This window comes from Equus przewalskii, chromosome 16 (genome assembly GCF_037783145.1).
Source record: "Equus przewalskii isolate Varuska chromosome 16, EquPr2, whole genome shotgun sequence".
In the NCBI taxonomy this organism is placed as follows: domain Eukaryota; kingdom Metazoa; phylum Chordata; class Mammalia; order Perissodactyla; family Equidae; genus Equus; species Equus przewalskii.
Genome location: NC_091846.1, coordinates 61,021,741 through 61,093,829, shown reverse-complemented (window position 1 = coordinate 61,093,829; position 72,089 = coordinate 61,021,741). Strand labels below are relative to the sequence as shown.

At 35.4% G+C, this 72,089-nt stretch overlaps 1 long non-coding RNA gene across 1 annotated transcript; it reads left to right on the top strand.

Moving 5' to 3' along the window:
- Positions 1 to 28,366: 28,366 nt before the first annotated feature.
- LOC139076400 (uncharacterized) lies at positions 28,367 to 61,554 on the top strand. The gene is made up of 4 exons (XR_011527973.1): positions 28,367 to 28,513; positions 56,250 to 56,387; positions 56,485 to 56,809; positions 58,331 to 61,554. It is a non-coding gene; the product is annotated as an uncharacterized lncRNA (long non-coding RNA).
- Positions 61,555 to 72,089: the final 10,535 nt, after the last annotated feature.

Genomic DNA, 72,089 nt, shown 5'->3' with positions numbered 1-72,089 from the left:
TGAGAACCAGGCTATTGAATTAGGCTGTTGATTTATACTCCTCTGTCTTCTAATTTACTGTGATGTGCCACTCCCAGTACATTCTTTTTTTTTGTACAGTTATCTCCATTCTCCTCATATACAAATCTGGAGATTGAAATGGCATTCTTCAATTATTTTCATTTGGATTCTTGCTCGACAATTTAAATCCAGAGCAAATGGCACAAAAATAAAATTGGATTATTTGGAATTTATGAGAGTGGCAATGGAGGTGCCAGAGTGCCAAAGCAGCGGTAGTCACCTCTTTACAACATCATTCCTCTGGGATCTGACTTTAGGTCTTATGTATTTTCCAATCTTGGCTTAATGTTTTTACCATTGATTTTATAAACTAACTAATAAATTCCAATAGATACCATTTTTGAAATAATAAGAAGAGTTAGACCTGGTTTTTAAGAACATGATTTGTTCCTTCACCTTTAAGTGTGCATACACACTTATACAAATAAAATCACATAACCTTTTAAGCATTTGATTATTATAGAGAATACTTAGTATGATACTATTCTCTTCATCTATTTTATTTCACTGATTTTATCAGATGAAAAATACCTCATTTTGTTAATAATACTAACTTAACTTTAATTGTAGATTACATAAATTTCTAATGTTGGTGGACGGCATAATTTTGGCAATTCAATATTTGTGTTGAATATTGACACTCTTAATATATACATTTAGTTTCCATCTCACACTATTAAATATACAAATGCTCCAAATTTTCAGCCTAAGCCAGCATACATTTTGAAATAGTTTTGAAGAGTAATACTTCTGAAGTACATTCCCATAACCTTTAAAATTGAAGCTCATTGTTTGTTTTTAAAACACAGGCTTTATTTTTTGAGCAGTTTTAGGTTTACAGCAAAATTGAGTGGAAAGCACAGAGATTTCCCATAAATCTCCTGTCCCCACACCCCCACCAGGGTGGTACATTTGTTACAATTGATACAGGAGCATTGACACATCATTATCCCCCAAAGTCCATAGTTTACCTTAAGATTCACTCTTGGTGTTGCATGGTCTATGGTGTTTGACAAATGCGTTATGACCTGTATCCACTATAACAGGATCATGCAGGATAGTTTCACTAACCTAAAAATACCCTATGCTCTACCTATTCATTCCTCCCTCCCCACAAACCCCTGGTAACCACTAATATTTTTACTGCCTCTATAGTTTTGCCTTTTCCGGAATGTCATATTGTTGAAATTATACAGTATGTAGGCTTTTCTGATTGCCTTCTTTCTCTTAGAGGCTTTTAAATTTTCCCCATATCTTTTTATGGCTTGATAGCTAATTTCTTTTTACAACTGAATAATATTCCATTGTATGAATGTATCACAATTGGTTTATCCACTCACCTACTGAAGGACATCTTAGCTGCTTCCAAGTTTTGGCAATTATGAATAAAACTGCTATGTCCACACGTGTGAAGGTTTTTGTGTGGACATAAGTTTCAACTCATTTGGCTAATACCAAGGAGGGCAATTGCTGGATCCTATGGTGGGAAATGTTTAGTATTGGAAGAAACTGTGAAGCTGTCCTTCAAGTGACTGTATTATTTTGCATTTTTGTACCAAACAATGAATGAGAGATGCTGCTGTTGCATCTTCCCTAGGATTCGGTACTGCCAGCATTCTGGATTTTAGACATTCTAATATTGTTGTCTATTTTGAATGACATTGTTTTTCAGATGTCTTGCTATTATTTTCCTGTTATTTTGGTTTGCTTGTTATAAAAAGATGTCCTATAAATAATATGTAATCATAAGAATTTATGACAAAAAGCCCATTTTTCATGATCATATCAGAATGTTAGGGTGATTTGTCCAAGAAATTTCATGGTGATTATTTCCTATAGTTGGTCTTAATCTTCTTATTGCTTCTTTCCCCAAAGAGTGCAATAATTGTATTTTTCCTCCTTTACGTTATGTTCTATTAGATAATCATCCTTATTGAAAACACTCTCCTACTACTTCTTTGGGGAATAAGGTTCTATTTTTTTTCTGAACAAGTTAATTTATTTTTTAATATATATCTATTTCCTTACTGTGGGGACACTGTTGCTTGCTTTCTTGTCGTTCTCTCTTCTTCACCAGCAGATTCTTGATTTTGCTTAGATGTCAAAGCAACCAATCCCACGGAAGGATCTAAGCAAGTCACAGGAATCTGTTTCCATTTGCCTCCGACTGGAACACTAGTTCTTATGCCACTAAGTTCTACTCAACTAGAGAGGTAAGATACAGTCCATGATGCCTTATGGAAAAATATTTTGTTTCTTGACAAAGATAGAGAGAGGTGGAGAGAAATCCCTTTAGTTGTTTTCTTTCTTAAAGATTCTGTGAAGATATGATCACTGGAGCTATGGCAGCTATCTTGTGACCATGAAGAAGGAAGTAACATGTCGAGAATACAGATGGAAAGATGAAAAGAGGTTGGTCCCTTTATGGTATTTTTGACCTATGGAACCACCCACAGTACTGCCTATCTCCAGACATTTTGCTTTGTGAGATAATTATCTTAATATCAAAGATAACATGTTCTGATATTCTGTCACTTAAAGCCAAATGGATCCTAACTGATACTGTCCCATAAATGGAAGACAATGTGAATGGCCATGCCCACATCCTTGAAACATTACCAATGTTATTTATCACAAAAAATATATTGGTGGCTTTATTTCAGTCCAATTTAGGACTAAAATGCTCAGGTACAGGGTATTAGTTAATCACACATTTTGCCTCCTTTGAAAACTCATATTTGTAATATAAGAAATTTTTATTCGTATGTGTCTTTACTATATTTCAAACCACTTTGGAAAAAAAACACAAGGGGAAAAAAAAGTTTTCTCCTCCTGAATACACCTCTTAATCTATTTTTCTTTTTCTTTCTTTTTTTCTTTTTGGTGAGGAAGATTGTCCGTGAGCTAACATCTGTCCCAATCTTCCTCCATTTTATATGTGGGACACTGCCACACCATGGGTTCATGAGTGGTGCATAGGTCTGCACCTGGGATCCTAACCTGTGAACCCTGGGCCGCTGAAGCAGAGTGCGCAAACTTAACCACTATGCCACTGGGCCGGTCTCAATTAAGCTATTTTTCTGCTTTTCAAACCTTTTCTCCCACCACCAACACGAGGTATGACCCATGAGCATGTCTTTTAAATTTCACCCTCATTCATTGCAATGCCTGGCAAACAATTATTTTGAAAATATATTTTTGAATAAAGACACAAATGAATAAGATTCATAATAACGATGATTAAATGAAAATGATTTTTAGACTCCTTTTCCTTCCTTCACTCACTTTCAGTAACTTAGGCTTCAACCTACTCACCGAGTTGATTCGCCTTGTCAATTCTCTCTCAATAGCACCCCTTCTCTAAATTCCTTTGCATTTCTTCTTTCTATGCTGCTAAGACATTTAGTTACAACTTGAGTATTTTTCCATCTATGGCCTTCACATTGAAGCTTCTATCCTCCCAAAGGCCTATTTCATTATTTTCATAAGTAAACGCAATCTCTTTCTTATGCTCTGGTATCAGTTGTTAAATAATATTTGTCTGCCACACCAGATTAGATAACCAATATCCTTCTGGTGACATTTACCCAGAGATGAAGAGCTTTTATTTTCACTCGTCCTATTGAATTACGATTCAGTTATTTTTATAACATTCTAAAAATTTTAAAAGTTTAGATATTCTATATTCTAGTTAATTATCAATTTCTTATATTCTTAATTAATATTTTATAATAACGGGCTTTTTTCTTGAAAAATCTGTTAATTCCTCTTTAATAGTCATTAAATTAACAAACAAAATCAATTTATCAGTTTCTGTTTTTCAGAAAGTTTGAAAGTATTATTGAGCACAACTGAATTCAGGAAATATGCATATAGAAAAATAATGTTATAAAAACTTAGAGCCATTATTACCAGAAAAAAGCACAGTGACCATTTTTTCATATTCACATACTTTCTTGCCTATGTAAATATATTATGTACATGAATATACACAATCACAATATTATACATGCTTTTGACATAATTCTTTAGTACTCCTTTTCCCTAATATTATGTTCCAAATATTCAAGCTGATTTGGAAACTTATCTAAAATGACTGTGTGATTAACTGACTTGTATTGGTATTAGAACACTTTATATTCAAATATCATTTCTGTGAAGTATTAAATGTGATTTTAGAAAAGTTATACATTTCTTTGAGCCACAAGTTCACCATTTGTAAAACAGATGAAATGTCTAAATTTAGGGACGTTATAAGATGAAGTGGGATAAAATATATATTTTATATATATGTGTGTGTTATATATAATATGTATATATGTACTATATATATTATATCACTACATTGTACCTATCATTTTCAAAAGTTCTTCACATTGCCTGTGACACAGTAGCTACTCAAGATATATTTCTGACTGAATTTTATTCCTTACTAGTATGAACTCTAACTTATTAAAATATTTACAAATTTTGGGGTAGCTATCTTTTTCTGCTTATAATCTATAACAAATGTTTTAGAAACTATTCCTATTAATACATAGACATAATATTAAAATAGATTTTTTTTTTTCTTAAAGATTGGCACCTGAGCTAACAACTGTGGCCAATCTTTTTTTTTTTTCTGTTTTATCTCCCCAAATTCCCCCTGGTACATAGTTGTATATCTTAGTTGCAGGTCCTTCTAATTGTGGCATATGGGACACCGCCTCAACATGGCCTGACGTGCGGTGCCATGTCCACGCCCAGGATCCGAACCCTGGGCCGCCGCAGCTGAGCGCATGAACTTAACCATTCAGTCATGTGGCCGGCCCCAAAATAGATTTACATATAAATTTAGATTGAGACAGAAACTCTTTTCTTAGCTCTTCTTCAGTATCAGCCCTACTTATATTAACGCACATTTATGTAACGTTCTCATTTCATAGACAGAGAATAGCTTTAGAATGGATGCACTTGAAAGAATTTCTCGGAGCCACTTAAAATTTCTTGAAAATATAAGATAGATATTGAATATTAATAAAAGATTAGTATTGTAAAGAGATCCTCTTCTTCCAGATAAGTGCTTATCAATAAATGCTTATCATCTTTCTGCCTGTCTCCTCTTCCCCATCCCACTCTGCACAGGTGGTTTGGAATATACAGGGCTTTCTTGAAAGTCCCAGTGATTGAGGCTGGCATGTGAGCAGGCAGAATTGGTAAACATCCTAAGGTGCACGTGACATCCTAGACAAAAGGTCTTATCTTTTTTCTAAGCCGTCAAAACAACCTCATTTGAAACACTGGGAGGCTGATAAATAATATCTACAGAGGATTAAAATTAAGATTTCTAAATTTGGAATGTTAAATGTTACCAAATCTTGAAAAAACAATAAGATCAGAATCCTCTCCCTTTAGGTAAAAGAACACTTCTCTAAAAATATATTACATGTGTTACCTTGGGTTTTCTTTCTATGTGATCTTGCCTAATGTAAACACATATTCTCAAGACATGATAATTTATTTAACCACTTCCAATATTTTTTACCTCTTTTTATTTTTTGCATGTTTTTACTTTAGCCAGAAATTCCAAATAAAAATGCTAAATAAAAAAGTTTAGAGGCAGCTCTGATGGCCTAATGGTTAAAGTTCAGTGTGCTCCACTTCAGTTAGTCAGTCAGTAGCCATGCTGTGACAGTGGCTCACATAGAAGAACTAGAAGGACTTAGAACTAGAATATACAACTATGTACTGGGGCTTTGGGCAGAAAAAAGAGAGGAAGATTGAAAACAGATGTTAGTGAAAACAGATGTTAGCTCAGGGGGAATTTTTCCTAGCCAAAAAAAAAAAATTATAGTCATCATTTTTTTTTGGTTACTTCTGGTCACAATTGAAAAAAATTGGAAATTCTTTATAATACCTCCTGTTATTTTAATAAGATTTTTAATTTGTCACTATTTTTATTGTTTAGAATTTTATTTTGCAGTTTTTAAAAAATTATCAGCAATCATTCTGACAGCTTCCTTCATAGTTTTTAAGTTATTTTGTCTATAATAATTAAAGAGCATACCTCCAATGTTAAATTTCCCAGTTTTGTACAAATTCAAATGATACATAAGACTACAGAGATATGTTCCAGGCTTTTACAAAGAAATCATGCTTTTCTTTAATATTTGACAGAATATAAGCTCCTTCCTTCAAATTACTACCAACTATCATGATATATATTACTAGTTTATATTCTTTTATTTATCATTTTTATAGATCTTTAATTCAATCAAATTTTGTCTAGCAGTTTCTTTAGTCATCTAATCCTCTGATAAGAGAAATCTGCTGTTCTTCATAGAGCTTTCCCCCCTTTATTTTGCTACAGCTGCTTTTATGTTCCCAGGTGATTTGTTGGTCTATATACTCAAGTCCATATTGCCTTCTTTCTCAAACTATTTCAAGTTTATCATCTAGTTCCATCCAGTCAAGTCTAATCAAGTTGACCGTTTACCATCTGCTTGACCTGCCCATGCTCTGCTTAATACAGCCGAAGGGAGACAAAGACTCCCACTAGAGACCCCTAACCTCTGATCTCAACTGCCCTTCAGGCTGTACTAGACAGTCCAAATAGCATATTCTAGAAGCACTTTCATTCACTGGCCTCGTTTGCTTTCAACTTCAAGATAATGATCTTTCTCCATAAACCTCAATTCTCTCCTTTTTTTTTAAACATTGTTCTCTTCATGGCAAGGAGGTACCACTTTAATAAACATTATTATTACAAGTGTTCATAAACACTTCTCTAAATGCATTACAGAAGAGTTATGACATCTATTCCTTGAAATAACACCCAAAGTATCCTGCATGTAAAACTTTTAAAAATATATTTTTAATAATTTTTAAAATATATTTGACTTACAATATTGTATAAATTTATGGTGTACAATATATTGATTTGCTACATTTATGTATTGCAATATGATTGACATTGTAGCAATATATAGCACCTCTGCCATGTTACATAATTATCATTTCTTTTTTGTGATGGGAATAATTCAGATCTGGTCTCTTAGCAAGTTTGATGATTATAATGCACTAGTGTTGTCTATATTCACTATACTGTGCATAAATCTTGATGCTTCACCCTCATATTTATCAGTGTTGCCCAAATTTGGAGGATCCATTTCCAGCCCTCAGAGCTATATTACCTAACCCCTCTAAACAGCAGATAAGATGAGGAAAAACTACAGATGTTTACTGATATGATTGGAGAGAATAGTAAATAAAGTAATTAAATAAAGTCCTTGGCACAGGCTAGTAAATCAGGAGCGCTCAGTAAATGTTAGCAATTATTATTATTTAATTGTCATAATCACCAAACCTTCGTGAAATGATTATATTCTGATAGCAATGACTACTGGCAGTAGTCATTACTACTAAAGGAAAATCCTTTATTATCAAAATATTATTAAAACATTAATATTAGAAATTGCAAAGAAATTAATTTTGAAGTACATTCTAGTCACTTAAAATTAAACTTGTAAGTGAAATATTCTATGTATTAGACATTAAAATCAGAACCATAGAAGTTAAGAGATGGAAAGGACTTAAATTTTTTTCTATTTTACATCTGCAGAAAGAGTGTGACCACCCATCAAATCGTCATTGAAACAATTAATGTTAGCGGAATATAGATTTGGTACAGGTTAAAAATCAATTTCCTGGGGCCACCCAGTGGCGTAGCAGTGAAGTGCACACATTCCACTTCGGTGGCCCGGGATCGCTGGTTCGAATCCCGTGTGCAGACATGGCACCGCTTGGCATGCCATGCTGTGGCAGTCATCCCACATATAAAGTAGAGGAAGATGGGCACAGATGTTAGCTCAGGGGCAGTCTTCCTTAGGAAAAAGAGGAGGATTGGTGCAGATGTTAGCTCAGGGCTAATCTACCTCAATAAAAAAAATCAATTTCCAGGGGCTGGTGCCACGGCTAAGTGGTTAAGTTCGCACACTGTGCTTCATGGCCCAGGGTTCACTGGTTTGGATCCTGGGCCCAGACCTACACCACTCATTAAGCCATGCTGTGGTGGCATCCCACGTAGAAGAACTAGAGGGACACACAACTACGATATACAATTATGTACTGGGACTTTAGGGAGATAAAAAAAGAGGATGATTGGCAACAGATGATAGCTCAGGACCAATCTTACTCACCCAAAAGTATATCTTAAAAAAATCAATTTCCACGTTTGATCATTTACTATGAGACTATCAAAAACTACACCATATGAAACAACGCCTCATTTCAGGTATCATTTCTAATATTATTTTACTGTACAATTTGAAACTGTAATTTCAACTCGGGATTCAACATCATTGGTTTGTTAATTTTATTTATATCTGGAGTGCTTAATATATACTATCATTATGCTAAGTATTTATAAATAACACGTAATTTAAGCCTCCTATAACCCTATCAGATAGGTACTCTTGTTATTCCCATGTTGTAGAGAGGGGATTGATAAGATGAATTGGGTCTTTCAGACAGATGCTGGTCCCACCTTCTTGTACAGCAAATTTGCTCGTATCTCACAGTTTCTCAATGAGACTGTATTTATCTGGCTGATCAAGCCCTCTACTTACAAGAGTAATTTGGTATGAGATAAAATCAGGTGCATGAATTTATAGCCATTTTCCTATCATTTACTTCTTCCAAAAAGACAATATAAATATACGTATGCAAGGTGCTTGTCAAATGATTCTTTGCCAAGTTCCACATTTCTTTTATTTTCAGGTGACATATTAAAGGAAACTATATGTACATATAATATTTGCACAAATAAATTCAAAAATTAGTGGGCTACAGTGGATTAAAGAGTGATTTTGTGAATACTATGACCTTGACATAAAACCATGTATTATAGTACCTGTAAACATATTATAATTCCTTCATCCAAAAGCTGCTTATTGGCACAGTTGAGGTACAACTCACATACATTCCTTAATCAGACTTTGATTTCTCTTTCTTAAATTTTTTAGTATCCTTTTCTATTGATTTCCTTTACCAAAAGTGTTTGCTCAGCATTTGAAATATGCAAGAGATTAAGGTTGCTGATTCACTGATTACCATTTTATTGCAGGATTTATGAAACATATATCTCCTGGTTATCTATATTCCAAATCATAGCTTCTGTGCAATACCTAAGCTTTAGATTTGCATTTCAAAAAGAAAATTGTAAGCTTTCTATAAGAGTAAAGTTACCTATGTGATGCTTTCATGGAAAATAGTGTTTAAATTCCATTTAATCTGCAAGGTCAACTCTAAGTCTAGCATTTTTATTTCGCAAATTTAGGATTCATGGTGTTAATATTTGGAGGCTTTTATTTAGCTATTGATTTTATACTTATCTCCTTCTATCTTACATAGGCTGATAATGCAGAATAATGAGAGTAGGTACAAAAAGAATATTGAGTAAATTTTTGGAAATGGTATAATGGAAAAGCACTGTTAACATCTAGACACACGAGTCACATTAGAGTAAATGCAGAACTAAGACACAGGCAGGCGTGAAAGCAGCCACAGGCCATTTCCTTCCTGGAAGAGCTTGTCATTTTCATTATTAAATTTAGATAATTTAGATCTCTTTGTGTCCTCAGCTCTATAATAAAATCTGATTTTCTAAGTTATCTAACTTGTTCTCATTTTTAGGATGGAACATTGGTCTTTCCAAATTCATTTTTTACTAACACAAACACCTACGAACTTCAAGGCCCTATGCTCCACGTTGGGAATACAAATAACAAAGATGTGTTTCTTGTTTCTGCTCAGAGGGTTAGTAGCCTGCATGCAGATTTGTGTTCAATATAAGGATCACATAACGGATACATAGCAGGTGAGAGGGAATCCAGTTGTACCAAGAAGAAGAAGAGAGAGCTTTCAGGGAAAGTAATGAGCAAGCTGAGGGATGAACGGAGGTTTTAGAGTTCCTCACTCAGCTCATGGAGAGGGCTTTCTATTTTATGAGTATACCACAGTGTGTTTATCTCGTTGATGGATATTTGAGTTCTTTCTAGTTTCTGGTAGTAACAAACAAAGCTATTAGGAACATTCATGTACATGTCATTGTATAAACACATGGTTTCATTTCTCTTGGGCAAATACATAAGAGTGCACCTACTGAATCATATAGTTCATGCATGTTTAACTTTTTAAGAAACTGTCAAACAATGGTCCAAAATAGTTGTACCATTTTACATTCAAATCATTAGTGTATGAGAGTTTCACTTGCTCCATATGCTTGTCAACACTTGGTATGGTCAGTCATTTTGCTTTTAGCCATTCTAATAGGTATGCAGTAGTATAGTCATGTGTCACATAATGACATTTGAGTCACCAACGGACCAAATATACAATGGTGGTCCCATAAGATTGGTACCATATAGCCTAGGTGTTTAGTAGGCTATACCATCAAGGCTTGTGTAAGTACACTATATGTTTGGTCAATGAGAAAATTACCTAATGATGCATTTCTTAGAACATGTCCTCATCAGTAAGAGACACATGACTGTATCATGTTGTGGTTTTAATTGACATTTCTCTAATGACTGATAGTGTTGAGCATCTTTTCATATGCTTATTTCATGTGCTTATTTGCTATCCGTATGTATTCTTTGGTGAAGCATCTATTCAAATAGTTTATCCATTTTTTAAATTGGATTGTTGGTTTTCTTATTGAATCTCAAATTTTTTTAATGTTCTGGATAGAAATATTTTATCAAATATATAATTTGGAAATATTTTTTGTACAGTCCATAGTTTATCTTTTTCCTCTTAGCAGTATATTTCAAAGAGCAGAAGTTTTTAATTTTGATGAAGCAAATTTATCTTTTTTTATTTGATAGATTGTCGTTTGGGTGCTGTGTCTAAGAAATAGTTGCCTACCTGAGGTCACAAAGGTTTTCTTCTACCTTTTCTTCTAGAAGTTTAATAGTTTCAGATATTGCCTTTATGTCTATGATCCATTTTGTTAACATTTTAATATGGTGTGAAGTATGGGAGCAACACTCTTTAGAAAAATGTATATGGATATCCAATTTTTCCAACACAATTTATGGAAAGTCTCTACCTTCTCCCTTGAATTGTCTTTGCCTCTGTATCAAAAATCAGTATTCCACATTGGTCAGGGTGTTTTTCCCAAGTCTCTATTCTGTTCTATTGACCTATTTGTCTATCTTTAAACTGAAATTTGAAAACAGGTGATATCTTCCAACTTTGTTCTTATATTTTAAGATTGTTTGGGGTCTTCTATGCCCTTTGCATTTCCATATGAATTTTACAATAAGCTTATTTATTCCCAAAAAGTGATAGCTGGAATATCAATAAGGATTATGTTCCATCTGTAAATAAACTTGGGGAATATTGCCATTTTAACAATATTAATTCTTCTGAGCCATGGACATTGTATATTTTCTATTTATTTAGAGCTCCTTGATTTCCTTTCAGCAATATTTTGTGCTTTTCACAACTTTTGTCAAATTTATCCTTAAGTATTAAGTATTTTGGTGCTAGGGTAAATATTATTTTTGTCTCAATTTTCAATTGTTCATTGCTAGTATATAAAATGCAATTGATTTTTGTATATTACTCTTTTGTTCTGCAACCTTGTTGAACTCATTTATTAGTTCTGGTAGCTCTCCTTATAGATCTCATTGGATTTTCCATATACAACCATGCGTATCTTAAAGAAGGGGATACATTCTGAGAAATGCATCATTAGGCGATTTCCTTGTTGTGAGAACAACAGAGTGTACTTACACAAAGATAGATACCTACACTATATGGTACTAATCTTATGGGACCACCGTGGTATATGAGGTCCATCCTGAACTGAAATGTTGTTATGCAGTGCATGACTGTAGATGACCATGCTATCTGCAAATAAAGACAATTATATTTCTTCCTTTTCATTCTGGATGCCTTTTATTTCTCTATCTTTTAGATTATTAATTTGGTGTATTGCATTGACGGCTTTTCAAATGTTTAACTAAACTTGCTTTCATGTGATAGACCACAATAGGTCGTGGAATATTTAGATCAATAGATCGATAGATAGATAGATAGGTAAATAGATTCAATTTGTTAAAATTTTCTTTAGCATTTTTGAATCTGGGTTCATGAAGGATGTTTGTCTGTATCGTTCTTTTTTATACTGTCTTTGTCTTGTTTCGGTATTAGGGCAATGCTAGCCTAATAGAATGAGTTAAGAACTATTCACTCTGTTTCCAGTTTTTTGAAGAGTTTTTTAGAATTAGTAGTATTTCTTTCTTAAATATTTTGTTCACTCTACCAGTAAAGCCATCTGGATCAGGAACATTCTTTGGGGTAAGTGCTTTAAAGAGTAATGCAATTTCTTTAGTATCTTCTCTCATTCCTGACCTATATATCTTTTGTCCTCTCTTTGTTTTCCCTGATCTATGCCACTACAGGTTTATCAGCTTCATTTGTCTTCGCAAAGAGCCAGCTTTTGGTTCCATGGATTTCTCTATTTTCTTATTTTCTAGTGTACTGATTACTACTCAGGTATTTATTCTTTCTCTTCTTCTCATCTAAATTTCATTTTTCCTTCTTTTCTAGTTTCTTATGGTAGTTGCTGTGGTGAGTGGCTTAACAAGATGCTTTTGCTTTACTAATATAGGCATTTAGCACTATAAATTAATTATCACCTAAGTATCCCCACTTCTTCAGCAGCATCCTACACGTTGTAAAATATTATGTTTCCATTTTCATTCCATTAAAATACTTTATAATTTCTCTTTTTATTTATTCTTTAAATCATGAGTTATTTAGAAATGTGTTATTTGGCTGCCTAATATTTTTTGATTTTATACAGATCTGTTATGAATTTCTAATTTAATTCTATTATGATCAGAAAAGATACTGTTAAACTAACTAATGTTTACTTTACGGCCTAGATTAAAATCTATTTTAAGAAATATCCCAGGTACACCTGAAAAATATGTGAATTTCATTTTTGTTAGGTATAAGGTTATATACATATCACTGTAGTAAAGTTAGTCAATATATTCTTACCTATTTTATGTGTACTTTTCCATCAATTATTATTAGAGTTGTATTGAAATCTTAAATTGTACTTGTGGTGTTGTCTATTTCTCATTGCAGTTCTATAAGTTCCAGCTTTATGTATTTTGGGATTTGGTTAATAGATGTATAAACACTTAGGATTGTAGTGTCCTCTTGATAACTTGGTCACTTTGCCATTATAATAATATACGTTTTTGCTCTGAAATACATTTTTTATGATACTAATATTGTCAACATAGTTTATTTTGGTTAGCACTAGTATGATACAATTTTTTATTCATTGACTTTTAACTAATTTATATTTTTGTTCAAAGCACGTTTCTTTTAGGTAGCAAATAGTTGGGTCTTGATTTTTTAAATTCAGTCTGATAATGTTTGCCTTTTAATTGGGGTTTTCTATACTGGAAAACAACTTGGCAGTATAAGATAGCTTAAGCATCCTTATAATTCATGGCTCAGAAATTCCAGAGGAATTGCCATGAATTTCCCAGATAAGCCAGGAGTAAGATTTTTATTGGAACATTATCTGGTGATAAGGAATAGGGGGCAATCTAGGGGCTCATTATTGAGGAATGGATGAGCATAAGGAGATACAAACTATGAAATACTCTGAGGCATTCAAAAGCCAAAAAAGCTACTTGTGTGCTAAGCAGTGTGGCTGTATCTTTAAACAACATTGAGTAAAAAGTATAACAGAAAAATATATCAAAATGCCATTTATATAAATGTGTGTTCAAAATAAACACCAAGCTATGTATTTTAAAAGAAATCATAAAACTCAAGGATACATTTTAAGTACTTACAATAGAAGGGAATACAAGTGGGGAATTTGTATAAGAGAAAAATGAATAGATGCATAAAAAATCTGCTACAAAAAAAAGTGAAATTAAATGATTATTTACTCTCAGGATTCAAAAATTTTTAAAAATTATTTAAAATGAAAACTAATATTACACGGAGTAAAGTGTATGTAATATTTTAACACAATTTACTGCATACCATTCAGGAAACAAACCTTCTTTGAACCAGGTATTTCTAAGACAGGAGGAATACTTGTGAAGTTATAGATTGTGTATTGCCCTCTAGAGTATGCTCATGTTAATTAGCATTGAAATCAGCTCAGTAACAATTAATAAAGAAATGTGTTTGAGTGCCATATGTTTCTGTTAATTCATGCATGCCATTGCAATTATCAGGAAATGCTAAGCAGAGATCAGACAATTACTGACCCTAATCAATATTACAAAGTCAGACTTTACAATTAACTAGAGTTAGAGTATGAGCATGGATTTTAGTCATGTCTAGACAGTTTCTAAAATAGCCTTTCTTAATCATCCATACCCAATATCTCTGAAAAGAAATAAAAGGATGGTGCTAAAACTAAGACTCAAATGCAACATATTCCCTGAATTTGAATCAAAAGTTCCACTAACCATGTGTTTGATGGATCTGAACTTTAAAAAACCAACCGTTTATACAATGTTATATGCCATAGCTATTTAACTTAAAACGAACAACAAGCAAGGCCTCGTCTGAGGAGTAGAACTGCCGGGACTGCCACCTACATAAGCAGCTTGCACACTGCACTCTCTTGGAGGCACCATTTACATCACCATCTCATAGACTTGTGTATTTGACAATTTGGCAAATGGCAGTAAGTTATCTGGAGAATGGGATAACATATTCTAATACTTCCATAGGTGACATTCAGGCCAGCTGAGATCCTGAAAGCAGCATCAGCAGCTTAAATGAAGTATTGAGGTGATTTTCCCCAACACCTACTGTCTTCCTCAATTCACCTTACCTTTGTCTATTACTTTATTCTTGAAAAGCAAAAAGAGCTTTTTACCTTCTCTCTTGGGTAATCTAGTACTTAGGTCAACAGGTGTAACTGTTTCTAATCTTAGAAGACAGACTCTTCCCCCATCGTGCTTTACTTCATATAGCAGAATGTCAAGTGTAGGAGTCTCACATATAACCAAATATAAACAAACACGTAAATCTCACCCAGAACCAAAAATAAACAAATGGATAAATAAATAAATAACCTTAATTTTAGTACATTTAGTATGTAGTTTACATGAATGTTATGAATTTGATATCTCTCCTGCCCCAAGACCACCAGCACAGTGTCCTGGTGTGTGTGAATGTATGTGTGTATATGCGGGCATGTGAGTGTATGTGTGGTACATTGTCATAGCCTGAGTCCTCCCACTGGTTTTTGCCAAAAACACTCATTATCCATTTTTCCTTCACTCTAGGCCATCATCATTAGGCTTTATTTTAAAAGTATTTGTGTCAGGAATCCTGAAGACCACTGACAGGCTGCATGATTACTAGAAGGGCTCACAGAACTCAGAAGAACTGTTCTACTCATGGTTATGGTTTATATAGAGTGAAAGGATGCAGATTAAAACCAGGAAAAGAAGAAAATGCTTGTGGTGGAGTGCAGGAGAGACTAGACACAAGCTTCCAGTTGTCCTCTCTCAGTGGAGTGGTAAGGTTGTACTTAATTTTCCCAGGAACAACATGTGACAACATATGTAAAATGTTACCAACCAGGGAAGCTCACCTGAGCCTTGGTTTCTGTGGATTTTATTGGAGGTCAGTCACTTAGGCATGTAGCTCCCAGATGACTGACCTCAGCTATTCAGACCCAGGCCCCTCCTGCTCAGAGGTCAGACTGATACAGTGTGACCCAAAGCCCCAGGAACACAAAGACAAGGCGTTCATCATACATCACATTGTTAGTATAAACTATGTGACATGCGCCAAGATCTCAGATATACAGATGTTTTTATCAGGCAGGGTGTTCCAAGGGCTCAGAGATCAGCTCACAGGAGTTGCTCAGGGTCCAGTACTGAAGACCTTTGGAATGCAACTGGTTTTAGCAGCCTAGGCCTTTTGAGTTAACTCTTGCCCAATAATATTGGAAAATACAGGAATGTGGAATAGGTACTCTTTCTTACTTTTGCTCAATGGCATCTCTATAAAAGGATGAAGCAGTGGCAACTGGTAAAATGGGTTAACAAGGAAACGTTCCTTAAAACTGCTATTTTTACTTAAATTGAACACATACTCAGGAGGATAAGAAGAGCTGCAATTCATCTCACCCCATCCACACTGAATCTTCATACTTCCACTGCCCTAATGACTTCTGAAGAAATTTCCCAGTGGAAACTTCCAGAAGAATGCACACTTTAAAGTGTGCTTTTTGTTTTCTCATTGACACATCCTTTTCTCACTGAGTGCATACTCTGGGAACCATAACTATGTTTCTGGGTCTACTTTCATTCCCTGGCTTCCTCCATCAGCAATTTGGATGGAATGGTGTAGCGTGCTTGGCTCAATTTGATGGCAAGCTTTCAAGTGAGGCTGCTGCTGACTGCCCCATAGTTCAACAACTCCTGGAGATAGTGCACAAAAACATAACCTTTTCATTTTGCCCATGGCATTTGGCAGGGCACACAGGTGCAAATAGGCCATTAATGAGAAGAACTCATTATCATTCATAGTTGATTCTGAGCACCCGGAGTCCAGAATGTGGTGCAAAACACTGCCTTCCTCTGTGTTCCTGCTTCCTGTCAGTCTACACAAACCTCCTTTAAGTGGTGTCCTGGAATTTCCTCATTTCTTAGACTCTCCCTTCTTTTCTTTTATCTCTCTGGGTCTGCGTGGACCCAGCTTCATCCTGCTTTGGCTAGTTTAGTTGATGTCATTGAACTAGGTTTGCCCCTCGTGTCTGAAACCAGGGGTGTCAGGCGATCCCTCATGGCCTAGATTAAAGAGACACATTTGACTTTTTTTTCTTGTGAACACTATAAACAACCATTACGTTTAAGACATTACAAGGAAAGAAACTCTCTTCAGGTAATACTGAATATCATTTTGCTCTTATGGCATAACTTTGACATATTTTATGTTAAAAATCCGGGAGACTATAAGAAGAAAGAATAAGACAGAAGGAGAAAGAGAATACTGCTCTGTTCTATATATTTTTTATTATGTTTCTTCTATCTTATTTGTAAGCACACATCATGCCTGTGTGCCATACACATTTATGTATGGGATATATTGTACATATAAATGCATACATATGAAAAAAAGAATAGTGTATATTGCACATTTTATTTCCTCATTCTTCACAGTTCAGAATCTTGCTCCTGCAGTATATAAGCTACTGGCTTAAACATATTGCTCTTTTTGAGATTGGGGGATGTAATCATCTTCGTAAGATATCATCTCAATATTGGTAGGGTAGTCTAAACATTTTATTTGGTTTTACCTATCGAAACATTAGTATTAACTGGAAATGTGTTAGAAATGCAGATTCTCAGGCCTGCATACAGACCTATTGAATAAAAAACACTGGAGTTTCTTCTAAGCTATTTGGGTTTTAACAACTTCTTCAGGTGCTTCTGAAGCACAGTGAAGTTTGAGAAGCACCGCCTTAGAGAATGAGAAAGTGCAAAGCAAGTGTTAGTTTAGGAATTGGGAATTGTGGATATTTTATGCTTGAGAAAAAGAAACACAAGTTGTAGAGGTAATTTATGGCTCTGATGGTGAAAATATCTAGGAAGACAATGGATCATAGGTACAGATAAGATTGTCCTAATCATTCTGCTAACCAGAGAAATGTTTATTGCTTTTACCAAAATTTGTTCCTTTTTTTAGCTCTATTTTGGATATGTAAAGCATTTTTTTTTTAAAGATTGGTTCTGAGCTAACATCTGTTGCCAATCTTCCTTTTTTTCCCTTCTTCTCCCCAAAGCCCCCCAGTACCTGTTTGTATATCCCAGTTGTAGGTCCTTCTGGTTGTCCTATGTGGGACTCCGCCTCAGCATTGGCCTGAGGAGCAGTGCTAGGTCCGTGCCCAGCATCTGGGCCCCCGAAGCAAAGCACATGAACTTAACTACTCGGCCACGGGATATTCCTTGTTGATCCATGAATAGTAATTTTTGATTTGGGAAGGTTATATTTGCCTTCAGTGGATCTGACAATTGAGCAACTCTTTCCTTCCATTTTTCTGAATGCAAATTTTGTGTAAATTGTGTGTAAATACACATGGAAACGTGTCCCTGATTCAGATGTAACAGATTAGACTGACTATAAGGTGGGAACTAGTCAGGGTCAAGCTTGTTTCTGACCTACAGGAGTTGAATAGAGATGCAGAGGGAGGAAAAGTTTCATATATTATACAAGTTTATCCTGGAGGACCATCTAGTGGCTTATGATGTCTCCCATAAAATGAAATAAAGCCAATGGTGGTATGGACCAAGCAGCAGCTAATTCTCTTAGGAGGATCAGTGTCCACTCATTAGAGGTTTATCAATCCAGAAGACAGATACTCATATCATGAGATTGCTTAATGTTGGCCCAGGAGACTAACGCTATGCAGATGGAGATCAATATAGCTTCTATTTTTGTTTAATTCCCCAGTCTAAAAGAGGTCTATTTGTTTGAAACTTTCACGTGTGCTGAAAAAATTAGAACTTATTCAACTCAGTCTTACAGTTTTTCTGGTATAAGTACATTCTTAGTCTTAAAAAGTATCAGATGACAAGCTAACGTTGCTATTACACATATTATACAAGATCTACACAGGCCCAGCATATATCAACTTGGCTATCTCATTGTAACTTTGTGGGGTTGGCAGAAGAATAGCCCCCCAAAGATATCAGGTCTTAATTCCTGGAATTTGTGAATATGTTACTTTACGTTGAAAAGAGGACACTGCAAATGTGATTAAGGTTATAGACCTTGGGGTGCAGAGATTGTTCTAGATTATCTGTGCAAATCCAATCTAATCACATGAGTCCTTAAAAGTAGAGAAACTTTCCTAGCTATGGCCAGAGAAAGATGTGACTGTGGAAGCAGGTCAGACAGATGTGACATGAGAACCGCATGACTCCCTGTTGTGGGTTCCTAGATGTGGGGGCTATATCCAAGGACTGTAGAGAATTCCCTAAGAGCTAAGAGTGGTCTCTAGCTGATGACCAGCAAGGAAATGGGGACCTCAGCTCTCCAACTGCAAGAAACTGAATTTGCCAAAAGATGAATGAGCACAGAAGCAGATTCTCCCTAGAGCTGGCAGAAAGGAATGCAGCCCTGCTGACACCTTGATTTTAGTCCAGTGAGACCCGTACCAGTCTTCTCACCTACAATAACCAAGATAATAAAGTTGTGTTATTTTAAGTTAACTTTGTGGTAATTTGTTATGGCAGCAATAGAAAACTCATACACTTCATACTCAATATTTCAAATATTTACCTCTAACAGCCCTCTTAAACCAGATCCTCCTCCAAGTTTTCCTATCTCTATAAATGACTCTATATCTCTCTCTATATATCTCTATAAATCATCCATGTGCATGCCCTTCCATCTGTTGTGGGCATATCCATTCCGAGGACAAATGTCCCTGCCAGGGTTTTCTTTCTAAGAAGGACTAGGGGAAATGGGTGTTGGGCAGATCACTGGCAGTGAACCAGGCTGTTGCTGAGAGATGTGCACCCGTGAACACAGGTACAAATGGAGGCCCATGGATCACGTCTCCAGATGTAATTGTAAGAAATCAGTGTAACAATTCCTAATATGCTTTATCGTCTGACTTGTCAAATACATCTTAAAGTCCAGGGAGACCAGATATGAATTTAGAATTGTCACAATCCTGGTGATTCTGTGCCTATCCACAGCAGTGCAAGGAAAGCCAGCACCCTCCCAGTCCCTCCCTAAAGCACGGAGCTCAGGCAAGGGCCCCTCTAGCCTGGGTCAAACATAGGTACAGAAAATGAACAAAAAGTAAAAATGCTCCGTCTTCACGATTCTTACCTTCTAGCCAGCAGACAGAAAATAAACAAGAAGTGTAAGTAAAGTATATAGTGGGTTGTAGGGTATACCTGTATCCAATTTCACTAGACATTGTCGTTTTTATTAAAGTGGTTGTATTGGTTTTCTATTGCTGTGTAACAAATCATGACAAACTTAGTGATTTGTGATTTGAAACAATGCATGTTTGTTATCTCACAACTTCTGCAAGTCAGAAATTTGGCCATGGCTTAACTGGATCTTCTGATCAGTGTCTCCCAAGGCTGCCATCAAGGTTTTGGCTGGACTGATTTCTCATCTGAAGGATCAACTGAAAAAGAATCTGATTTCAAGCCTCCTGTTAGCAGAATTCCTTTTCTTGTACCTGTACAATAGGGGATCTGGGTTGGTATTTTTTGGTTGAGTTTTTTTTTTTATCTTTTGGATTTTTTTTGCTAGCTGTTCTCTGGAAGTTCTCCAATTGTTCGAGAGATCACCTGCATTTGCTAGAGGCTGCCAGCAGTTCCTTATCATGAAGGCCTCTCCAACATGGCCACTTACTTCAATAAGACTATATTGAGAGTCTCTCCTGCTAGGAATCTTTGACTTCAGAGAAAGCAAAGCCCTCTTTTGTTGTTGTTAGTGCCTTTGAGAGGATTCCAATTCCTAGCAACCCTGTGTGCAGCAGAGTGGAACCCTGCCCGGTCTTTGTGCACCATCCTTTCATCTTCCAGCCTTGTATCAGACAATGCTCCACAGCTATTTAATGGCCAATTATTTTTAAAGTGGGTGGCCAGATCCTTCTTCCTAGTCTGTCTTAGTCTGGAAGCTCTGCTGAAGCTTGTGCGCCAAGGGTGACCCTTGGTATTGAAATACCAGTGGCACAACTTTCAGCCTCACAGCAACATGCAGCTGCCAGATTATGACAACCGACAGACAAGTGATGAGGTTCCCTGACTGGGAAAGGAACCAGGTTACAGTCATGAGAGCGAGGAATCTTAAACACCAGACCACCAGGGTTGGCAAGCCCTCTTTCAGGCACAGTCAATTCATATGTCAGGCCAATTCAGGGTATTCTCATTTTTCATTAACTCAAAATCAACCAATGAGAAACCTTAATGACATCTGCAATATTTCTTTCCTGTCCATATTCTATAGGCTAGAAGGGAGTTACAGGTATTGCTCACACTCGAGGGATTAGACAGAGCATGAATACCACGGGCCAGGGAACATGGGGCAACCTCAGGGTCTGACTGCCACTAGGAGTACACGATGTGTTTTACATTGTTCAATATTCTTGACAACACCTGGTACTGTCGCTATTTAAGTTTTACTCATCCACGTGCTATGAATTGCTCTATTTTAGTAGTTTCAGTTGGCAGTTCCCTAAATTTTAGTCAGATTGACCTTTTGGTTTTTCCATTTTACATTATTCATTAGGATTACCTTTTCATTGCATTGCCTGTTTATCTTTTTTGCTTTTATGCTCTCAATTTTTTTTCTCATATTTTTAATAGCTATTTACCTTTTAGGATGAAGAGACGAGACAATTATATGACATTAAAATATCTCCTCTCCTCCAGTTTTTGTTTGACTTATAAATGTATAAAATTTATACAGTTAAATAACCAATCTTTGTGTTTGTTTTCTGATTTTTCCATCATTTTAAAGAAATTTCTCATATATAAATTCATAAAGGAATTTTTCTATTTTTTAAATTTCAAATTTTTTTGTTAACATTTAGTTGTTTAATCCATTTGGAATTTTTTGTGTGTGAATGGTAGGGATCTCTATTTTTTCCCGTATGTATGCCAATTATCAGATCTATTTACAGCAGAACCATTCTTTCCCAATTTTTATTTTTCGATTCTATCAGATATCAAGATTCTAGTCTTGCCTGGAGTTTTCTTTTTGTGATTGGACAAGGTTCACCAGTACTGCAATATATCATTTTATAATAATACTTAGTACTTTGTATGTGGAATTTCCATTTTTTCTTCTTCAAAGTCAATATTTTTATTCTTGGCCTTTTCTTTCAAATAGAAATTAATATTAACTTGTTTACTCACATCAAAGGGGTTAAAAACAAGATGGGGAATTTTATTTGGAAATGCATTGCCTTTATAAATGAATATCAGTATAATTGACTTTATCATATTGCATCTTCCTGTAGATAAACATGATGTATTTATTCATTTTTTTAGGTCTTCCTAATGTCTTTCACTCAGTTGCATAATTGGCTTCATGTATTTCTTGCACATTATTTTTGTTGGATAATTAGCTTATTATTGCTCAGTTGGCTTCATAAAAACAAGTAAACGAAGTATAAATCTCCTGAATACTGTTAAGCTGCATTATAATGACAAAATTTGATATGTGACATTTTCCATATCTTTATTTCTAAATTTTGTCTATTTATGTCATCTCTTGCACCTATGGATTCTTTAGAAGTATATACTGTTTATAATATATTTAGAAATATAGTGTTCTTTTTTCATTTCCAAATGAAGGTTTGTGTTTATTTAAGAATGATTTGATCTCTAATTTACTTTCAAAGTAATGTACATTTGAAGAAATTGAGGAAAGAAAAGTTACTTGCCCTAGTCAGAGAAATAGGTGGTAGAGCTAAAAATCATATATTGGCTATTTGACTTCAGGGTCTGCACTTTTGTAAATTTCCTGTGCTACTCTCTAGAGTTGAACATTACCAAAACATTTTTAAATTTTTTTAAATCCATGTTACATTATTTGCACTTCCTTTTTTCATGTGTTTGTGGATTTTGAGTGCAGCAAATCATTTAGTATATTTAGTAAGAAAGTATACTTACATCTTCAGTTATAAAATGACTTAAATAGCATAACTGGAAAAATATGTCAACATAACTTATAATTGACTTCTAAGAAACGTGAAACATCTGAATTTAATAAAAAGTGGCAAAGGTGTGTATAACTGCTTTTTATAAGAACAATTAATGAATCCATATAGGTAATAACAGTGGCCAGATACGTGTGTATCATTTGAGGCATATTAGAGGGTTTCAGAGAGCCAATGGGCAAACAATTTGCAAATCTAATATCAAATTTGTATTTCAAGTGCAAGGAAAACTCCTAAAATGCTCCTAGAATTATTCTACTATAGTAAATCAGATGATCTGAATTGATTGAAATGGAAAATTATTGACTGAAACTATTTCAGGAAAACCAGCTGCCAAAATCAGCTGTTCTGGTGTAAATAAAACAAGTTAAACCATAACGGCAGAATCTTAGAAATTTGGGAACTTAATCATGCCATCTGGAAATAAATAGACTAATCAGAGAATGTAGATTCAGAAAAAATAAAATTATAAATAACTTGAAATACAATCATAAAAATGTATTATCTTTACCCTGTCTCATTTACTTACCACTTACATGTCACTGTATCTCTGTATTGTACTGTAGCTACTGTATTTCTGAGTACTAATACTTAAATTTATTTTTACAAATAGACAAATGGTAATTTTTAATACATATTTTCTATGCATAAAGTAAGTTACATTTTATTGTTTGATCAATGTTTATTGGCTATAAATCAATTCACAGAAATAAAAGATGCTTAGAAATTTTCAGTATGGAGATCAGAATGCCGGTGTGTGGGTGCATGTGTGTGTCTTGTGTAGAGAGCAAGAGACACAGACAGAGAGACAGAGAGAGAAAGGGGGAGAGCACAACCTACCTTCCTCTGAAAGATTTTTGAAAATCCCCATGATCTTTAGACTCAACATCGCTAAATGGGAAAATGTCCAAGAAATGTTTAAGACAATTGTCCCTACTGCAACAAACATATCAAATAAAAAGGCTGAAACTGAGCCTTTAATCTATTTATATCTCTCTGCGTGTATGCAGTGTAGTCTGTTGAGAATTGACTGCCCTGATTGCCTTACCTATAGCAGCTGCTGCTGCACTGTCCACACCCCTCAACCCTTATTGCATGCTATACCTAGGGCAGAATTGCATGTTGTGAAATAAATCATCATAGGATCATATTAGAAGCTGTACAATTGTCTGTTTCATAAGCTTAATTTTGTATAGCAGTAACCTATTCTTTTCTATTACACAATCAGAAGAACATTCTACTGGTAAAAACATAGGAGGGATATGGATGAGTCTTCTAAATTTCCCGTGTAAGGTCTATTTCTTTTTATCAATCATCAAGATTTCTCTTATATTAATAATGACACAATTATGTTAATAATAAACAAAACGTACTACATAAGGTATGGCTTCAGTAAACACGACTTCAGTCAATCTAAGAGAATTAAGAATGAATGAACTTTTGACATTGTTATGAACACTGATTACACACCTATATGACTGAAAATATACATGATCAATTGACCAAAATTTCAAATTTTGTTCTGAGTAGACGTGATGAAGTTTGTCATTTGCAAGTCAGAGGAAGCCAGACAAAGAAAGAAGAAACAGAAATAGAGAATAGAGATAATTTGGTTCAGATCTCTAACTCACTGATCAGCAATAGGAGAGACATAAATATTTAGAGAGATTTTATACTCTGACTTAAACCAGTAATAACAGTTCTCTCTAGTCATTTTGATTTCCAATAAATCCCTTTTCCATGAATTCTTCTAATTCAGCTTTGGTAATATTAAAATACAGAGCTAATATTTTTTTAAAGAATATTACTACTATTTTATTATAATATTTTAATGCAGGGGGGAAAATATGATTATTTCTATTTGAGGAATGTGGAAAATTAGGCTTATACACATGAGATCTTCCAGAAATACCTATCAGATCTCCTTATGCACAGTCTAGTATTATCAATATTGCTGCATATCTAACTATAATATATTAAGCATCTCCAAAAGGAATAGGCATAAAAGAATTTTTTCCCAGAAATTATCTATATTTGAAAAATTTATCCATGTTGTAATGTCGAAATTCTTTGCTAAATTGAATTCGAGTAAATATTGCTTTAGTTGTCACCAAACTGATTTATTTCTGCCTTCTAGCCTAGGTGGATCATACATATTAAATAAAGCAAAACCATCTAAAAGAAGTTGAGTAGGAAAATCTTTGATCAAGATGATCAAAGTACTGTTTGTTCTCTGGGAAAGGTGTTCAAGGTTAGCCTATGATTTTATAAGGTGTGAATCCTATTCTCTATTTTTGTTGCTGTATTGTTCTAAGATGGTTTAGGTTCAACTATTGAGCTGGCTTACCAAAATCCTGTTCGTTTTTTTTTTTTTTTTTAAGATTGGCAGCTGAGCTAACAACTGTTGCCACTCTTTTTTTTTTTTTTTTTCCTGCATTATCTCTCCAAATCCCCTCAGTACATAGTTGTATATTTTAGTTGCAGGTCCTTCTAGTTGTGGCATGTGAGATGCCGCCTCAATGTGGCCTGAGGAGCAGTGCCATGTCTGCGCCCAGGATCTGAACCAGCGAAACCCTGGGCTGCTGCAGCAGGGTGCCACGGGGCCGGCCCCTCAAAATCCTGTTCTATCAATGATTATGGTCTGATATCGTATGCACTATATTACCCCGTTTCTTTTTTTATTGTATTGTTCAGAAAACACAAAAGATGATGCTAAAAATAGCAAAATAATGGTATGACCAATATAAGTACTTAAGTTAGTCAATGTCATGAAGGTAAAAGCTGAGAAGATAAAAGAAGCCAGATATATGAAGAGGTTTGCTCAATTACTAGTGAAAAATGATAGAAGTTTGTGTATAAGAATGAACTACACAGAAAATTTAAATTCTTGTTAATTGTTCATTGAACATTTACCTGGTATCATGTATTGTAGCAAGGCATTTGTGGGCTTATTTGAGTTTCGTCCTCACAATGACCATCAGAGTGTGGGTGCAATGTCGTAGAAGAGGAAACTGAAGTTTGGCAGAGAAGTAGCCTGAGGAAGTCCCCTGGCTGGACTTGGGCTCAGGTGTTTCAGGCACCAAACCCAAGATGTTAACCACAACCGGCGAATCTATGCTAGGAAAGCAGCCTGGCATCTCTCTGAATTGTTGATATTTTTTCTTCTTTTTAAGGAAATAGATTTCAGTTTTAGAAGAGTTAGTTGGTCCTTTATATCGACAACAAACACCAGTGGAATAACGGTCAATTACTTTCCAAGAGGCACATGGAGAATTTACCTTTAGTACAGTGGTGTTCAGATCAAAGGAGCACCTCGGGCCACAACAGCATTTCCCTCTAGGAGGTCGAGGTCAGCTCCTCTCCCCTGCAGGAAGGCTTTGAGGAGGAGGCATCCTTATGCTGAGGCTCTTGGTACACTAACTACTTGAGATTTTACTTCTGATTCTACAGAACTTCTTAGGAAATACGTATGCACAGACAGATGCTCCAGGATAAGTGAAGCCTATAGCTATCACTTCAAAGAGTGTAAGGAAACTAATAAAGTCATGGTCATATTTTGAAGAGCGTGTCTGTGCATAATTCAGTATTGTTTCTTGGATTAACATCAATAAAATTTTTTAATTTAATGTGATTTAGAAGATGAACACTCAGTTCAGAAGTCTAAACTATTTGTTGATCAAAAGCTGGGATTTAAAATTGGGACTTCAATTTTGCGTTATTTTATACTATACATTCAAGGAGACGGAGTGAGGAGAAAAATTATGCCGGGAAGCAATTTTCTAATAAATTAGAACATAGTGATGACTTGCATGGTTGTGTAAATTTTGTTACATGCAATCCCCACGTAGCTGAAGCTACAGACTGAAATGAACATTTTTTTATGATGCACACTTTCTTCAAAGAACTTTGAAAACAACGTAGCAAAAGAGCATGAAATTAAAGTTGCTTTCTAAAATAACAGCACAGTTTGCATCTGTTTTCGATTCTTTCAGCATTTTAATTTTGAAGCTATACATATACAGTAGTTAATTACAGATGGAAAAACCCAATCAATCAGCCAGCTCTTTTGATTGTACTGTCCCAGGTAGTTGCCTTCACTGATTTGCCATCCACTTAATGTAAGAGACTCATGTCAACAGGCAGAAATGTGATGTTTGTGAGTGCTGGTGGGGGTGTGTGTGCGTGTGTGTTTGTGTGTGTTCACCCCAGGTCACTAAGAGTATTATCACAGACTGAAACTAAGTTTGTTTCAAAAATGAAAAATTCAGACATATTTCTTAAGATGTATATTTAAAACTAACCACTCTGATTGTCTTCTTAGGATTCTCCTGGTGTTATGAATTAGTTGACTTAAATATTGTTTGGTAATTTTGTTAAACACAGTCCAGGTGACTGACTGGCTTTGCAGTTGTGTTACTTGTATAATTTAAGAAAAGGAGGATAGTTTTTAATTTATATTCCCACTTTATTTCACAAGGTGGAAAATGTGAAAAATTTGCTATCCATTAAACATACATTAACTGAGGGATCAAAATATCATAAATATCTGTATAAATGATAGATTTTATATGTAAATATAAATATATATATAAAACAATATATAAACATATATAAAACAAATTTTATAAAACATATTAAACTAAATAATGAATCAAAACAAAAAAGAGATAAAGACAATTATAGAGTTGTAAGGGGAGTGAATATATAATCATACCACATTGGGTCTAAACATCATTGCAGTCAAAGCTTTTCACCATTTTGTGGTTTTATTTTTAAAAGTATGGTGATGTTATTATATGCATCTTACACGAAATATTTTGTTTTTGGCTTTAAATTCTGAAAGGAATTTCTCACCTAGGGCTTTATATAGAGAGATGTGAGCAATTGATTTCATAGGACTATTTATCTGACAAAACCTGATTGGAGAATGGTGGAATTGATGAGTCTAATTTTCCTGCTATTCTTCAAAATAAAAACAAACACAGTAAACTCTCAGGGGAGAAGCTGAGGTCTATGCTCATTCAGTGGTTTTCCTGAAAAATTACACTATCTGAGGGCTGAGAAACAAGTAGAACTCAGATTTTGAAATCCCAAATTCTATGCTTTTCTCCTATTCGATGCATAAGACAGTTTGGAATCTTGGAAGAGACTGGACAGACAGGCTAGCAATGAAACCACAGTCTGAGCGCTTGTTGCTTTGTGATGTTGGCCTGTTTTTTGAGTCTCAGGCTCCTCTTAAAAATGATTTAGTAACTTCTATCTCATAGAGGTTTTTGTAATGATTAAATGAGAGAGTTTGCACTAAAGGCCTAATATGAGCCTGACAAGAGGAGCTGTTATCATAAAAATAAAGAATTTAAACATTTAATAGATTGAGAGCAATGGATAAAGTTAGTAGATGAGTAAGACATAAAAGGACTATCTAATATTTAATATATGTCTGAAATTCAATGTTTTATATGGATGTTGTAGATGGTTTTCATCCTAGCAACACACTTCTTTCATTTTTATTATTTCAATCACATTCTTGACTTTTGTTTCCATTCAATCCTAGGTGTCCTGTTTTTGTCATAGAGATAAAATGGAAGCCAGCTCTCCAAGATGATACAGAGGTCACTTTCATTATGGGACAGGCCCACTTCCTTCCAGAAGGAAAGTGAAAAAGGAAGGAAGGAAAGAGCAAAGGAAGGAAGGAAAGAGTGAAGGAAGGTTGGTTCCCCAGTCTGTGCCTTCAGTCTTTTTCTGTCCTCCTGGCCAGATTGTTTAGTGGGCCAGACTAGGTTCACAGAGGTTTACTAATGCAATTGAAATTGTTTTACCCTGGTGTGGATGATTATGGGTCCAGTACATTATGCCAAAGAGCACGTGAAGTAACTGGTGAAAAAACAACTTGGAATGATGTACCTGCATTGATAGCAATTATGTAAAATCATACCTTCATATACGTTTGAAAGGAGTTATTATTTTCCTTTTGGTTTGCTTTTGATAGCTGAACATTTCTTGTTAACTTTGGTTCCCTAATTAAATATACATAAAGGCAAAAACATATTTAAAAAGAACCTAAAGCAAACTATTCACCTTACTTGGCACCACTCCCATGACTGTTCTCCAGCTTAAAATTTGATTAGCCATCAGTGTCCAGCCCTTTGAAGTCCAAAGGCCTCTCGAAATTCCCTAGACTAAAATCAGGTAAGTGGTTCTCTGGCTAAATGTGAAAATGAAGAATACTTGATTATTGTCCTTGAATATGTTCCCTCTTCATTCGCATAAGTATGGTCTATGGAAATTATAATAAATATGCATACATCGTCAGTATTGGTTTCAACCTAATTGCATTTTGGTATGTTACCTCTTCCTGTATGACAATTTACCTCAAATTGGTGACTTAAAGTAGCAAATGTTTATTATCTCGCAGTCTCCATGAATCAGGAATCCAAGAGCAGCTTAGCTGGGAAATTCTTGCTCATGGTCTCTCATGGGCTTGCAACCAAGCTGTTGACCAGGGCTGCAATATTTTCATGGCTTGACTTGGGAAGGACCTACTTCCAATGTCGTGTGAATCCTGACAAGCCTCAGTTCCTGGCCACGTGGACCTCTCCATAAGCTTCTAGAGTATCTTCATAATATGGCAGCAAGTTGCCCCCAAAGCAAATAATTCAAGAGAAAGAGGGAGAAAGGGTAGGGAGAGACAAAGAGAGAGAATTCAAAATGGGAAGCTACCGTCTTTTTAGAAGTGGAATCCTGTTACATCTGTCATATTTTATTCTCTGAAAATGAGTCATTAAAACCAGCCTACACTCAAGTGGAGAGGAATTAAGTTCCCTCCTCTTGAGGGAAAAAGAGTTTGTGTATATAGCTTTAAAACTATCACAATACATTTATCTAAAAAAGTATCCATCTGCATATTCTAGATACTTATGAAAAGCAAATAAAACTTATGTAGCCACTGTTACTAAAACCTACACAATTTTAAAAGTACATGGCTTTCACAAGTTGTACTGCAAGGAATGGAATTCACCTGAATTCAACAGTGTCCTGATTATGTAATGGTCTTTGTGCTGACCCATTTGTTTGTACTATTTGTCCAGATAAATAAGATTAGGCATTCTGAGATATATAGATAATGCAGATGTTATGCTTGCTATCTTCATATATTTGGTGTGTCCAAAAGTGTCTGACCCACAACTTCTCCCCTAGTCTTGTGCTACCAAAATTTCCATTAATTATCTGTATAATTGGACAACTTATTTAATATCCATTCCTACCTTAAGTACCTATGGTACTCTCCTTTTAAAAATGCAAACAGTTGAGGTGCAAGAGAGCATTTCTCATTTTCTTTCCATTTTGAAGAAAACGTTCAGCATTAATCGGGATACAGACACTCACAGGAGCCGAATGCCCCCTGAGGACAATTTGTCTTCTGTTCCTACCCAGTTTTTTTCATTCTTGGAGAAGGAGCCTCCTGTTCACATTTCTGTGCAATGTTCAGGTGTTTATGAAAAAGAGAACGCTTTCATATTCTTGGATCTGTTCTATTTGCAACTGCTTAGACTTTCTTTCTCTGACTAGCTATACTCTGTTTGACATAAAAGCCAGGCTAATGCTCTTTTTAATGGTTGAGTAAGGCTGAAAGTATTCACATCAATTTCCTATTGCCACAAAATGATCTGGGTCATGACAATCCACAAGCCAAGTTGCTAGACCATTACTAAACTACCATCACATAAGGGTAAGTTAGCAAGTTTGACCTTTTAAACCAAACTTCAAAATGTTCTTTTGATTAAAGTCTACAACAGTCCCCGGAGATCTCCAGTGCTGAATGTTAGGGATTTAACACAACACTGAGATCTTGGCAGATAAATGTTCCTTTACTCGTAAGCTTTGCGACTCACACACGGTTTTAAATTCCCTTGTTCTATAGAATTACCATTCTGTGCGTAGTTTTATTTTGAAGGCGGTGCATTTATTTCCAAGATGAGGACTCGTGTCCAGGAAGCCAATTTAACCCAAGCAAGTGAAAGCTTTATTCTTTCTGAGAAAATTAGCTATTTAAGGATAAATACTCTAATTTGTCCTTTCAGCCTAGGTTTATGGGTAATTTCTGGCCACTTTTGAATACTTTTCTGATTTTTCCCTTGAATATTCCTCTTGCCTTTTCAGCATTTCCTTTTCCAGTCTTAATTCCTAGTCTATACAGAATAATAGCTCAGGAAACCTTTGACCACTCTAATTTTTGCATGTTACTGGACCCAATGTTTATTTCCAATCTGACCCATATAGTTTTGTTTGCATTTTCTACAATGCTGGCTTTAACAAAAATCTAAATCATTTATTGTAAATAGCAGCTTTATTTTTAATACATGTGAATTTTTTTCACATTTTTATGTTTCCTGGCCTAGAAAATACATTAAAGAGCTAAAAAGCATACATATGTAGCCTTGTAATTATTTTGTCTTCCACAAAGCAACATCAAAGTGTGAATAAACGTCATTTTCTCTTTCTAACTTGGGAAATTCAGTCTTCTAAATTCCTCTTCAGACTTGAATAACATTACTTCTTCAGAGTCAATGTAAAAACTTTCAGAGGCTTTGGGTGATGTGTGGGTAAAATTACGTTATGCTTTATTCTCCTGGGTTATTTTCTTTTCCCATATTGCACTTGTTTAAATGTATTTATATCAAAGAAAATTATTTCAACATAAGAAAATTTTATTAATATATTAAACACTACTTAGGAGATACTTTTTGGGTTTGCATTTCATTTCACTAATAATATTTTTGTTTTCTTTTAAATTCTAATAGTGTTTTGTGATTTATGTTTCTGCCAAAATTTCTTTTATTATTTTTTATAACTAAGTTCATTTTATCTCAAAAATCTTCCTGCTTCATTGAACTTTACAAATTTTTCAAACTCTGCTATGTGATGTGTCTGGAGATCCTCATGATTTCTTCAGGAGCTAGTTCTATCAATGAGAGAAGGAAGTGGACAGATAGATATACAAATTGTAGGATCATAGCCTAATATCAGTCTTAATATTTCTCCTTTAATCTGTCTTGCCTATGGGACACTAGTATAGATTTTCATTTGCTATAGGGAGGAACAGCTAAATATGTTTGGTAAAAATTGCTCTAAGGCATCATTTGGTTTTCAGTACTATTTTTCTACTTCACATAATGCTTCCCTTGCATGTTAACTACATGGTCATTCTCCTCCCCACTGCTAATTGCAGATTGTCTCAAAAGTTAACCATGTTTACCTTGGCCTTCTATCTCCTCGTATTTCACAAAATACTTCAACATTATAAATTTAAAAGCATCTGAAGATCTCTATCTGTCTGTCCACATTTCTATCTCTATTTCAGATAGAATTATGTCAAACAGGCATGCAATTCACTCACACAACTCAAGCTCGGTCACATACATTAGCTAAGCCCTCATTTATCACTTATAATTTAAGACTTCTACTATTGATTTAGTTGGTTAATTTATTTCTGATTACCTTAGTGGATGTATTTCCTACTTAAAGATGAGTGAGAATAATCTTGCTAATTCCTGCATTGTGAAAGAAGGGGGAAAATTTATGAATTTTTGCAACATTTGGCCTTGGAAGGTCACCCAAAGGGATCGTTACATACTGAGATGGTTCTGTGCTTTGGCTGCTGTGCTGCAAACATCACAGAAAAATGTTGCTGTTAATTATGTTTTAAAACCTATTGAATAAGTGATTCTATAGTTATTAAATAACATTATTTGACAAATCTTACAACATATAGTTGTGTTAACTGATTGGTGAATACATTGCATAGCTAGCTATTACGTGAACAAATATTTCCTGTTGTATAGTTCTTTGCCATTCCCACATTTAACGTCTCCTGGGAAATAAACTGTTCCTTTAGAGTATGCATGAATTTCAGATAGTTTCTTCTCAGGTATCTATTTTCCCTCTAGTTTCAGCATTTTCTGAAATTTCACAATGAAATATGAAAAAACTAATGGTTTTCTAAAAAAGCATAAAATGGGGCTGACCCAGTGGTGCAGTGGTTAAGTCCACATGTTCTGCTTCAGCAGCCTAGGGTTTGCCAGTTGGTATCCCAGGTGCAGACCTATGCAGCGTTTGTCTAGCCATGCTGTGGCAGTCATCCCACATATGAAAATTAGAGGAAGATGGGCACGGTTGTTAGCTCAGGGGCAGTCTTCCTCAGCAAAAAGAGGAGGATTGGCAGCAGATGTTATCTCAGGGCTAATCTTCCTCCAAAAAAAAAGCATAAAATAAATTTAAATGGAAAGCTTCTTATATTCAATCAGTTAGTGTATTTATTGTACCATTTTCCAGTGTTGAATATTAGTATAGATTTTCAGAGTGCTTAACATCCACTTGTTTTCTTGTTTTCAGAGAGGTTAATACCCACTTTTAGAGATAGCATGTACATATGAAGCTATAACTAAAAAATATGACGTGGTATATCTTAAGCTTCATATGACTAGGACAGACCATTACTTTTTCAGAGCTTGGAGAAGACGTGAGATCTCCATCTCAAGTAGAAAAGTTTTTATAAAGCCATAGGCGTTTGTTTGAGATTTAATTTTGACTGATGGAAAGGAGAGTGAGATTTTGTTGGTGGCCAACTCAACATCCATTTCCCCTGACTCTTTCTCCTTCTTAACACCTCCCCAATTCTGTTCCAGTGTTTACTGACATCCAAGGGAGATTAGCACCTTCCACACCCTAAGACATGCATCTTGGTTATTTGAAGTAAATCAGGGGGTTCCATTTTTCTTTCTAAAGATTGATTTAACCATGATCATATGATCTAATTCTGGCCAATAAGATGTCTGAGGAATTCAGGGGATCTTCTAGAGGCTTCCTCACACTTAATAAAAAAATAGATACAAGGAATAGGCAATCTCTTTTCCTGTGTTTATCTCCCGGAACTGCTGAAAGTATCTTGTGAAAATAAAAATATGTAGCTAGAAGAAAGAGCTCTTATACTAAGTTTAGTAAAGGAAAAAGAAGGAAAACCTTGGGTGATTGCAACTATTTTGAGTGACTGAATATTCTGTCTCTTAACGCCCCCTATAATTTGGATTACTGATTAAGAAAGTCAGCAATTTTCCTCAGTGGTATCATGTTAAGCCCGACTTTTCCACTGTTTGCACTTACCAATATAAGTATATCTGAGAGTACGGAGAATGGAAAACATGAACCATGCTAGAAAGACAGAGAGGGTCCTGCTGGACCATGCAAAAGCAACAGATTTCAAATGGTCTTAGGGAATGTTGTTGGCATTCAAGAAGTATAGGTTAATGTCAGTTATATACATCATCCAATAGGTAAACATCTTATTAAGATCAGCAAGAACCAGTAGAAATGGATGGAGCTTGCATATTTTAAATGACTACTATTTACGAGGTATTATGCTAGTGATGATTGACATATTGTTAGCTTGACATGTTCTTAAAGCTAAAGTAGAGGATGGCGTGGGTATTGGGAGAAGGGAGGCCTAAGATCAGGCAAGTGATAGAACCAAGGGCCTTATAGGCAGTTCTCAAAGAGTTTCATGGTCAAAGTATGATACTTTAATACTGAATTAAAGGAATTGACAGTCAGGGAAAGGCATGATAAATGTGATATGTTGGGAATTTAATTCTGGCTTGTGCTTTGTTCTCGGTCCTTTTTTATATGCAATTATGTGTAAGTAGAAAATCAGATTTTCAAATGTCAGAAAGGTTCATGATCTGATTCCATTGTCTAGCAGACAATCACTATCTATAAGGATGGGTCTTTCCTTTTACTGCTTGAATTACTGCTCATTTTTTGTCATTCTGAACAAATTTTCAGGAAATATAAACACACACAGTCATACATTAAAATACCCAGAATACACTGCCACGAGGTCTCCTTCCATTTCTTGCTAATGTTCTCTTGACCTCCTAAGTAGAGGCAGGGGATGGGAAGGGTGTTACCATGTCTCCATCTTCCTGCAAATCCACAGAATTTATCCATTTCAAGAGGATTAAGCACATGTCAACCATCAAAGATGAGGCTTGACTGAGATTCATATATCACATTATCAGTGGAAATACTTCCATATTCGAGAAACGTGTTGACTATCAGACTTAGTTTTCAAAGGTGGTGTATTTTTCTATTTCTGTTTTCTGTAAAAGAGGATGGATCTAGAACTTATTTGGATACTTCTTGAAACTAGAAGCTCTATGACTTTTTTCCTTAAATAGAGGTGAAACAAACCCAACGTTATGCAGCAGTAAAAAAGGCAAGTGAGAAGGAGAAACTAAAGGTGTTGGAAAGAGGATAAATTGAAGAGTGGGGACAAAGGAGGAAAGATTAGGCTTGACAAGTAACAAGGACACTTCATGAGGGACTCAAATAATATGGGAGTTGATGAGTATAAAGAGATAGATTTAAAGGTAAAAAAAGATGGCAAATTTGACAGTTTTTGCTTGATGTTGTTACTCTCAGTAAAGTGAAAATCAAGGTACTCTGTCTTGATCAAAAGGAAGGTGGAATGTTGATCTTGGGAAAAAAGTGAAACTTGGTTCCATGTAAAGTAAACTGTGAAATCAACAGCGTGAAAATACAAAGGTTACAAAAGATGAATGAAGAGACAAATGAAGTTAGTCAGGAACAACCTGTCTTGGGTCAGATAAAAAAACATGCTCATTAATCTTCTTCAGTAAATTAAAATATAGAATGGAGATGTTGGATGATCTGATGCTGTGTATTGACAAAACAGAATGGAGAGGCAAGGGAATTTCTATTTGGAAAAAATAATACTTTGGCTATTGCCTGCATGTACCATTGATTCTGTTTATTTTAACAATGAAGAGACAGGAATTTGTCTATTTACCTTTTTGAGAGTTAGAAAAGATACAAACAACAGCAAATTTTAGTAAATCTCATAGTTAAGGGAATGATGGCAAAATAGGCTTCTATGCTTGTAACTTTTCATCACCTACTACTGCTACTGCCCTTTCATCTTAGGAGTATGATACCCATTTCTGGGTATTACTCGTCCCATTCATTTAGTTCCTCACCAATCACAATCTTTAACACCATTGGGAATTTTTTATTTTCACCTTTAGAACATAAAATTTTCGGTACATTAGTTTTCTACGATTTCTAAGTGGAAACAGAAAATACATATACTTAATTATCACACAAGCAACTCTATGTGATAAAGTAAATGGTACTTTTATGAATTTTAAGATTTTAATAAAACTGGAGTTTCCAGAGAGTGTTTTATCCACAAAATGCTCTAGAGAGCTACTGAAAGCAAAAACCTATAGTTCCGTTTCCAATTAAAGGAGGTAAGCGACTTTGATAATTCTGAATCTATTTTGGGGAGGAAAAGATTATGCCGAATATTTAATTTGTTAACAATAATTCCTCACATTGTGGTGAGGAATATAATATATTTATATACTCTAAAAAGTTTTAATTTGCACAATCGGTTTTGAATCTCACTAAATTCTTGGAAGGTAGGAAATGTAGCTAATGGAAATCCAGCTTGGTCATTATTTTATCCTGGCACATTTTGACTAAAGAAAAACAAGACCAAGTATGTGTATTTCCTTGCATCCATTTAGTAACAATGCCTCTAACTCCATTCAGCTTCTTTTCTTCTGTGATGATTTCAACAGAATGAATCACAATGTGTTCAGGATGTATTCTCTGTCATAACACACCCGATATTCCTGTTTCCATATTTTTATGAGTTAGGTGACTTGAATAGTGATTTGCAAGCTTTAAAAACTGATGAAAAACAAACTGTATTCAATCTTTTACCTTACGTAATTTCGCCCTGCCTCTCTTTTATCTCTTTAAGGAGAGAGCGATGCTGGAATAAAGCAAGAACCATTAGTCACAGTAGCATGATTAGGGCATAGACCTTTTCTCAGAGAACTTATTTGGGTCATCCCAACTGATCTCTTTTTATCATTAGGAATAGCGATTTCACTTCTGATAACTAATGGAATATTTCTCCTGCACTGTGTTCTAAGCAGTGCCCCAGTTCTGCACTATTCTTAGCAATTCAGTCTTTGTGAAATGCACACTGCCAGCCTGAACGCAAACATCCTTGGCTGATAAACTAGACCTGCAACAGCATTTGTCTTATTCTGTCCCCAAAACATTTATATCAGTAACATTTTGCCATTATGAGTTTATTTTCCTTCAATCTAAAGACAGCTAGCACTTTCATTCCAAAATGCACGATGGTATTAAAATGCGAAAAGAAAAGACAAAGCACAACAAACACCTTTATGCCAGATTTTCCTTAGCTGTGTATGTAATTAATTCCATCTGCAGATATGCTAGCTTTGTGTCACCCATACCAATCATCGAATGAACACCAATGAAGAGCAATAGGCAAGAGATAGGCATAAAAATAAAACAGACCTGGGTCCGAATCCTGTATCAGCCACTATCTTTGGAGCTATGTGTCTGAACTCAATGAATGTCAGTTTTCTCAAATAAGATAGCACACAGCAAAAATACTAATATACCTACAGGGTTGTTGTAAGGATTAAATGTATTGAATGCATTTATTATATTTGTGGAACAAAAATATTAGCATAGCTTTCAAAATGTTACTTCAAAGATATGTATATAACTAATTCATCCTTGTAGTAATTATCTGCGCTGTAAAACAAATCACCAAGCTTTGTGGTTTGAAACAATGCTGATTTATTATCTCATACTTTCTATAGGTGAGCCGTGTGGGCTGGCTAAGCCAAGTTCTTGGGTCAAGATCTCACAAGGCTGAAATCAAGGTCTGGCAGAGCTACAGTCTCATCTGGAGGCTTGTCTAGGGAAGGACTTGCTTCTAAGCCCCCTCAGCTTGTTGACAGAATTCATTTCTTTGTGGCTGTAGAAATCTACAGATGGCTACTTTAAAGGTAGTAATGGAGAGAGAAAGCTTCTGTTACTGATTCTCTAACTGGAGGCAAATCCTGGGCCTTCTTTTAAAAGGATCAGCTGATTACATTGGGCCGTCCACGACAGTCTCTTTTGATGAACTCAGTTAACAGATTAGAGACTTTGATTACATCTGCAAATTCCTTCATTCTTGCCATATTACATTGGTTGGAAACAATTAATAGGTCCTGTCCATATTAAAGGAGTTATACAAGTATGTAACTTATTGGAGATCACCTTATTGTGTGTTCACCACTATCTCTTTTAGTAGAAAATGTGTATATTGTAAGTAGAAGAAGCAAAGACCAAACTAGGTAAGTAAGAATGGAAGGAAGGAGAGGAATAAATGCAAATTTTTTAATCTCTTTCTCTCTCATAAGCTTTAATATGTTCCTTTACCTTCTTATATAGCACTGAAGGGGGGAGAGTACTCCAGCCTGTGCCTTGAACGCAGAGGCAGCATAGTAAAGCTAAAAGCGCTTTGTCAAATCCTTTCTGATATCTAGGTTTTCAGAGTTTTATGGGCAGTCCTGTGCTATTTCTGGCAAGTGATTTTAAAACATCATGGAGTCATGTACTGTATACAGTAGCCTGAGTCCAACACTTGGAAGTATAAAAAGAAAAAAAGAATTTCTAAGAAATTTATTTCTGAACTCAACCAAAGTTTGGGGGCATCTAAAAAATGTGTCTTCCTCCTTTTGCACTTCATGAAAATTTAAGTCTTGTACAAATTCTTTTGAAGACTAGATTATAGGCAAAATCACGGCACTGATTAGGTTTCTCCTAGTACGTAATAACAATTTGACTGTACTTTATGCTTTCATGATAAATTGACTTCTGTTCATTATAGAATATTTTAGAAATAATTAAAAGAATCAAACTCCAAATACATTCCAACCACTCAATGACAAAAACCTTGTGTTGGTAACTTATTTCAAGTTATTCTTTATGTACATTTTTGTGATGAGCTTGTTTACTTGTTTTACATATATATGATCTTGTTAAATATGTGATTATATTTTATAAAGGCATTTTATTTGCCTTGATTACATAAACATTTTTATGACATCATAAAGCATTTATTAAATCTATTATAATTAAGTGTATTACTAAGAGATAGAGAAAACCTAATGTCATCAGAAATGAGTTTTCTAGAAGCACTAAAATACACTTATAAATGTATAGGATACTTATCACAGATTAATTAATGAATTATTACTCTCAGAAAGATTGGATATTTATAATTATTTTACTTCTGTGAATAACTGATAGCAAAAATTTTTATCTATATCAGATTTTATCTAAACTATTTTTTTAGATTTAAGTATAATTACTTGGCCAAACGTATGTTGGAATATCTTTATGGCTCTGTCATGCTTCTCAATATTTCCAAAGATTTGTCCTAGTTCTCAAGATCCACTCCAAAATATCTACTACTTTTGTATTGATAATATTTATCTACATTTCTTTTTCCTATCCCAATTTCCTCTCACAATGAAGCTCTTCCAGTTTCTGAAGCCCTGGGCTGCTCAGAGCTCCCAGTCAGCACTTACCTGTGAGAGTCTGTTACCTGATGTAGTCATGGGTGATATGATTAGAGTGCAGAGCTCATCTCTTACAGAAAGTTCATCTACATGCTTGCAATCTTCTTAGCCTCTTCGTAAGTATATTGATATTACTCTGGGGATGGTAAAAATAAGCAACATTATATTAAAATAATATTCTAAGGCTATGTCTAAAAATGAATTACAGGTTAAATGATTGCAAGACTTTGATTACTCATACATATACATAAATATAGTTCATATACTTAGGCATACATTTTTTTCTTTACCTAGTATATTTTTCTTACTTTTACTAGAACTCCTTAACTCTGAATTATCTTTCTCGATTGTTGAAATATGTTTTCTGTGTGTGTATAACTCACACTAGTTCCTAAATGTTTCCTTTATTACTTGGGATTTCTCCAAAGTGTGATATATTTCTTTGAGTTAAAGTGTTGGTACTTTAAATAATCTTTTTTTAAATGGAGACATATTTATTCCTTCAACTAGTGATGGAAAGCCTCTTGTATGACTAGTACCATTCTGATATATCATTTTGCTATGGTTCTGTTCTCAAGGAGATTACAACTCAGGGTAAAAAAATTTGGAGCTGTGAGACGTAACAGCCAAAGAGATCATGTATGATAATAGAGATCTGGAGAAAGTGCATTGGAGCACAAACGAAGAAAAACATAGTTGTGAAAGTCTTTACAGAAAAGTTAAATCTTGCTGAATCTTCATTGCAGCATTTCAAGATCCCATCAAGAGACCTACAATATTAATCTATGAAAAGCATTTGTATAGTAGCCCACCAAAGAGACTAGGAGAACCTAAATCGGGGAGGTGACAATGAGAGGGAAGGATACTAACAGATTTAAGAGATATTTAAGATGTGGAATCAAAATGAAATATTTAACAAATAAGTCTGCTGTATACCAATACAGGAAACGCAGAAAAAAAGACTAAACATGGAAAACAATGTAAGCATTAACATTTGTGGCAGTTTTAACCGGAGCTGTTTATGGGCAAACAAGAGAAGACTTCAAAGAGGCCAGTGGGAACATAGCAGTGGTTATTTATTTATTTATTTTTGATTAATACTTTTTTATCTTATTGAGGTCATAATGTTTTATAACAGTCATATTTCAGGTGTACATTATTATTAGTCAGTTTCCGTATAGACTGCATCATCACCACCACCAATAGTCTAATTTTTATCTGTCATTATACATATGTTCCCCTTTACCCCCCTGCCCACCCCCATCCCCCTCCCCTCTGGTAACCACTAATCTCTTCTCTTTGTCCATGTGTTTGTTAATCTTCCACATATGAGTGAAATCATGCAATATTTGTCTTTCTCTGTCTGGCTTATTTCATTTAACATCATACCCTCAAGTTCCAATCATGTTGTTTCAAATGGGACAATTTTGCCTTTTTTATGGTTGAGTAGTATTCCATTGTATGTATATATCTCATCTTCTTTGTCCATTCATCAGTCAATGGGCACTTAGTTTGCTTCCATGTTTTGGCTGTAGTGAACAATGCTCCAGTGAACACAGGGGTACGTACATCTCTTTGGATTGTTGATTTCAATTTCCTAGGATAAATAACCAGTAGTAGAACAGCTGGATCATATTGTATTTCTATTTTTAATTTTTTGAGAAGTCTCCATACTGTTTCTCATAGTGGCTGTACCAGTTTGCATTCTCACCAGCAGTGTATGAGGGCTCCCTTTTCTCCACATCTTCTCCAATATTTGTTGCTTTTTGTCTTGGTGGTTATAGCCATTCTGACAAGTGTAAGATTATATCTTGTAGTTTGATTTGCATTTCCCGAATAATTAGTGATGTTGAACATCTTTTCATGTGTGTATTGGCCATCTGTATATCTTCTTTAGAAAAATGTCTATTCATGTCATCTGCCCAGGTTTTGATTGGGTTACTTGCTTTTTTGTTGTTGAATTCTTTACATATTTTGGATCTTAACCACTTGTTAGATATACAATTTGCAAATATTTTCTCCCAGTTTTTCAGTCATCTTTTTGTCTTCTTCATGTTTTTCTTTGCCTTGTAGAAGCTTTTTAATCTGATGTAGCCCCATTTGTTAACTTTTTCTTTTGTTCCCTTTGCCTGAGTGGACATGGTACTTGAAAAGATGCTGCTACAACCGATGTCAAAGAATATACTACCTATATTTTCTTCTAGGAGTTTTATGATTTCAAGTCGGACATTCAAGTCTTTAATCAATTTTGAGTTAATTTTTGTGTATGGTGTAAGATAATGATCTACTTTCATTCTTTTGCACGTGGCTGTCCAGTTTTCCCAACACCATTTATTGAAGACTTTCCTTTCTCCATTTTATGTTCTTGGCTCCTTTGTCAAAGACTAACTGTCCTTAGATGCGTGGTCTTATTTCTGGGCTTTCAATTCTGTTCCATTGATATGTTGGTCTGTGTTTGTGCCACTACCATATGTTTTCTGTATTATAGCTTTGTAACATATTTTGAAGTCAGGTATTGTGATGCCTCCAGCTTTGTTTTTTTTGTCTCAGGATTGCTTGGGCTATTTGAGATCTTTTGTCGTTCCCTATACATTTTAAGATTCTTTGTTCTATTTCCATGAAGAACGTCATTGGGATTCTGATTGGGATTGCATTGAATCTGTAGATTGCTTTAGGTAATATGGACATTTTAATTATGTTTATTCTTCCAATCCATGACAATGCAATATCTTTCCATTTATTTATATCTTCTTTGATTTCTTTCAATAATGTCTTGTAGTTTTCATTGTATAGGTCTTTCACCTCTCTAATTAAATTTATTCCTAGATACTTTATTGTTTTTGTTGAGACTATAAATGAGATTGTATTCTTGACTTCCCTTTCTGCTAGTTCATTTTTAGTGTATAGAAATGCAACTGATCTTTGTATGTTGATTTTGTACCCTACAACTTTGCTGTGGTTGTTGATTATTTCTAACAGTTTTCTGATGGATTCTTTAGGGTTTTCTATATATAGAATTATGTCATATGCAAACAGCAAGAGTTTCATTTCTTCCTTTCCAATTTGGATTCCTCCAGTGCTATGTTGAATAAGAGTGGTGAGAGTGGGTACCCTTATCTTGTTCCTGTTCTCAGAGGGATGACTTTTAGTTTTTCATCATTAAGTATGATGTTGGCTGTGGGTTTGTCACATATGGCCTTTATTATGTTGAGGTATTTTCCTTCTATACCCATTTTATTGAGAGTTTATCATAAATGGATGTTGGATCTTGTCAAATGCTTTCTATGCATCTATTGAGATGACCACATGATTTTCATTCCTCATTCTGTTAATGTGGCATATCACATTGATTTATTTGCAGATGCTGAAACATCAAGGCATCTCTGGTATAAATCCCACTTGACCATGGTGTATGATCCTTTTAATATATTGCTATATTCAGTTTGCCAGTATTTTGTTGAGGATTTTTGCATCTATGTTCATCAGCGATATTGGCCTGTAATTTTCCTTCTTTTCTGTCCTTTCCTGCTTTTGGTGTCAAGGTAATGTTGGCCTCATAGAATGAGTTAAGTGTTCCAGGTTCTTCAACTTTTTGGAATAGTTTGAGAAGGATAGGTATTAAATCATTGACTGTTTGGTAGAATTTTCCAGAGAAGTCATCTCGTCCTGGACTTTTGTTTTTTGGGAGGTTTTTGATTGCTGTTTCAATCTTTTTACTTTTAATTGGACTATTCAGATTCTCTATTTCTTTTTGACTCAGTTTTGGGAGGTTTGTGAGTCTAAGCATTTATCCATTTCTTCTAGGTTATCCAATTTGTTGGCATACAATTTTACATAGTATTCTCTTACAATCCTTTGTATTTCTGTGGTATCTGTTGTAATTTCTCCTCTTTCATTTCTAATTTTATTCATTTGAGATTTCACTCTTTTTTTCTTAGTGAGTCTGCTTAAAGGTTTGTCAATTATGTTTATCTTCTCAAAGAACCAGCTCTTAGTTTCATTGATCCTTTCTTCTGTTTGTTTAGTCTCTATTTTATTTATTTCTGCTCTATTTTTTATTACTTCCCTCCTGTTGACTTTGGGCTTTGTTCTTCTCTTTCTAGTTCTGTTAGGTATAGTTTAAGATTACACATTTGAGATTGTTCTTATTTGTTGATCTGGGCCTGTATTTCTATGAATTTCCCTGTTACAACTATTTTTGCTTCATCCAATAAGAGTTGGTATGTTGTATTTTCATTTGTCTACAGATATTTTTTTAATTTCTCCTTTGATTCCTTCATTGATCCAGTAGTTGTTCAGTAGCATATTATTTACTCTCCACATATTTGTGACTTTCCCAGCTTTTTTCTCATAGTTGATTTCCAGTTTCATAGCATTGTGGTCAGAGAAGATGCTTGATGTGATTTGAGTCTTCTTTAATTTATTGAGGCTTGCCCTGTTTTCCAACATATGGTCTATCCTTGAGAATGTTCCACGTGCACTTGAAAAGAATGTATATTCTGCTCTTTTGGAGTGGAATGCTCTCTATATATTTATTAAGTCCATCTGATAGAGTGTTTCTGTTAAATCCACTAATTCTTTGTTGACTTTCTGTTTGGATGATCTATCAATTGATGTAAGTGGGATGTTGAGGTCCCCTTCTATTATTATGTTGTTGTTAATTTCTCCCTTTTGATCTGTTAATAGGTGTTCTATGTACTTTGGCGCTCCTGTGTTAGGTGCATATATATTTATTAGTGTTATGTCCTCCTGGTGGAAAGACCTTTTATCATTACGTACTGCCCCTCTTTGTCTCACATTGTCTTTTTTATCTTGAAGTCTGCTTTGTCTGACTTAAGTATAGTGACACCTGCTTTCCTTTGTTTTCCATTTGCTTGGAGTATCATCTTCCATCCTTTCACTTTGAGACTATGTTTTTCTTTGGAGCTGAGATGTGCTTCCTGGAGGCAGCATATTGGTGGGTCTTGTTTGTTAATCCATCCAGCTTCTGTGTCCTTTGATTGGAGAATTCAATCCATTTACCTTTAGAGTGATTTTTTGATATATGAGTATTTAATACTGCCATTTTATCTCTTGTTTTCCAGTTGTTCTATGTTTCCATTGTTTCTCTTCCTTTGTATTTCTTGGTGCCTTTTCATTTTGGAGGTTTTCTGTGGAGTTTTTCTCTTTTTTTATGAATGGTGGCTCTGCTCTTATTTTGTGTTTAATGGTTGCCATGAGATTTGTATAAACAATCTCATAGATGAGATAGTCCATTTTCTGATAGCCTCTTATCTCCATTAGCTTAAACAGGTTCTAACCCTTTTCTCTTCTCTGTCTGAGTTATTGTTGTTAAAAATTATTTTGTTTTGTGTTCTAAGTTTATCATTAAGGTGACATGTTTATAGTTATTTTTGATGCTTTCGCTCCCTTTATCTTTTAAGTTATAATTATTTGCTTCCCTGTTCTGAAAGAGAGCTTCAGTTTTCTGATTTTTTTTGTCTCCTGGCTCAAAGTTTTGTAAACCTTTGCCTTTTTGGTTCAAGTATGAGGACATCCTTAATCATTTCTTGTAGGGGAGGTATAGTGGCAGTGAACTCCTTCAGTTTTTGTTTATCTCAGAAAGCTTTTATTTCTCCATCATGTCTGATGCATAGTTTCAGTGGATTGAGTATGCCTGGATGAAAATTTCTGTCTTTCAGTATTTTTTTTTTTGAGGAAGATTAGCCATGAGGTAACATCTGCAGCCAATCCTCCTCTTTTTTGAGGAAGACTGACCCTGAGCTAGCATCCATGCCCATCTTCCTTTACTTTCTATGTGGGACGCCTGCCACAGCATGGCTTGACAAGCGGTGTGTAGGTCCACATCCAGAATCCGAATTGGCGAACCACAGGCTGCCAAAGCAGAACATGCGAACTTAACTGCTGCACCACCTGATCGCCCCTGTCTTTCAGTATTTTTAGTGTGTCATTCCCTTCTCTCCTAGCCTGTAAGGTTTCTGCTTAGAAATCTGCTGAAAGCCTGATAGGGCTTCCTTTGTAGGTTGTTTTCTTCTGCCATTCTGTCCTTAATATTTTTTCTTTTCATTGACTTTTGCTAGTTTTATTATTATATGCCCTGGAAAAGCTCTTTTGGCATTGATGTAATCAGGAGTTCTATTGGCTTTGTGTAGTTGTAGGTCCAGCTCCTTCCCTAGGTTTGGGAAATTTGCAGCTTTTATTTCTTTGAACAAACTTTCTGTTCCTTTCTCCCTCCCTTCTCCCTCTGGAATACCTATTAATCATTATGTTGCTTTCCTAATTGAGTCAGATATTTCTCAAATTCCTTCATTTTTATAGAAATCTTAGTTCTCTCTCCTCCTCCAACTGAAGCCATTCTATGTTTCTATCCTCTAAATCACTAATTCTTTCCTACATAACATCAGCTCTCTTTTCTAAGGATTCTAGATTATTTATTTCATTAATTATGTTCTTCATATCCAGAATTTCTGCTTGTTTTTTTTCTTATAGTTTCAGTCTCTTTGGTGAAGTATTCCTTCTTCTCATTAATTTTATTCCTGAACTCATCCAACTGACTCTCTGAGTTTTCTTGTAACTCACTGAGTTTCTTTATGACAGCTGTTTTGAATTCATCTGGATTGTAAATTTCTGTGACTTCAGAGTTGGTTTCTGGAGAACTGTCATTCTCTTTCTGCTCTGAATTGTTGCTGTAGTTTCTCACAGTGTTTGATGAACTAATCTTTTGCTGGGGCATTTGTGGTAGTATCAAGTAGCAGATTCCACCTGCTACTGCTGAGGGGAAGCAGGAGCTGTGTTTCTGATCCCATCCCAGCTTATGGAAGTTGTGGGGTATTATGGTTGCTTGTGCCAGCTGGGGAAGTATTCACCTGGGAGTGTAGACCTGCTGCTGCCTCTTCTTACAATCGCACTCGAAACTTTGCTTGGCGGGGGGGGGGGGATTCCTCTCAGGATCCGAGCCTGGGCCACTCCTTGGTACTGCAGGAGCACTGTGGGCCCTCCCACTGCATGGGAGAGGAAGCACACAGGAGCTTAGGACTGCCCTGCTTGCTCCTACCTTCAGGGTCTCAGTGGTACTCTGGGTGTTCATGCCAGCCAAGAAATTGTTCTCTCAGGTACATAGATCCACCACTGCCTCTCCTTACAGTCACATTGGCCAATGTCCTCAGTGGGCTGGGCTTTCTCACAGGTTCTGAGCCTCAGCCACTCCTTGGGACCACAGCAGCACAGTGGGCTCTCCCAGTGGATGAGAAAGTGATCACATGGTGGCTCAGGACTGCTGTTGCCTGTTCCCACAGTTGTACTGAGGCAGGTGCACTCCCACCTGCACAGCCACAGTGGTGCTATGGTTGCTCATGCCAGCCAGGAGAGTGGTCATGTGTGTGCACAGGGCTGCTAGGAGTCAAGGGAGTGCTTACCTCTCTCCACCACTTCCCTGGGGGCAGTCCATCCACCTTCAGACACATAGCTTTGCAGATGTCTCAGGCATCTTGATGCTGGGTGAGTATCCTCTGTTGATCAATGAATGTCCATTTAGTTGTAGTTCAAAAGGGAAGAGATAAAGGGAACAGCTCACTCTGCCATGTTGCTGATGTCTGCAGTGGCTATTTCAAACCTCCAGTAGATCCTTCTGAGTGAAAAAAGAATAGTCTAGAACTGTGCTGTCAAAATAGTACCCACTAGCCATGTAGTTATATGACAAAATTTTAAATACAGATCCTCAGTTGCACTAGCTGTATTTGAAGTGCTTAGTAGCCACATGTGGCCAGTTACTGCCAAATTCATCACAGAAAGTTCTATTGACAGCTCCATTCTATAAAACTATAGGTTATCAATGTTAAAGAGTAGCCTGGAATGGTCAGAAAGGTGGCAGGATAAAATCATCAGAGTTTGACACTATAAAATAAAAGGGAATAAATATATCTTTTAAATGATAATTCTCCATATACTTCAAATATGTAAAGCAATAATTGCTCAGCATATTTATGGGACCCCAGTTACCTTTTGGGCACAGTTAGAAATGTCTGAGTTTCATGAAATGTTTGGTTTTGCCAGCGTGTTTTGGAAGTATAATTGTTAAGAAGTACTTTGAGGAAACATGTCTTTAAGGTGACAGATGTAATTAATAAAGTAGGGTTGAGACTATAATTTGACAAAGTTTATTTCCACCTCATATATGAGAATTATTCAGACACATAATTTTTCAATAGGGGGTAGCATAGATTTAAAACAAATTATGATCTTGCCTTATAGTTCTATCCCACCTACTTCAGAAACAAAAAATGTGTGAAGGTTTCAGCAGATATTATAGACAGTTTGTTGAATATCATGCTTAGACTATCATATCTTTCACAGGCTTTACTCATCAGCAGTGTGGCATATTTAGAGATATTTTAGTCCAGTGTTATTTTATCATAAAGTTATATGTGCACAGCTTGAACTGGGATAATACCTAAAAAGTCTTGTACATCCCACCCAATGAAATGACGTCCTCTCAGTTTCTCAAGTTAGAACCTGCTGAACATCTTCTATTCCTTTGTTTAATGAAAGACGCTTTGTTGAGTAGTTACTTTGTGAGAGACACTGCTCTAGGTACTTTGCATGAATTAGTCATTGATCCTCAAAGAGAGATTAGATTAAATGCACAAGGCCTTACAATTACCAAAGGGCAGGATCAGTATTGAACGCAGGCACCCAGACTCTTGAATACTTACTTTTATCCTCCTTCCTATCTTTTTTCCCAAATTGTCCTGGGTAACAGAGCATCTTTTGCACAACATGTTGGCATATTCTTCTTGGCCTCATGGCACAAGTTTTGTGAGAAAGTTTTAATTTGTTAGCTCACTTTTCTGAGTCATTCCAAAAAACGAAAAGTCTCTATTATTTTGGGTTGTGATTCAGTTGATAGGGTCCAAAATAAAGCCTAAGACTATGCTGCATCATCTTCTAAGGAAATCAACAATTTAAGATATTTTAATGCGTTTTATTAAAGATGCTATTATCATATCCAACAAACAACAGAAAATGAAGCCTATGTATCAATTTCTATTCCATGCAAACCATGACAACAAGAGTGTCATGAGCTGCAGACAGTTCCATGAGAGACATTTATGACCAAATCCTGTCAAGCAATGTATGAAATCTCCCCAGCCACAGTGGTTGTTTCATGAATGGTACATAACTCAAGTTTGTTCAATCAGAGTGAATCCTAGGAGGTTTGCAGAAAATATGAAGAAGAAATGTTCTTTACTGTATTCAAACTTGAGAGAGTGTAGAGCCAGAACTATTGAAATGTCAGGCACAAGTGGTTTAAAATGAAGTAAATTCAAAATTAAAGGACTTCCCATTTAGGTGAAATACCTGAGTCCATAAGTGAAGCTAGGTCTTAATTCAGCTTTATTCTTGGAATTTTGAGTTGTGAGTTAATATATTCTTTTCTATCTGAAACTTCTTTTGAGATGTTTTCTTTGCTAAAAATCAAAGTTTATAACCAATACACATAGTATCTAAGCCCCTTGAGGCTATGCTACCATTATTGTTGTTGATCTTGCTTTTCTTGTTGTACTCAAGGTACACTGACCTTTAAATGCTTCTGATCTGGGAAGAGCATGCCCATGTTCAGTGACTCTGAGTCTCTAAAACAAAGACTCTGAGATTGTTGTAGAGCTGGAATGTGGATCCTCATCCTCTGTGGATGATATATTGGTTAGAATATGTGCTTGAACTTGGAAGTATAGCTTGAACTGTTTGTGAGCTTGAGTGCTTAGATTTAGATTTAAAGTGTGAGTTGTTCATGCAGCATTGGATGTAGTCTTGGAGGGCCAGGGCTGTACAACCCCTCAAGCCCCAACTCTACCCTTATCACATATTGATGTAAGCGTCAGAACTGCATGTGATTCTAAACATTACTAGTCAGGTATGAGGAGGTGGTGGCACATTGAAAACCTGGGATATGAATTCAGTGATAACAAGGGACAGAGATAGAAAAGAAAATATGAAGCTTTTATAGTCTGGAAGTTGAAATTTTTTTATGTAATGCTTTGGGCAAGAGTTGAACTACATACTGCTTTAAATTAGAAGCCATCAATCACCAAGAAGAAGAATTAGAAAAATATTCCTTTTACTCCCTGCTAAATCATATGATAACTACTCTGGACACCACAGAAAGCTAACTTGGAGCTGTTGATATTAATTTGCCTTCCATCTTAAGACCTAAAAGAAAGATTCAAGGAGAAACCGGGTCATCAGAGGAGAAGGACAAAGAGAATTTCAGGCCAACACTGGATCTGGATATAACATTTCATGCTCAAAATAATTAAAGAGGAAAAAAGAGAAAGGAATTATTATGGACTTCGCAGTTAAAATTGCTCACCAGTTCATTCCAAATGGAGAGGATATCAATGCTTTGACAGAATGGACATAGAACCCTTATTTCAAGACATCTACTTTTTATTCTCAACAACAGCAACAAACTAGGAAAACAGGAAACGAGATAAATATGTCATGAAAATGGAACTGTATGAGATGAAATATGATTGTATAAAAAATAGAAGCCTGATAGAAATTTTAAAGTGCGTTTTAAGTAGGTAAGAACAGAAATTACAGTGAAGAAATTGTAATCAGCAATGTGAAGGATAATCTTAAAATGCTTTTCTAGAATGCAGAAGAAGAAAAAGGGATTAAAAGATTAGATTTAAGGTGATTGTTACACAACAGAAAAACTTTAAAAAGCCATAACCAAAAGAGATGCTTAAGAAGTACCTGAAACACAAATGGAATATACTTTTGTTTTAAACACATACCAGGAATTATTAAAAAATTAGGTGAGGGCGGGAGATGTAAAGATTTTTTGCGTGTGTGATTAAAAAATAAAGGAAAAAAGCCTTCCAGGCCCAGACTTCTCCACAATAATAAGTAGAAGAAAAGAATTTACACATCATTTAGTGAGTATTGAGGAAAATATTTCTGACCTAATAATTATATTTCCTACTAAGTTGTTTATTTCCAAAAACAATTGGAAAAAATCAGATGTTTAAGACTCTAAAATTTCAACCAAATTCTTGTGTTTTTTGAAAAGTTATTTAAAGCCATTTTCAAGTCTTCTGATATAAACATTGAATAAAACCAAGAACTCAAAGAAGTACCTTGATAGCTCTGTCTTCTCATGTAAACAAATAATCATAAAGTTAATTCTTTTAAAAAATTTTCAGTATGGTCCTATGTTTTAATACAATCTTAAAATATCACTCAAACAAAATATGTATAATTTGTATATTAGTTATTCCTTGGTCTTTCACAACAGTGACCTTTAATATCCCATTTTCACTCCTAAATGCTGTCTTTCTTTATGACTTATGATATACGTTTTGATTTCTCTAGAAATTTAAAAGTAAGTTTTCTAGATTTATGGATCTGTAGTTGTAATGACAACATTGGAATCATGTAAGGAACATACTTATTATCAAAAGGCAAGTCAATTGTTAACTTGACTTGGAATTGCTTAATGAAACTGAAATTTAACATAGAAGTCATTAGTAACTGGATAGATGGTTGCAAAAATTACATTGTTAAAATTTGTCAAAGATTTAATGAAAATAAGTAGCTGATTTAAAGCTTTTGTTCTCGTTAGTGGAGTTGAGATCACTTAATTAATCCATTAATCTATTTTATCTTCTATAGTGCATGTTACATAGTTAACTCTCTTTGTTCATTTTACTAGGTTGTCTACCGGGTGACCTGATTGTTATGATTTATGCATTAACTGCAACAAAACTCTGCTAATTGCATTATATTCATTATCTTTTGGCTTCGGTATTATATACATAACTAGTTTATCATTATTTTTCCTGCATAATTAGCTAAATGAACTAAGAGTTCAGACTAATTTGAAGAGGCGTATGAATCCATGTAAAAAGAATGTCGCAGGGAAAGCCTTCATAATTATAAGACTTATAACCCTGGGCCAATCACTTAACCTCTCTGATACTAATTTCCTTTCCACCTATAAAACAGGTTTATGGAGATAGCTCTGTTTAATTCATGGATTTTGTCAGTACTATATATTATAATATGAATGAAATTGCTTTATGAACTTAATATACTGTTATTGTTATTATTATTGCACTGATATAAAAGTTCTTGAAATGCTACTCAATTTCAAAATGAGATTGTAGATCAGAAGCTAGTTCTGTGATTGTTGAAAAGGTAGATGGTGAAACTCTTCTGCTATCATTTGAGAAAGAAGAGATTGAGGTTAGATATGTCGATATCCTTAATGACTAGGTTAATAATGTATAGAACATGCATAGAGCCAAGATGGGTGGAATTTGTTTATAAAGAGCAAGATAGCAATATTATAGATTTCCTAGCCCAAGAGGCAAATTTAGGATAATATGTAGGTATGAATTGGCCATTTAAAATATTTTTAAAAATACATTTTCAGCTGATGGATTATCCAACTCAAACGGGAGTGGAGGTGGGGAGGGGGCAGCTTTGGTCCATGGACCATAGTTTGCCAACTTTTCGCATAGAACAAAATTTTCTACATTTGTAAAAGTTAGCTCTCCAAACTTTCTTTTGAAAATCATACCATTGAATCTTCTATTTTCTTATATATGATTCTTCTGCATTTACTTAATTGGAATGTATGAAAATATTAGTAGTTTTGCATAATGAGTCTGTGGAAAAAGAGAGATTGTAAGTTTTGTTCACTTTGTAATCCAAAATTTTAACTAAATGAAAAAAGTGCATTTTTTTAGAACCTGAATTTCTCTTTGTGGAGACATTCCAATTTAGAAGATTCTAATTGTATATGAGAGAGATTTTTACTTCTAGAATTCTTTCCAAAAGTTATTAACTAAAAGAGGTAATGGACATTTAATTCAACTGGAAAATAAATCTCAATCAGTTAAGAAGATATTTGCTTATAAATAGCAATATTTTATTTTTCTCCAATGTGCAGAACAAGTTTGCTGCTATACTTTCAGTAGCCAAGCATTGCTGTCACCCCTGCACTCAGTGAGTATGACCCATGCAACTAGAGTAATTAACTCCTTCAGACGGAATTACTGCTGCTGACAGTCTCAAAAGGAAACTTACAATGTAGTTCTCTGACTAACTGAAATGTGGATCAGAAGATTGTTAACACAGGTTTTGATCTACTTATCTTGAAATTAGAGTTTCGTCTTCACAGGTACTTTTAGGAAGGCCTAAATAATCTTGTTTAGTATAAAGGTATCTCCCATGCAAACAATTGCGCGTAAATATTTCTCACATTCTTACCATTATGTGGACAATATTGCTGTTGTCTCCTGCCGTGCTCAGCTTCCCTTTTAGTATAAAACTCCTAACTGAGAGCATCTTGCATAGGAAAGTAGCCTGGGACCATTCCATCCTATAGGGATGATAACTGCTAGGACTGGGGAATCTGACCCAAGGGGTTACTCCTGTTGATTGTACAGTAATGTGGCCTGAATTGAAAAACCTTGAAACATTAGGACAGTAATAGCGATCTAAATCAGGATGCCCTGTTTTTAAGTCATTTAACCTATGAAAGATGAAAGATATTGATCTTCTGTGGTCTGGGCACCATAAGAGACACTATAAATTGCAAAGACTTGGTATAACCCCTAATTAACTAATTACTTAAAGAAATGGTTATCAAGTGCTTACTATGTTTCAGACACTATTGGATGTGTAGGATGTTTCTGTGAATCAAACAGACATACGTCACTGAGAAGAAGCTCACATTCTAATAGTGGCTGGGGCTCTTAGTCTCAGCATGTGTACCCCAATCACATTATAAGTAACTCTGGAGATTAAGATAATTTGGCATACTTTCCCCTGTCTTTGACTATTCCAATCTCTGTTTTCCAATTGACTTGTGGCCGTGATTCTCTTTCCTGTCTTTCATCTTTTCCTGGGTTTTCCTTGAGAGTGAATGCCCCCTACTACGTGTAAAGACACTAAAGTATAATCTGCTCCTTCCACTCTAGTTTTACTAGTCGTCATAGTTTCCTGGCAGTGGTAAAAGAAATATTAATTCCATGGTATAAATGGAATTTTCTAAACATTACTGTTGTTATTATCTTCCTTTTAGAATTGAGTAAAGGAAAACAGATGGAAAATTTATTTCTGAATGGCAAATATTATGCAACACAAACATAGCAATCAGGATAACTGATAAATGAGATGTGAACACACAAAAAATTTATATTTTTTTCTTACTAAATGTATCATCTCAAGAAAGGAAAAGAAGTTGAGCAAAAATAATCAGTTTCCCCATTACTCATAAATTAAATTTAGAAGAAATAAGACAGAGAGATTATCTTGTCTGTTAACAACTTTGATCCAGATGAAGTAATGAAAAGGAGCCATTTCTGATGAGAAGAGACAGCTTATCCAAATAAGCAAGATGTGCACCAACATAGTCTCATCATGTAAATGGGAATTTGGATAAAGTGTGAAGTATGAATTTTCTCCATGAAATATTAAATACATCGATTCAGAAGCATTCATATTACAGTCCAATCTTTTTCATCCGTTCATATTTTTGGCAGCTACCAATACACCAATGGAGAAAACTTAGGTTGCGAATGTTTTCCCATGTGGGACCAGGCATAGAGCAGGGGTAATAATGAAAATCTAAAAATAAAAATAAAATAGATCAGTTTTCTTTTCCTTTAGAGTGTGAGGAAAATGAGATCTGTAAGGATGGATGGCTGGAGTTAAGGATATACTGCTCAGAGAAAAGTGGGCATTGATGCTGCTTTTTCAGTCTTGGTGAAAACAGGAAAACTGAATTTGGTTAAAAAATAAGTATAAGCAATATTGGTTTAAAAAATTCCTTGTACAGGAAGTTCAGACTTTTTCAATGTAAATTAATCCAGAATTAAGATGAAAGCCATAAGTATAAAAGGTTTGTGGCACAATAGTCATTAAGGCTTTTGGAGTTTTTTGGATCTTTTTTCATTTGTTCATCCAGATCTAGAAAGTACCCAACTTTGTAAATAATTTCACCTTTGGTGAATTAAAATTGACAGAAATCTTTTGCCACTCCTCCTATTGAAAGCTGATGTTAATTTGCTTTCCACTTGAATCTGGGATTGCCCTTAGATTTGTTGAGCAAGCAAATGTGACAGAATTTACACTCCTTAACTTCAGAGACTGGGTTTTAAGGAATCTGAAGCTTAAGATATCACTGCATGAATAACGTATTCTTGAAACCTAGCCACCACGTTGTGAGGAAGCTCAAGTAACCAAATGGAGAGAATCACACTGAGGAGAACTGAGGCACCCTCACGACAGCCCCAGGGGAGCTCCAAACTTCTAGCTTTCATAGAGAGATCAATTTGGATCTTTCAGCCATCCTTCCGCCCCACCTGACACCAAGTGAAGCAGGAAATAAATGTGCTTCTCACAGAATTATTAAAAATAATAAATTGTTGCTTTAAGGAGACGAGTTGGGGACAGGAAGTTATTGTTACACAATGATTGATGGCTAGACTAGATTGGCACCTGGGTATAAGATGATAATACAAGAAAAGCGAAAACTAGCAAAAAACATTGACTTCAAGTGTGAGTCATAGTTGGAGGCCTGAGAAGCAGGGGGAAGGCTGAGGAGATTGAGGAAAGTGCTTTTAGAGCTTTGATAATGTAGGAACTGTGTTATGCACCAGCAAGAAAATAAAGGAAGATTTAAAAAGTACCTAATGAATTTTTGGATCTAAGTGTATTTCCAGTCCGAAAGTTGAAAGTTGTTATTTGGCTTATATTAGCTACCCATAGTAAAGCATGTATAAAGAAGAATGACCTAAAGAAGGAAATGTTAAGTTTCAGACAGAATCTACAGGAAAGCTTTCCACCCCAAGACTTGTATGGCTGGAAAATAAAACTGTTTCTTATTCTTAGACTTTCTCTCTGGAAAAAAATACTCAAAATAAGTGATTGCCTCAGGGAAAATATAAAACACAAAGTGTTGCCAGTTAAAGAAATACTCAAGGTCAAGATGAAGTCAAGTGTGTGGCTGTATAATCCTTCATGACAAACTTAGAAATGTTTGTGGTGGTGCATCTTAGCATCTCTATACTATACTGATGAGCTTCTAAGTTTCTTAAGGGTGTGTGTGTTTCATAAAATCATTAAGATAGACAAAAATCTTCTATGAATCTTAATGACACTGTCTCACAACTCCTAAATCTCAGGCTGCAATAGAGAAATGCTTGCTCCACAGAGATTTGTGCATGTGAACATTTCTCTAATTGAGTGGATTTAAAATTTGATACATCAGAAGCACACAGAGTTTTTAGAGGAGCAGTAACAGTTTCAGTTGAAAAGCCAGCAGTTAAAAGTGAAAACAGGTCTTTGGCTTCAAATTTTAATGGACAAAAAACAGACTGACAAATACAGGACATTTCCAATGGAAAAGAAGAGTAAGTCAGGGGCCGGCCCACTGGCTTAGTGGTTAAGTGATCACGTGCTGCTTTGGTGGCCTGGGGTTCACTGGTTCAGATCCCAGGTGCAGACATGGCACCGCTTGACAAGCCATGCTGCAGTAGGCATCCCACATATGAACTAGAGGATGATGGGCAAGGATGTGAGCTTAGGGCCAGACTTCCTCAGCAAAAAGAGGAGGATTGGCTGCTGATGTTAGCTCAGGGCTAATCTTCCTCCAAAAAAAAAAAAAAAAGAAGAAGTCAGAAGGCAGAACCAAGAACCCAGAGGGTGGAGCCAAGAAGCATGGATAGTCATTGCCAGGGAGACGAGTTGATACCTAATCAGGAACATTCCCTGCCTCAGGTTAATTGGCATCATATGATTGGGTAGAAAATTATTATGCACCAGTGACCTCTTTGTAGCTCCCATACCTCCTCCTTTGTGAATAGGAGTGCATATTTTGGTTATCCTGTGCCCATTCACCATAGTGTGTTTGATGTGTGGGGAAAATGATAAATGACCTTTTAAATTCACAGGTTGCTAGGTCCATGGAAACACAAACAAACTGCCTCATTTGCGGGTGAACATGATTTGGGGGCAAGATGCAGGAACTGAGGCTTCATCCTGCTGCCGTAATGGATCAATACTTTGAAGAATCTTGGAAAGGCATGAAGGTATTTTGCATATGAGTGAAATGTAAATAATTAACCATTAAGGGTAGGATCTGGTATAATAAAGATAGTCACAAATTCTTTGCCCCTTTTTCCACAGAGTCGTGGTATCTTTTTTCCCTCCTCTTGAATCTGGGCTGCCCCTGTGACTTGTTTTAACTAACAAAATGAAGCCGAAGTGATGCTGTTTAACTCCCAAGGCTGGACATGAAGAGGTCCACAAATCTACATTCAGCACTTAGAATACTTCTTTGAAATCAGCCATGATGCCCCAAGGAACTAGGTCCAGCCATGTGGAGAGACCCACATGAAGAAACCCTGGAGAAACTGACTGACAGCCTCAGCAGAGTTCCGGAGCAGCAGACTGCACCACATTGCCAGGCAAGCAAGTAATGACAGCATCCCTGCGCCTAAGTCAACACCAGGTAAAGCAGAAGAGCCATCAGGCCAACTCAATGAATCATAAAAAGATTATTATTATTTTGAACCTCTGTTTGAAGTGGCTTGTTGCAAAGTAATAGATAACTGAAATAAGGACCAAGATAATTTGCATTCAAATACAATAAAATTTGAAATAGTTTTCTTTAAATAATTTGCATTTAAATAACATCCCCCCAAATGTGCTTCATCTCCTCTTGCTCTCAGGGACCATGCTTATTTCTGATACTTTTGACTAAATGAAATCAGTAAATTAATATAACTTCATGGAGTTTTGCTTGTGTGTGTGTACATGCACAAGTGCGTATGTCTTCTCTCCTTATTAATTTCTAGGCTTCATTATGGATTTAATATGTGTTCGTATCAATATGTTCATATGTGAGTGTTGGAGATTATTAGAATAAACCATAAATGATTCCCCAGGGATAATATTCCTCCCCTAATCTCCTATATCCTTTTCCTAACTATCTCTTCTAGGAAAAATATATATATATTTTTTGTTCCTTATTTCCAATTGACCTCTTAGCTTGTCCCAACATACTTCAGATAATGTCTCCTCTTCTATCCTTTTACTCTATGAAAGTAATACGTGATTACTTTCTATGTATTTAAAATTTATAAAGTATATCGCATTAAATAAATTCTTTGACAGTTGCTTTTCTGCTCAATATTATATTTGTGAAATTTATCTACCAATATTGATGGCTGTTTAATTCACTTTAAAAATGGGGAAAATGCTATGCATTATTTACCAATTCTCTACTTGCAAGAATGAAGATTGTTTCCAAATGGTTCTATTATAAACCTTGCTATGAAGATTCTTACTGTTCATTCCTCCCAGTGCTCATATGGGAAAGGTTTCCTAGTGTCTACACCTAGAACTAGAATCTTAGGATTTGATTTATGCACATCTTTAGTTAACTGATAACGCCAAATTGTTCTCCAGATTATTTGTACCCATTTATACCTGCAACAGAAGCATATGAGTGTTCCTGTTTTGCAAGTCTTCATCAACCCTTGGTATTGTCAGATTTTAAAGTTTTTGCCCATTTAGTGCCTAAGTAATGTATCTTACTGTTTTATTATATTTCCTTGATATATGCATGTAAATTTGTTTGTATTTTACTATATATAGTGTACATATGCACACATGCGTGTAGGTGTGTGTTTTCATGTGTAGTGTATATAGTAAAAATGAAAACAAATGAACTGAACTAATGAACATCAACTTCAAGTGAGTATTTACCTGTGACGGAGATGGAAGAGTGTGACTCTGAAGATAGAGTGCTTAGAAGATTTATATATATGGGTAATTTTTTTTTATTTAAGTATGTATCTAGGGGTATGCATTGTATTACCTCAATTTTATGCTTTTCAATAGTCTGAGGTATTTTAAATTTTAATTTTATAAAAACAGTACATGCATAGTCATTGGAGCAGACACACTTGGCCACTCTTGCCTATGTCTCACCACTGAAATTGTTAAAGTCAGATTATTTCTTTTCCAGCCTCTCTTGCTGCCATAGAGGATCACGTAGCTGTTTTGTGACAGTACAGGCATAAGAAGTCTGTTGGGAGATTCCTGGAGATAGTTTCTTTGCTAATGAAAGGAAAGAGCCATGAAGACAGGGTTTTTATCATCCCAGCTGGCTTTCCCTACTTCCTGACTGTGAATATAATTGTGATGCTTAGCGATATAACAGCCATCTTGCAATCAGAGGACAAAATGTCAACACTATGAGAATTCTAGAGATGAAGAAGAGATTGCAGTAATATTTTTAAACTACTGAACAACCCCTGGATCACCAATCCTTGATTTTTTATTTTTTGTTGTAGATATCATACATTTCTTATTGATTAAAGTCATAGTTATTTTGGGTTTCTTTTCTTACAGTTGAAGGCTTTTTAATTTATGAACATTTTCAAAATTTTGGAATAGTCAGAATATTATAAAGAAAATAAATATTAAATTTGATCTTATACCTACATAGTTCTATACATAGCTTGCCAATTTAGATCATTCCTCTTATGTTACCTTAGTTGCTCTGACCTCTCTTCCAAGTCTTCCTTTCTAAAATTCTTCTTATGTGGATTCCTCTCTCTACAGGGACTTCAAATCACCCTTATCAGAAACAACATCATACATTGTGAAGCTTATGGGAAAACTAGCTCAGATTTGCCTAAAAATGCTGAAAGATTTACTGACAACTTTCCACATGTGGGCACACATAACTACACAAAATATCACAGCCCATTAACTAATGCTGAGGATTCTTAAAATATCATAACTTGGGTTATGTTTCATCTCTGGTGAGCTTCTCTCCATATACCTATGTTAGTGTTCTTGTGTTAGTAGATTCTCTTACTTGTTGACATGCTTCCTCTCCTCCTATGGCAACCCTGTTTACTCCTCCAGATGTATGTACCTACACCTATTAATTTCCCAACATTTCTAATCCAAGGTCACCAGATTTTCCCTATCAGCCCCAATTTTTAATCAATGTAGGGAACACTCTTAAAAAATTGCTTTTACATGCTCTTTTGGTCATCAACCATACCACACAATCTAACAGCTAAAAGGAAATGTCGACATACTATCCTCACAATCATATTGTAACGTACCCATTGGTATATTGTTGTTCATTCTGCTCAACTGACCTCCTGGTGACAGGTTATGATCTGAATGAGCTATAATTCATGCAGCAGCAACTTCCACGACACCTTCCAGCATGGAATACTGATGGACAGTATTCTGACAGAAAACATGGTGTAGATCTCTCCCTGCTACAGTGAGAGACTTGACCAGTTGAACAAAACCTATCTTCCTGCAAAGCAATGGTAGTTACCAACCCAGTGGACTTGCGTTCCTGTTGATCTTCCCTGAATTAATCTCCTTTTCTTCTACTTGTGCCCATGGAGTTCTTTTTTAAGTACTACTGCCAACTCTAGGTTACTAGAAGCTACTGCAGGATTACTTATCAATTGACTACTCACCTTTTAATGCTTCTGAACATGTAAATTTTTCCTGCATGTCAAACTCAAGGAAACACTGTCCCTTCTTCATCCGCAGAGTTTTGAATATTGGTTGATGTCTGGCCCGAGAAGTGATCTGTAGAGTTTGCTGCAGATGTTCCAAAAAATGCATCTTCTCCTTGAATCCTATTACTTCTAGAGAATTTACTCTAGATTCAACTTCCTGAATCCATTTATTCTATGACTTTTTGCCCACTATATAGATTTTACATTACAGATTTTAACCTTTATCATTATTATTTTGCTGATGCCAATGGTTGTTTTCTGCAGGGTAACTTAGACTAGGTGTCATATCTTTCCTAATTTCAGCCTTTTCCTAGAGGTCTTTATACCCAACTGTCATGAATTATCACCGAGATTTCTCCATGCGTATTCTAGTTTCTGAACTCTCAGCCTGGATTGAACTGGTTCCCTTGATCACTCAATTAGATATGATATGATTTTTTATCTATTCATTGTTTGTTCATTCTTACATTTTTCATTATTTGATTAGTAGAATTCAACAAAATAAACAAAAACCACTCTAGCTATTTTAATAAAGGGATTTAGGTACTTAAAGAACTATTTGAAGGACTGGGAGATCAGGTTCTAACTTGGGGCTCTTTGAGGTATCACTTTACAACTAGTCCTCTAGGAGAACAACTTGCTGTCAGGTTATCACTGGAACTAAGTCAAGGTCAAGAAACCATAGTGCAATGACCTTTCATACTCATAAGGTTGGAGAATAGACATCCAAAGCCACTGGCCAGAGATTAAATACTCATATTAAAATGTTGGAAGAATTGCAACTGTCTCTTGTCACAGGGAACTGGAGAATGGACATGATGTTAGAATGCTGCCATAGCAACTCCCATCTCTCCAAGAATAAATAACAGCAACAGGAAGAAGATTATACCCACTTCGACCTTCCAAATATCTCAAGACTGCAACTAATTGGCACACCTTAATTTGCATCTGGAACCCTGGTTCACTAATCTTTCAAAATTGTAAGATAGTTGAATCACGTTTGAGACATACAATCAAAAGTATTTCCTACAGATATTTATGCTCTTAGTTTTTTTTTAATGGAATAAATCATATATAGCAACTCTAAAAGTGTCATTTTTCATGAAATCACTGCTAGTCACTTTTGATTGTCATTTACATCAGGCTTCCATGAATTTATACTTTTAATTTCTTAAAGGAGTACAATGGCTGCCAAGGTCATCAATGAGCTCAAACTGGGATAGAATAGGTGTAAGTAATAACTGTGTATGTAGGGTGTTGAATGAATGTACTGGATGAAATAAAATTAAAATGCATGGCAAAATTTGAAGATAGCCAATTTTTAAAAAAATATTACCTTCATTATCTTATTTTTCTCAAATTGTCAGTGGAATTCATCATCTCAGAAGATATTTATTTACTCAATGATTGGGACACACACAAAATTTTTTTGTAGATGACAGTGATACAATTGAGTTTCTAAATAGATTTTTAATCCCCTAGAAGAGAAAAGCAACTTAAAATTCAAGGTCCTATTGATTTGCAAGATAATACTCATTTCATTATACTGGTTTTATGCATTATTTCTGGAAATATTTAAGTGGTTCTATGAAAAGAGTGGTAGAATAACTTGTGCATGATGGCCTTAGACAATTTCAAACTTAACTTACTGTCAGTGAGTATTTAAATCATTGAGCAAAATGATGGTCATTTTATTCATTGCAAAGTCATAGCTAAAGGCTAGAGGTTGAGATAATAAAAGTATTTTCAAGCATGTTTTATTCATTGTTAATCAAAATGTCTTATTGCTTAGAATATTAGGTAAATGCATTATTTGTAAAATAAATGATCTAATTTGGATTTAATTACATATTGCTTTCATATATATTGCTTCATTTCTTGTCTTGCAATAGGTAGTAAATTTATATACACATCCCTACAATTATAACCAATGCCAAAGATTAGAAAATAAAAAAAAGTGCTCATGACTACAGATTTGCACAAGTGATTGAAAATTTAATGATTCATAATGACTTGGCAAATTCATGAGCAGTAATTTAATCAAAAAGTTGTTGCTAACATTAACTGTGTGCTCAATTAACTTCCATAACATGAATGAAATATGCTTTCTTTGGATATTCCTGATTTGTTACCTTAACCAACACATGATTCTGACTCAACTTTTCTGTAACAATTGGAAAAAAAGCATTCACACCAATAAGCAATTCAGAATAAGTTCCCTTAGTTTTACATAATGTTCAACACCATCAATGTAATTTCCAAAACCTAAGTGAAATTACCTTGTCTTTCAGTTTTATAGTATGTTCAATTTGGATATGGCTCATAGTTTTCAAAAATTAGAGACTTTAAATGTTAATTTAATAAATTCCCTGGCTCCCATATATACAGCAATATATATTGTTCCTATAAATGATTGTTAAATAAATTTGGTCCTCTTTTCTACACTCAGTACTGGACATGTGTCATTAACTGCTTGTTCATCCATGGTCTTGAGAGTATGAGTGGAAGTCTGCACTTATCTCTCTACTCTAAGACTCAGTTTTAAGAGTTCATCACAAATAACCCTAGAGTCCCATTATTACATTTCTTAAGGACCAAGTCAATCAACTTTCTCAACTCACATTATGTAACAGTTTTCACTAGGCATAGCAGTAATGCCAAGGTGTCTGGTTCAGAGGAGAACAAGCATCCACCACACACTGTGCCCAGACTAACCTTCCCCAGCCCACTCACACTCTGCGCTGAATTCAGAAAACAGACACCACCTCTCGGCTCTCATAAGGTAATTAGTTTATGATGAGATTTCTCTCAGGGTCCGTGTGTCCTTCACTATATTTTACTTTATTTTTTTCCCTTAAAGATCTTCAAAAATTTTGAATCTAAAACAAGAAGTATCTTGTTCACTTTTTAAAAATCATTATTATTCTTAAGAAGTTTAGTGGCCGTTGCAATTGCAAATAGAAGCAAAGGGAGTAAGCACTACATATTATCACCTATTAATAGCATGTAATCTCCACGAGCTTCTTTGAAAAGCTCCCTCTCCCAAAAAATATACTCTTCCCTACATAAGATAGGTAAATAACTAAAAGGTTCTATGTTGATGGATTTGCCCAAACAGAGTAATCTGATATCTTCACTCTGTTTCCAAACTAATCTGGGAAGTTTAAAGTGGAAATTCCCATACCTATAGGAGATTCTCTACATATCGTATCATATATATGGTATAAGTTTTGTGTTTTTATCACTATAAGTGTAATTATTTGTGTATGTGTATATATGCTTATTCTTCTCACTTAGAATGTTGAATTTAACTTTCATGTAAAAAAGCAAACATCAGTAGCATTATTGGAATTCAAGGGAATTCAGGACAATTCCTCACCTTCAAAATGAAAATAAGCTTTACCTGATTGAGGAAACTGTGAGAAGATAAAAGCAGAAGTCTAGATGCAAAACTGTTGCCTAGTTACTAAGAGACATCCGAATGAGAGACAGCATAATTTCTTAGTGACAACTACACCAATATGGAGGATTTTAGACATTGGCGAACAGGGAATATTTCTGTATGAATAGTGCCTAATAATTCAAAAATGTTTAATTTTCATTGCTAGTTAGCACTTCCCTCCCACACAAACAAAAAAATCTATGTTAATTAGAACAATATTGAATAAAAGATTTTGAAAGTCAAGAAATGAGAAATATCCTAATAAAATTATGATAGGATATACTAAAGAAAAAAGTCCCGTTAGCTGCTAGGTCAAGAGTATGTCACTATATTTTGGGACAGAAAAACAGACAAGTTTGAGAAAATCCTGAAAAGGACCACTAAATGGTGAAAATGCATACAGAACGTGTCAAGTTATTGAGCAACAAATTCTTGAGTTGAATTTGACTTACATTAATGTAATTTTTATTATTTAAATGTAAAATTACTACATTATACTTGTTTCTCTGCAATATTTTTCCTTGTTTTTTATTTTAGTATGAACAATCCAAAATCCAGAAATGCTTCTTTTTTTTTTACATTTTAGTGTATGCTGCTATCATATGGATCTAACATTGGCTGTTTAACCACTTGTTGACTCTTTCATCTACAATTTATGTGTGTATTTAATCAATAATCACACTACTGGGTATATATACAAAGGAAATGAAATTAGTGTCTTGAAGAGATATTTGCAGTCTCATTGTCATTGCAGCATTATTCACAATCACCAAGATATGGAAACAACCTAAGCATCCATCAACAGATGAATGGATAAAGAAAACAAAACATATATATGTATATTATTAGTATATTGTATGTATAAGTTTAGAATATTATTCAGACTTATAAAAGAAGGAAATCTTCCCGTTTGTGACAACATGGATGAACCTGGAATACATTATGCTAAGTGAAATAAGCCAGACAGAGAAAAAATAGTCTAATCTCACCTACATGTGGAATCGAAAATAGCGGAACTCACAGAACCAGAGGTAGAAGGGTGGTTGCCAGGGGCTGAAGGATGGGGAAAATGGGGAAATGTTGGTCAAAGGGTACAAACTTTCATTTACAAGATGAATAAGTTCTGAGTATCTAATGTACAGCATATGACTGTAGTTAATAATACTGTACTGCATATTCGTTAAGAGAGTAGATCGCAAGTGTTCTCACCCTCCCCAAAAAAACATAACTTTGTGAAGTGATGGATGAGCTAACTTGATTGTGTAATCATGTCGTAATGTATACATATATCAAAACATCATGTTGTACACTTTAAATATATACAATTTTTATTTGTCAATTATACCTCAGTAAAGCTGGAAAAATAAAAATAAAGAAACCTTTATTGAGTACTTATGTTGGAAACACTGTTCTAGTTGTTGATAATATGGAGAGGGACAAGAAAAACACATTTACTTTCATTGTTAATCTTACATTCCAGCCAGGAAGAGAGGAAAGAAACAAATGAATTAAAAACAATATATATATATATATATATATATATATATATCCTTCAGTACTGAGTGGTATAAGGAAATAAAGAGACATAATGAGCTAGCAAGTGATTAGGGGTCAGGTTGGAGAAAGCCCCTTAAGGCAGGCTTGCCTTTTCGAAGAGATAATATTTAAGTTGTGATCTGAATGATGAGAATCAGCCAAGAATGCAACATCAGCTGGGAGAATATTTGGCATGTTTGAGGAAAACAGAAAATTCTGGTATGTCCATAATATTGTTGGCAAGATACTAGTGAGCCAGAGAGATAAGCAGGTGTAGATTATAGGAAGCCATTTACTCCATTAGTTTGGATTTTCTTCAAATTTTCCATGAAAGTTACTACAAGATTTAAAGTAATCGACTTTTATCTATTTAAATGATTGCTATGTGGAAACTGTATTTAGAAGATGTCGGTATGAACCTAGGAAATCAGGAAGGATTAAGTTGCCCAGTTGAGTGTTGACTGCAGCTAAGACTAACGTGGCAGCAACAGAAGAGAGGAAAAGTGATCAAATTTAGTATCAGATATATGAAGAATTAATAGGGGCTGCTGATGAGTTAGATATAGGGTAAGAAGGAAAGAGAAGAAGCATGATTTCCAAATTTGGGGCCTGCACAACTGTGTGGAGAATGATGTTATTTGCAGTGTGGAAGGTTTGGGGGTGAGGGTCGGGTTCTTTTCGGAAAGTTTGAGATGTCCATTGTACATTCATGTAGAAAGGGTAAGTCAACAGCTCGATGGAAGGGTGAAATCTGAATATATAATTCAGAGAATCAATCAGCATACAAGTGGTATTTGATAGTATGAAAATCAATGACATCAACCTGGAAAATTGGTGGCTATTAAAAAAAAGAGGACTTAAAACTAATGCTCAGGTCAATGGAGCATTGAACGATTATGCAGAGGAGGAGGAACCATCACAGCAGATTGCACAAGGCAACCGGCGATGTAGGAAAGATTCTCAAGAATGAGGAAGTGGTCAACTATGTCAAATCCTGCTACGAGGTTGAGTTAGACGAGGACGAATAATTTATCATTGAATTTGACGAAGCAGGAAGCGCTGGTAATTTTTAAAGGATTCTTTTCATTCCAGATGAGATAGATAGTTTGTAGGGCCCAGTGCAAAATGAAAATATGCTGCCCCTTGTTCAAATAGCAGGAAGAAATTGCTGTTAATGGTACTAAAATATAAAACATGTTTCTTTCTTCCACAGTCTCTCTTTAATCTGCCATGGTGATTTTTTTGGTATTTAATGTTGTATTTACACAGCATGGAGATAATTGCCAGCAGAGTACAGACTCGTGGAGGCAGCTGGGGGCCCATGCTATGGCTGGGCATATGTATACCTGTGTGCATAGCCACTGAATCAAATTAATATGTGAGGACCCGGCCAGGGTCCTGCTTGCTATTCCTGTGATGTGAAATTTCTGTGTTATCAATAGGTTTTAAATTTTAGTTCCTTTGATTTAGTCCTCTTAATCAAACTACAAGCTCTGTGACCCCTTCTGTGGACAGCAGCTGAGATAGATGGTCAGCAACTTGAGCCTTCCAGATGCTGCTTTCCCCTGGGCTCTTTGTGGTCTCACCTGCACTTGTATACTTAAATGGTCACAGAGGAAATTCAGGAGTATCTATAGAAGGAGTTGGAAGTTCTCTCCACTATAACATATCCACTTTCAATTTCCAGGGGGTGTTGATCAGCTTAAACTCCAAATCTTGCCTCCTCGGACCAGTAGGTTAGTACCTTTCTGCTTCCCTTCCAGCTGCTCCATGATCTAAGCACTCCAGCATGGTGTGTTACCTTTTCTTCCAGGGCTAAGTCCACTGGCAGTAAGAAAGTCCATTTGGTCAAAACCTAGTGCCTTCAAAGAGTTGGGCTTTTTTTTTTTTTTTGGCTTGATTTATAATATTTTGCATGTGTGGCATGAAAAGATGTTCATCATCGCTAATCATCAGGGAAATGCAAATCAAAACTACACTAAGATATCACCTTACCCCCGTTAGATTGGCAAAAGCATCCAAAACCAAGAACGACAAATGTTGGAGAGGTTGTGGAGAAAGAGGAACCCTCATACACTGTTGGTGGGAATGCAAACTGGTACAGCCACTATGGAAAACAGTATGGAGATTTCTCAAAAAGTTAAAAATAGAAATACCCTATGACCCAGCCATCCCATTACTGGGTATCTATCCTAAGAACCTGAAATCAGATATCTCAAGAGTCCGTTGCACCCCTATGTTCATCGCAGCATTATTTACAATAGCCAAGACGTGGAACCAGCCTACATGCCCAGAAACTGATGATTGGATAAAGAAGATGTGGTATATATACACAATGGAATACTACTCAGCCATAAAAAAAGACGAAATTGGCCCATTCACAACAATGTGGATGGACCTCGAGGGCATTATGTTAAGCGAAATAAGTCAGTCAGAGAAAGACGAACTCTATATGACTCCACTCATAGGTGGAAATTAGTATATTGAGAAGGAGATCTGATCGGTGGTTACCAGGGAAAAGGGGGGGTGGGGGGAGGGTACGGAGGGGGAAGTGGTGTACCCACAACATGACTAACAAAAATGTACAACTGAAATCTCACAAGGTTGTAATCTATCATAACAATAATAAAAAAAAAAAAATATTTTGCATGTGTGGAAAGCTTAGTCCAATATAAATTAATCCACTCTTAACCGAACCGAGACCTCATTTGATACTTTGGTCAAGAAAACTCAAGAATAAATATCCTGAAGGGAAGCTTCTTGAAGGTCTGTTTTTTTAATAAAAGAGGAAAGATAATGCTGGTGCTGACCTTTTAATTTTTCTTTTTGTCTAAATTTTCAACAACGTTCCTGGAGCTAAGTTGGTCACTTCTTGACCAAAGGGCTGCAAGCATAAGTACAAAAAGCCAACATACCATAGATGGCAGGAAAGAATGACAAAAATGGCTTGGGTTTTTGAGACCTTTTTGACACTCTAAATTAGCCCTTAAGTGCTTAATACCAGATTTGTTGTTAGATGATAAAAATATATAAATATGTTTCAAGCCACAGTTTGTTGCTTTTGTGTCACTGGTAGCCAAACCATTCCTAATGGATCTAACTCTTCTCTGACACAGTGTCATAGGATGCCAAACTCTCAGAATGTTTAGATAGAACAATATGTTCATAATTACACTTAAAATGGTAATTGTCTCATATTTCTTGATAGTGTTCCTCTTTTCTTTCACCTCTATGTCACTACCCCTGTAATCATTTGTTCTGATGACTATAATATTGTCAAGTTGAGGTTCTGAAATCAGAATCTAATTGCTCTTCTGGAATTTCTGGTGAAAATATATATATATTTATAATCTCCTGTCAATTCTGTTTCTGTGAGAACATAAATCGATGATAGATAGACACACAGACAGATGGATAAATTTACTTTTATTTTAAGAAATTGGCTCACACAATTGTGGGTGCTGACAAATCTGAGATCTGCAGAGAAGGCTGGCAGGCTGGAAATGTCTACCAGAGTTAATGTTGCAGTCGTGAGTCTGAAGTCAGTCTGGAGGCAGAATTCCTCTCTCTCCAGGAACCTTATTCTTTTCTCTTGAGGCCTTCAACTGATTGGGTGAGATCCACCCACATTACGGAAGGGAATGTGCTTTACTCAAAATCTACTAATTTAAATGTTAATCATGTCTAAAAATTATCTTCACAGCAACATCTAGAGTGCTATTTGACCAAACAACTGAGCATCATAGCCTAACTAAGTTGCCAGGTGGTCACATAAAATTAAACATATCATATGTGTATGTGTGTGTGTGTGTGTGTGTGTGTGTGTACCTTGGTAAATTCATGGTGTTTACTAACTTCACAAGTACAAAAAATATCACAAATTATTACAAGCCAGACTAATTTTGATCTTCAGTTAACATCTTGTTATTTTCATAAACAAACAATAATTGAATATAGGACTCAAAGCATTTGTGAGCACTAATTTTTTTTTGAGGAAGACTAGCCCTGAGCTAACATCTGCTGCCAATTCTCCTCTTTTTGCTGAGGAAGATTGGCCCTGAGCTAATATCCATGCCCATCTTCCTCTATGTTATATGTGGGACGCCTGCCACAGCATGGCTTGCCAAGCGGTGCATAGGTCCACACCTGGAATCTGAACCGATGAACTCCAGGCTGCTGAAGTAGAACATGAGAGCTTAACTGCTGCACCACTGGGCTGGCCCCTGTGAGCACTAATTTTATGTGGCAATTTGGCTGAGCCATGATACTCAGATATAGTCAAACATTCTAGATGTTTCTGTGGGTCATTTTTAGTTGAGATGAACATTTAAATTGGCAGATACTGAATAGTATCAGTGGCTTGATCCAATCAGTTGAAGCCTTAATAAAACCAAGAGGGACCTCTTCTGAGCAAAAAGGAATTCTGCCTACAGGTGGCCTTCAGACCTAAACTATAGCATGATTCTTCCCTGGTCTCCAGCCGGCTGGCCCACTCTGTAGATTTGGGGCATGCCGACTTCCATAATTGTGTGAGACAATCCCTTAAAATAAATCTCATTTTCCTCCTATTGGTTCTCTTTCCCTGGAGAACCCTGCATAATACAGCATTTCTTCCAATTGCGAAGTCATTGATGCGTTAATATCTGCCAATTGATGTAGAGAAGTTAGAAAACAGAAAGCATATTATTCCTGTGGACTAAAACTTGATGACGTTTTTCTTATTGTGGTTAGGTTATTAGTTTATATCGTCACTTGTATTTCATTGAATTTCAGAAGAAAACTTGCTCTTTACACTTGAAACCTCTTTTTCTTTTAAAAAGCATGCTCAGCTCCATTGGTCTGCACAGTTTTTTTTTTTTTAATTTATCAGTTCATTCAATTAAGTTCTTTCATTTTATTTTTGTTGTTGCTTCAATTTGACTTATTCTAGGGGCTGGCCCAGTGGCATAGCAGTTAAGTTCTCATGCTCTGCTTCAGCAGTCCTGGGTTTCCAGGTTCGGATCCTGGGCGTAGACCTACACACTGCTCATCAAGCCATGCTGTGGAGGGAGCCCATATATAAAATAAAGGAAGACTGGCACAGATGTTAGCTCAAGGACAATCTTCTTCATGAAAAAAAACCCAAACAATTTGCCTTATTCTTATTTTTACATTAGAAGCATTACTCCCCCTTTTCTAAATAGAAACATTTTTTTTTTTCAAATGCATCATTATCTTTCTCAAACTAAGTCATACCTTTAAATCCAGGGAAGAAGGGCCTCTTCCCTGAATCCCAGCATTTAGAAGGTCACGTGTCACACAAATATTGTTCAGGCCCAGAAGAATGCTTCTCCAACATCCCTTACAGAAGGTAAACGGGTAGTCTTATCTTCAAGGCTTCTGTGATGTGCTGCTGTTAATATTAGAATAGACACTGTCTGGCAGAGTGGTATGTGTTTGAGCAGTGGACGGACTTAGGTAAACACGTGAAAATTTATTAAAAGTACAAATCTTTACCTTCAAATAACACGAATGCAATAGATTCTTGAATAACATAGAATTATTCCTTAGTTTTGATAATCATTTTATTGCTTCCTTTTGTGTTCCAATATATGGTTCTGGAAGAGTCATTAATACTAACACTATTCACACAAGTTTCAAATCTTTCACAAAACAATTGATGAATGTAGGTGAAGGGTAGGTGGGTGATCATTGTACTATCTTTCATATTTCTGTAGTTTTGGAATTTTTCACAAAAAAAGAGAAGGTGCTGAATATTACATATTGTAGGCTACCTTTTGTGTAAGAATGGTAAAATAAGAATATGTTTGTATTTCCTTGTATTTGCATTGAAAAATTAGAAATGAATATAAGAATTTAAAGAGAGTACTGATGGGGTGTGAGAAACAAATTAGAAGGGGTGAAGCAGAAAGGAAACGTCTTTCTGGAAACCTGCTAATTAATATTTTTTATTTTAAAAATATATAAATATATTTCTTATTAAGTTGTTAAATTAAAAATAATAAATTTATCAAGTGACCGACTACCTGAAATTAGCCTGGCAAACCTCTATGGTTATAGGAGGATATGGAAAAGGGGAAGAGTTTGCATGATTTGGGGCTAGCTAGTCACTGGTGTATTCCCTAATATCGTAGGTTAAATGGAATTAGTTTAGATTCACATGTCTCTAATTTCAAACAATAGCTGAGCAGTTATCTGCCTGGATGAACTTTAGTTAATTGCTTCACTTTTCTCAATGTGGTCTTCATCCATAATATGGAGAAATAACTAGTAAGATGTCTGAGAACAAAAGTAAGACGGTGAAAGTAAAATATTTATAATGGTGGCTATTATTTATTCAGTGTTGTATCCAATAAGGAGTAACTATTATCATCATCACTATGATTTTATTAGATGTTAAAGGAAGTGTATTGTGATTCACCAAACGTCTGTGAGAAGAGCTATTTAAATATCCAGTCTTCACTTGAGGACTCTGTTGGACATAGAGAGCACATTTTAGTGCAAAGAAGGAAAGAAACCATGAGGACTTTTCAGGAGGCCATTGCATCTGTCTAGGTGAATGAAAGGGAGAATCTGACTGTCCAAATGCACATGGGAATCAAAAAGCAGACAAAGTAAAGGGATTTTTAAAAGATATATAATTAAATATAAGTGTGTATGGGGTGGAGAAAGACAAACTAGAAACTTGAAATCAGGTGTAGGAAGACGCAACTAGAATAATGAGAAGAGTATGAGAAAGAGGAAGGCTTTATCGTTCGTTTTATGGTCCTCATATCTGGGTGAATTATTCATTATATTATGGATATTATATTAGTTCCTTTTGCTGCTGTGACATGACGGCTTAAACTTGATGCCAAACTCAATGGCTTAAGACAACACAGATTTACCATTCTATAGTCTGGGTGTCAGAGTCACAAATGAGTCTCACTGGGCTCAAATCAAAGTGTTGGCAGGGCTGGGTTCCTTCTGAAGGCCCTCAGGGAGAATCTATTTATTTGTTTTTCCAGTTTCTCGAAGTTGTACACATTCCCTGGCTCATGACCCCTTCCATATTCAATGACAGTAATGGCTAGTAGAGTCTTTTATTTAGCATTTCTGGGACACAGACATTATTGCCACTTTCTTTGATTTATGAACCTTTGTGATTACATTGGGTCCATGAGGATAATCAAAGATAATCTCTTTATTTTAAAGTCTGCTAATTAGCAACCTCAATCCTATTTCCAACTTTAATGTCCTTTTCCATGCAA